We start from the raw sequence: 72089 nt of genomic DNA on the forward strand, positions 1-72089 counted from the left end.
TATAACAGAAAATAAATACTAGAAAGTAGCCCTTTTCTACGTATCATTACATTTTTAACACTAAGGCATGATTTATGCAACATCTAACTTTGTGTATAAAGTTTTTGGTATGACAACAACACTATTGCATAAAAAGAATAATAGAAAGTAACCCTTGTTTCGTGTGATTACATTTTTGACACTAGGCATGACTTATGCAACATCTAAGTTTGCGTATAAACTTTTTGTGATACATTGTGAAGAAAAAAGACATTTTTAGTGTACGTATATTCATTCGGAATTTAGATACGCGAGTTTAATTCACCTATAAAAGTCTACTAAAAAACTTTTCTTTTAATAACCAAACACATGGATAAAAATTAAGTCTTTTGTTTGTACATATGTTACAACATGTTTTAGAAAAATAATAAGAAAACGTTAAAAAAGATGTTGAAAAAGAAAAGACTATGAAGCTTTGTGAAAGAAATATAAAAGCACATAAAAGGGGATAGAGAGAGCTCTTGAGAGCTTCTTACAAAATATAAATAAATAAAATAAATAATTGATAGTTGGATATTTGTTGGGAGAAAACTTTTTTTCACAACCAAATGTAATTTTATGTTAATCAAAATGTCTTTTCATCTTCTTATACTAAATATCTTCGGCGTAACGTTTTTTTGCTATTGGAAGACCACTAAAAGGACTTTCATGGATATGAAGCCCCGTGAGAAGACGTCCGTTCTTACTCTACGTTGGTGATGGCTTAAGTTGGGAGTAAATAGAAATGCTAGCTCTACATAAATTCAAGATAAAAAAATTCTCAATTTTTATGATATATTTTTTAAAAATAATGTCAGACAAAAAAGCTATTTATTTTTAAGAAAGTGAAAACTTTGGAATTAAAAACATCAGAAAATGCTAAAATGCACTAAATTTTGATATTCTTTCAACGTATATGTTATCACGAGACTCCTTCTTATATTCTTTATAGGTAAGTAAAGCACAATCTTTGGTTAAACCTCCCTCCAAATATTATAAAGATAATATTAGAAGTAAAAGGGGTAGTACCTTTTTTTTACAATAGGTGTCATTTCGTATATGAGATTTAATCAGTTACACAACTTTGGTCCACAATTTTGTTTTACATCATGCTATGAGGTTTTCAAATTTTTCCATTTCATTAATCCCGTCTATATTGTAACGTTAAATCAGGGATAATACAGTTTTTTTTTTGTCAATTTGTTTATTTATAATTCTTTAATACTCGTCAAATAATAAAATAGGGAGTCAAAATCAAATCTTGAAGATGACAGGTGATTCTTCTCCTATTTTGACGGAAAAAGACAAGCAAATGTGTGGTGGTTACGCGATAAAATCATAACGGTGGTTCAGATCTTGAAAAGACCAGTCATCAGCAATCTTCAACATCTGAATCACTATTATCGACTTATCGCACCACCGTCGCACTTTTGTCTGTTCTTCTTTCGCTGGAAAAGAAGATGAACCACTTGTCATCTTCAAGAAATCTGAGTTTGATTTCTTATTTTATTATTTTAATAGGAGTTAAAAAATTATTTTATTATTGTATGGCTTAACGATACAATATAGAAAAGGTTAGTGAAATAGATAATGCTAAGATTCAGAAACGAGCTAATGTAAAAAGAAATTAGAGTAGAGTTATGTAATTGACTACATACATGATTAGAGATAAAATAACACCCGTTTATTAAACGAAAATGAATTCCATGTATGAACTACATACAAAAAGTTTAATGTTGAATGAGGGGGAGATGACGAGATATCACTAAACTTTGATTGATTTTACTGTTCACATCCCATCAATATTGGCCCCCAAATCATCACATATGGTTTTGAAGGTTTTGAAAGTGGGGCCCTGACATATCATAACTCTTCAGCTTCTTTTAATCTTGTACTACATACACGAACGCAAAAATAGTTCATAACAAAAGCAAAAGAACATAAAGGTAAATTCCAGCTTTTAAGTGTCTCTTAATTTTTTATGATTTATTTTTTTTGAGTCATAAAAATTGTCTTACTTCAAATATTACTAAGGTGTTTTGTGTGCTCTGAACAAGATGAGAATGTTGCTTTTAACGTGTTTGTGTATAATAAATTTCAGAATGAGTGGCATTATTGTAAGTGTTCACTCATTCAACTAAAAACATAGCCATGATTCATGAAGTCTAATGAATAAATAAATACTATTGATTGGTATGATTGATTAAATGTTCCGGAACTCATATTCTTATCACATTTATGATTTTCATAAGACATACATTTTATTTTAGTTTTGAAGCCTCCTTTTTTTTTGGAACGGCAAACTTCACTCAAACAACTAGCGAGACGCTATATATTTTTTTAACATTTATTTATGGTATCGATTAACTATATAGGTTAGTAGTTTTCATTCACTTGTTATTCATCAAACATGATGACATAATTTAAATTAAAAAAAAAAACTACATAAAATACAATGATAATGGTGATTTTAGTCAAAAGAAAGTGATGGTCTTGAATTTTGGTCATCATAAGAAGTCAATCATTGCTGCAAAACTCTTTAAAAGTCAAAGTAGCAGGATATCAAACTAAGTCAAAACTTTTATTAAATTGTTTGACGACTTCTTGATAATGAAGAAAATACGATAGAAAGAGAGACTTTTAACCAATGTGGACCCTTTAATTATTTCATTTTTTGGTTTCAAAATGTATAAACAAATAAACAAATAAATAAAATGGACTAGTGTTAATATAATTGATTAACTCCCCTACTTCTATTACTACTAATCTTCTTCATCTTGACATCTCTTGTTCTTCTGGTGGTATCAACCGAAATATTGCTACTGCTTGTCTTTCCCTTCTCTTGTTTTCATGCCATCCTAATTTACACAATATAAAGTAATATAATTAAAAATAATAAAAAAGAAAAATAGAAATATGATCAGGACCAGTCAAAACTGGCCCAAAACCAGTTACCCTAAAAAGGGCCCAATTTTTAGCATCTAGGTTGGGCTTAAATTAAGTTTTAGGTTTTTTTGGGCTTTTAGGATTTTATCCTAAGTTTGTACTAAAAGAAGTGTAAGATTTCATTTGACACAACAACTAATGAGAGTTTTAAAAGTAATCAAGTACAAATATATTAATGGAAAGTTTTACGAGTAATCAAGTACAAAAATATTAATGGGTCGAAGGTATGAATGTACCTATCGATACGTTAAACCCTTGATGATCAAGCTCGCGATATTCTTGACATAAGGCACACCAACCACAAAACGCATTGATCGCACAATCTTCAACCAAGGTTCCTTTTAACTTGAATTTTCTTCTCATTTTCACCCGATATAGGCACGTGTAGGGGAATGTTAGCCACAACAAGAATACGAAAATAAAGCTCGCGGCTCCTAAACATGCACACAATGTCGCCGGTTCATACCACACTGCATCCATTTTCCCGGTCAAACATAAGTAAATGTACATAAATTTTGGTAAAAAGTTGACGCACTAAAAATAATGATCTCAATTTGAAACAATGTCAAGTTCATATTAGGAGTGTGTGAGCCAAGTCGCTCGCGAGCTACTTGAGATTAGCTCGCAAAAAAGCTCAAATCAATCCAAGTCTAAATGAGCTCGAGTCTAAAAATAAGTTTGTAACTTGTTTAATAAATGAGTCTGAGCCAAGCTTCATTTATCAAGCTCGATACGACGCATGGGCCTAAGCGACCCCGTTGCTTATATATTTTTTATCAAATATATTAAATATATCTTTATTAGTAATAATTATTATATATAAAATTATGATAAATAGTATATGTTATGTTACAAATAAAATTATATTTAAAATATATATATATATATATATATATATATATATACAGTAAATAGTTGTAAATATATAAAAATTAAATAGTAAATAGTAAAATAGCATAGTTCAAGCTTGAAAAATTACTCACGAGCCAAGCTTGAACCTTAGAAATGGAGCTCGAAAAGAACCAAGCTCGAGCTGTAGACTAGCTCGTTTATGTGTTAACCCTTTGAAAGTCACGTGCCCAACAAATATTGGCGTGACCCGTGAGTTTTTCCTAAGAGGTTATCAACTTTCTCTCTTATGAAATGCATTGTGGTTCACAATCAATATCATAACATAAGATATTGAAGATAAAGAGACTTACGCGTATGTCCTTCCGTCAATATCTCAGCGATCTCCCCAAACGTCACGCACGGACAAAGTGTCGTCACAAAACCTATACATTTAGATTTAGATATATAATAAAATCAATCAATCAAATCAAACAATTTTATGTTGAAATTAAGATGATTCAATAATAATAATAATAATAATTTACGATGATGACGTACAGTTTTTCATGTTGGACATACATTGGAAAAGGCCGGTGGACCAATCGCGTTCATGATCAGGGTACACATGGTTGGGTTGGTGGAAATGCGGTGGTGGTGGTGTAGCCATGGGAGGATTGTAGTGAAGAGGCGGTGGCAATACCATTGCTGATGATTGCTGCCATGGTGGCGGTGGTTGTTGAAAATTCACCGGCAGCGGCTCCGACGTTGATGGCGGTGGTGGTGGAGGTTGATCATGATGTTGTTGGGAAGAAATGGGAGGTGGCTCGTTGGGGTGCATGTGGGACCCCCAACAACAAAAGATATATAGATGAAAAAGATAAAAGATTGAAGGCGGGATTAGGGTTGTGATTGATGGGGACAAATGTGTTTTTTTTTTTTTTTTTTTTTGGAAGGATTTGGAGAGGTTGAAGATGAAGATGAAGATGAAGATGAAGATGAAGATGAAGATGAAGATGAAGATGAAGAATATGAGAATTTGGATTTTGGAGGTAAAGGAAAGGATTGAAAATTTCACTTTACTTTGATGATGCAAAATCAAATTTGTATATCATGGTTTACTTTTTATAGTTATTTCATAAGTAATGTATTGTTTTTTCTTTTTAAAAGTTATGTTTTTTTTATGTGTTATATGACTGTTTTGTGAATGAGGTTGATATAGATTTTATATCATTATAGAGGGCATGGCAATTTGAAATGCTCTTTTGATAAATTATTAACATCATATTATGTCTTTCGATATTTAATAAAAACTAAAACATACCTAACTGTTATGGTGGAATATTAGATCCACCGAAAACCATAACAACGAATACACATGTCGGTCCAGATAATTGTAATGGGTACAAATTTATTACATATAGTACGAATTTTATTATTATGTATTAACATGATATACAAAAAAGAAGTTAGCGTTACAAAAGCATGCAATCAAAGAGGGATGGAGTTAATATATTTTTAAATATATATATATATATATATATATATGATTAGGTTCATTTCAGAAGAGTTTTTAATGCGAGAAGTGCGAGAAGAAATTTTGGCCAATCACGTAATTTTCTTTTAATATCTAATTATTTTATTAAAAGGCTATATCAGTAAAATGTGCATTTTTCTTTTTTTGGTAACTAATTTCTAATTAATAGTAAGTTACACATTAGTATTTTACTAACTTACAAGTTCAATTATATATTTTTACCCAGATTCTTTGTTCATATCATAATATAATTGTGTTCACGTGATTTCTCTAAATTTTTTCACCACAATGCCCAGTTTCATTAATTTATCAAAATATTTTGATTCAATTAACCAAGAACCAAAGCGTCTGCATATATGTGTAGGTTCATTAATTGATATATTCATAAAAAAAATGAAGAAACAGATTTCATAAACAGATTTCAAATCCATTTCATTAATACTTTAAAATAATGCAAAATCCTTAATCATTACATAAACAAAATCAAGAGTTCAAACTTTTTCCAAGCTTTATAATCTCATGATAAACAAAATACCAGCCATATAAACTTAAACAAAAACATAATGTTTAGAAATACATGACTAAAACCTAAAAAAAACAAAAAAAACTTGACCATCTGCTATCTTGGATTAATCTTCATTTAGATTCAAGCCTGCCCTAAAATATGAGATATTTTCATGCTTACCCTTGTCTGCTTTCGACCTTCTTTTCTTTCCGGCATCAAAGTAACCATTATCGACTGATTGTTAAAATCAAAACATGCCAGATAATAATATCAACCAATTTAACGAGAAGAACTTATAAGCCCTACACAGATTACAAATTACATACACAAAATCAGACATGAACTTACAACCCCCTACACAGATTACATATTACCTACAAGTAACCAAACATGAACTTATACAAGAACTTACAAAGCCCTACACATGTTAAAAATTACCTACACATAATCATACATGAAATTACACATGAATTAACAAAGCCCTACACACATTATAAAGTACACACATAATCCGACATGAACTTACACATGGAACTTACAGGTCCCTACACAGAATTCATAAAGCCCTACACACATTATAAAGTACATACACATAATCCGATATGAACTTACACATGGAACTTACAGGTCCACACACAGAATTCATAAAACCCTACACAGATTAAAAACTACCTACACATAATCAAAGATGAACTTACACATGAACTTACAGAGCCCTACATAGATTAAATATTACCTACACATTTTACATATGCACTTACATAATATTAGTATAAAGATTACCATTGGAATCCTGATCTTGTTTATGTATGTTTACCATTAAAATGTGTACATAGTTATTAACAAATCGGGACCAAATTTGCAAAACATAAAAAATTAGAAAATAAAAAAATAAGTTAAGGATTATACAAGAGGTAATACCCTATGAAAGAATCCTTTGATGCAAATGATGTTATTGAATAATCAAAACTACACCAATTACACAACTACACAACGAACCATATACCATACACAAGATGCATTTTTGGAATAATAAAACCTCCACAATATATATATAACTAACAACAAAAAACAATTTGACGATCTTTGGAACTAAAAAATAAACAATTTACCTAGCGTCTGGGTATGAAAACTTCATATTACTTCAATTATACATTAAACAAAAAACAGAAATAAAAAACTATTCCTTTTTGTGAACTGCGCACCTTCTAGATGTAATTCAATAAACAAATATTCAGATTGTGTGTGTTTTAAGCTTATAGTATAGTTTATTGAAAAAAACAAGACAAATTAGTCTACAGACCTTACCGATTGACCTCTTTTTTCCGTCAAAAAAACCCCCAATTACGTTTCAATAGAACACAATACCTACTAAGGAGGATCGATTCTTATAGACTTGCAAACACAATAAGTGTTGTTAAACTCATCAATTGTTTGTATCAATTTCATTATGGTAGTCGGATTTCGCACCAGAGTTCTTAAGTTTAAGTTTTAGAGTGAAACCAGGGAATGAATTGAGTGTTTATCGACGTTGCATATTTTACTCCTACGCAATTAGACTGTTTTGCCCTTTTTATCATAAAATATCAGATTACATTATCAACATAATTACAAAAATACCATCTTTCATCTTAAACCGTTGATATGTGTAATGAATGGCTGAGATTTACTTCTCGCACTTCTCACTGTAACTTCACTTCTCGCATGAACCACCCTATATATATATATACTAGTTTTTAATCCCCGTATTACAGGGCTGTTATACATTACTCGTTTTTAATATTTATATACTTTTTTGGGTTTAATTTTATTTAGGAATGTTGGATTTTAATAATCCCTATTAAATGGTATTTGCCGATAATAATCCCTATTCGTTTTATCGCCATTGGCGATCCCAAATTCAAAAAAGTTAGCCCCCAATGGTCCCCCGTTAAATATGACTTAACGGCGTTATATTTTTTTCTGAATTTCAAACCAATGTTTTAGGGTTTTTAATCGTTAGGAGTATGCGAGTCGATTGGTGTAAAATTTAGTTTGAAATAGTGTTTCAAAACGACGAAACAATGCTTCAATTCGGGTGTTTGAACTTACAATTAACCAAAATCGAGTTGTTTTGATCATTGTTTCGAGCTAATTTTACTATAATCAACTCGTATCCTCCTAACGATCAAAAGCCCTAAACATTGGTTTGAAATTCAGAAAAAACTATAACACCGTTAAGTCATTTTTAACGGGGACCATTGGGGGCCAACTTTTATGAATTTTGGACCGCCAGTGGCGATAAAACGAATAGGGATTATTATCGGGCAATACCATATAATAGGGATTAGCAAAATCCAATATTCCTTTTATTTATTGTAATGAAATTTATAATATACTTAGAGTTTGATGATAAAAATGCTTCACAAATAACTAAGATGTTATAACACGGTTTAAAAGTTATCTGGGTTTAGTAAAACCCAAGACCCGCTTATTTTTTTACTATAAAATTGTTTTTTAATTATAAGTAATATTTTTTTTAAAAAAAATCATAAAATAATTTTTAGCATATCCTATTTTATAGGATTTTCACATCAATAATTTGGTGACAATAATTTTTAATTTAATGAGATGTTATAACCCATTTAAGGATTATATAGGTTTGGGAAGACTCATGCCTGTGAATTCGGGTCAAATGCATGAGAAGCCTCTATTTAAAAATCAAGCAAATCTGGTGACTCTAAAAAAAGGGGGAGCGACCACATCACGACACCTAGGATTTTTGGGTTTTCATTTATATATATATATTCACTTCTCGCAAGATCCATCCCCTATATATGTGTATATATATATATAGAGGGAGAGAGAGTAAGGTTATAATAAAAAGCTACTATTTCATAAAAAGTTTAGGAAGTGATTAAAACCATTTGATTAAATGAAGCACACAAGCGTAAGATGGTAAACAATCAAATACTTTAATTATGGTATTAAAATCCATATTGATTGTGATTTCAATTTTTATGCTTTATTTACTCACATTTTTATCAATGGATCGCAACACGATCGGATGAGTTGTTTACATTGCTCTCGATTTTCTGAAATCATCTCTTAAAAAGTAAATTGGACCTGCAAGCTTGTCAAATTTATTTAAAACCATCTTACATTTAAAAAAAGCCCCCACCTGTTCCAACCTCAATATTTTTATTTACTCTCGTATTTATCTACAAACCACAAATTTACAAAACTTAACAAATAATTAACAAATTTAACAAATCAATACAAATTGAAATCAATACCTTTGAAGTTAATTGCTTTCTGAGCCTGCTTCCTACCTCCATCATTTGTAAAACTTGTATTATAAGCTATTCTTGGGCTTTTCCGAACAAAAAATATTGTGTTAACATAACTCTTTATGCTAAATTGACCAAGGTATAAAATAATGTTAAAAAAACAAAACACACTAGCAACAACACTGAAGAATCACACAAATAAATACAAGAAAACATGTTTACTTGGGGTAAAAGTAATTAAAAAAACTAACTGAACCAACAACATTCTGTTTTTCTTAAACACATTAATGTTCGAACAAATCACATAACTCGCCATACAAACGATTAATGTGTTTTTTTTTTGTTATTATACATAGATTATTGTGTGTTATATGTATAAATCATATTGTTTACATTAACTTTCTTTGTGTGTGTTATATGTTTAAATCATAATGTTTACGTTAATAGTTATTGGAATTCTAACACAACAAACACATAAAAATAACACAGTGAGTTTGGATGACCGATCGAGAAAAATGATGATATTTTGAACGAACCAACATAAAAAATAGAATAATAGTGTGGTCATCGGGTAATTAAGCTGGTGTGTTTATGTTAATCTGCTCTTAGGTATCATTAAACCCTAAAAATAATAAAAAAAAATGATTTTTCTTGTGTATCATGGAAATTCTTTGAAGAAAGGCAAGAATCAAATAATGTATATGTATATGTGTGTGTGTATGAATCAAAGATATACAAACCAATTGAATAGCATGTAGAATCCTCATTTGTGGCATGCCCGTAAGAGCTGAGGTTTTTCAGTGAAAACCCAAATTTAATCCCTACATATGTCATTTTCTATGGAGCATGACAATGAAGGTTTTAGAGCTATACCTTGCGAGGTTGTCAATTTGAATCTCGAGCCCCCTGAGTTTTCGTCCCACCAGTGGCACAACAACTGTCAAGTGGTAGCCGACGGTATGGTTTCCTAAAGAAACTCCCAAGCCAAACTTTAAATGTCAGCGTGAGCCCGATTAAGACTGCATAATCTGGCCATAGTGAGGCAATGAAGTTCTTCAAAATTAAAGAGTGTGATGACCTAACAGACAATAAAGTTGATGTACCCAAAAAAAATAAAAAATTAAATAGCATGTAGTACAAATAAAAGATACACACAACCAATTGAATAGTTGAATTTATGTAACCTTCTCTTCCTAATTAATAATATAGGGAAAATGGTGGACATAACATATAAGAAAAGAAAATGAGGTAAATGTTTGTTTGTTTTTTTTTTTTGTTTTTATTTTTTATAATTACTATACACTGTGACATGTTCATGAACAATGAAACTCTTATGATGGGATAAATACATCACAATCGACACACTGTAGAATTTGAATCAACTTTTTGGCTGGCTTACCTACCATTTAACTACCATTAAAACTCTTAAACTAATAAACAGGTCATGATTATTTCGTACATAAAGCATAAATGCTGGATGAGTTTAGTGAGGTCCAAATCTTACAAATTTGTGGACATTCTACATAATAATTCAAAGAAATTACTAAATAAAATGTCTTTCCACGTTTGTATGGCGTCCAAATAACACATTGATTAGTGTGTGTGTGTGTGTGTGGAGTTTGACAAGCTGGTTTTCATGAGCCGAACCAAGGCCAACTCGTCATCTCCATTGTATAGTTTTTTCAAGCGAGTCGCCCTTGCTCATTTACAAACCAAGACAGCTAGACTCAGCTCGAAAACTAGTCAAGCCAATTTTAACTCCATTCTTGTTCACTCACCCACACAACAAAGGGTGGGATCATACATAAATAATTGAGCTCATAATATATATATATACTACAACACTATTCCAGTCACTAAATATATATTACAAAAATGTAATAATTAAAAAACTAAAAGAAAAGATGATGGGATGGAGGGTATCTATCTTTACTTTGTTTACACCCATGTAACAATCATACTGGTAGATCTGATGCTTTTAATTTAATACCGAGCCGGCGGTGCAACCGATTCACCCGATCTACGGTCCACGCCAGCCGAAGAAACCGATGACTTATTTGATCCACGCACATTATACCTCTCGTACACCTGTTCACGGTTTTCTGACCACCATATTTCCGCCTGATGCTCCCCAAATCTTCTCCGACTGCAAATACACATACACATACGCATCCATAAAATTCACCACAAATACAACAATTCATCTATTTATTATTAACAAATAAACAACCTACCTGAAGCGGACCCGCTTGAGATCTCGAGTCCCATCACCGAGAGCCGTGAGGGTTATATACACACCAGGCTCATATTGTTCAATCCATTCAGACTCCACATGATGAGTAGTAGTTACAGTAGTAGTTGTAGTGACGGTAGATACCGGGCTACTAGGTTTGTAATTATTATTACTACTATCATTTTTATTTTCCTCGTTTTCTGGTGGTGCGGGAACAACGTTTTCGACATGATTATGGGTTCCCGGTCGTACCGTTGCTCCGTTTGGATACTCGTCTCGCGTAGGTTCTATGGTTCTTGTGAGTGTTTCGGTGGGGCGCGGTGATCCGTTTACATCAGCAGAATGAAGAACACCGTTCTGCTTCAACGTGTTTGCTGACATCATGCTTTCAAAGTCGTATGATCCAGGTGGCAGTCTCTCTGTCATATCCTTCAGCTGCAAATTACATAGAACCATCAGAAACTTGAAAGTGAAATTAAATAATTTATTTATAAAAACATATATGTTTATAACAGGAATCACCTGGGCCATAAGAGTTTTTATGACATCTTTTGCAGCTTTACATTTAGCAGATTCTTCGGCTGCTAACATCATAGCTTCCTGAGCTTGTTTTCTTGATTTTTGAAGCTCCGATTCTTTAGCATCGCATTCATTCCTCAGGCTTTCAACCTTAAAAACATCAAATAATAAACCCAAGTTTAAGACTGCAATTACGTGTGTAAACGAGTATGAGTCTGAGCTTTTACTTATCGAGCTCGAGTTCTCTCGCGAGCCTAAACGAGCTTATTATTTATATACTTTTTATTTAAAATATAAAACATTTATATAACAATTATTATTATATATAACTTTTTAATAAAAAGAGAGTATATAATATATATTATGATTTATAAAAATTATAAAGAATTAAATATATAAATAATTATAACTGCAATTAATCAATCAAAACACAGACTAAACACCCTTTCATGAGTTCATAACATACCTGCCTACGCAATGTGATAACTTCTTGATTCAAGTTTTCATTTGTTTTCTTGAAACTCTCCGCTGCACCTTTAGAGATTGAAAGCCCGGAAGTAGTAGGAACCGGTGTTGCAGAACGTGATGGGCTTGATCTTCTTGAAAACGGGGAAACCGACCTCGAACTTACCCCAGACGAAATATTAACCGGTTTTGGAACCATTTGGCGAAAATCACTTAATAACACGACATCTTTGAGCTGCATCAAGGTTTGACCTTGAGTTGACCGCCCAAGAAACACGTCACCCTTTTTCCCTTGTTTTACCGCTTTAGTATCCAAAAGCTTAATTAAATCTTGATTTGAAGGCGCCCCTGATTTTGCTAATTTTAACTCGGTTTTATCGAGCCTATCTTTATTCTCACCTGATAACCGCGGCTTTACATTTCGTCTGCTACTGATCCCGGTGGGCCCGGTCTCAACAGTCTTACTTAGCTTTGTGAAACACGAATCACAAACACGGTACGGTTTTCCAGGGTTCGGAGCTAATGCGGCTCGTGGGGCCTTTTTTGAGCTACAGGAGTGGCAATGCACAAGCCCACAGTTATAACAATTGTGTCGTTTTCGAGTGAAACCGAACGCTTGTCGGCAAGACGAACACTGAGATTGCTCGGCACCCGAAACCCATTTGTGAACACAAATGGCAGTTGTGTAATTTGACCCACACGATATGTTTTTAATGTATCGGTCTTTTAACGATTCGACAATGGTTGGTGTTTTACGGTCTTCAACGTCTCCGTGTCCTAACCTTCCATTAGCTCCTTTTCCCCATGTATACACCTCGTTTTTTGATGTCAGAACCGCCACGTGATACGCGCCACATGAAATCTCCTCAACGGGTGAATTTAACAATTTACCCTCGACTAAACACGGTAATTTCCCGTCACAATCGGGATTTCCGAGCTGACCGTAAACCGTGCTTCCCATTGTGTAAACATGTCCAGATGTGGTCAAACTGACGGTCAAACTATGCCCACATGCCACTTTATGAAAATTGTAATCAATAAGTGCGGGTACGCATGTGGGTTGAAGTCGAGCCTCTTTGTCACCATGACCTAAACAGTTTTTGTCTCCGTCACCCCATGTGAATAACTTTCCCGAATTAATATTTGAACTTGATTGAGTTGCGATAACATCAACAACCGCAGCTGTATGCCATACGCCACATGCAACCGAAATGGTCCTCAAACCCGAAAGCGATTCAACTTCTTTCGGATACGATACGTTAACCCGATCACCATGGCCCAAAACACCAAACGTCCCATCACCAAACGTAAAAAGCCGGCCCGTTAATGTTATCAAAGCCGTATGCCACGGGCCACACGTTACCGAACCGACTTGAACACCTTCAAATGAGCCCGAGATTCTCTTCGGTAACCAGTGATTGACTTCGTTCCCGTGCCCGAGAAGCCCGACATTATGTGTCCCATCACCCCATGTGTAAACCTCACCCGACGATGTAACCGCACACGTGTGAAACTCACCACACGCAACCGAATTAATATTGGAAACGGATAACGATAAAGATTCGACTAAACGAGGGTGAGTCACGTCTTTCCCGATACCGTGTCCCAACCGACCGCCGGATTCTTCTCCCCAGGTGAAAAGTTCACCTTGTTTAGTTACTAAACCCGCGTGGCGGACCCCACAGGCAATAAAACTGACATCTAAAACTATATTTGACTCCAAAGGTCGGGGAAGAAGAACATCGGTTCGTGTAGATGAATAATCCGTTTCAGATATTATTTCACCCCATATATACACATCACCTAATGAATCATTATCATCTGGACCCGACCCATGACTAGAAGTACTAGGTTGACTAGAAACGCTAACGCGAAATGCATCCGAACTGGAACCTTTTAGTTGCATGTTTGTGGGACCCACTGGAGAAGTAGTTGGATCTGAACTAACCGAACTGGCACTTGTACTGTTTGATGCTAGATCTTTATCATCCTGTTGTTAATTAACCAAACATGAATAACACCATAAAAGTGGTAATATTAATAAGAAAAAAATTGCATAAATGGTCTATGTGTTTTAATGAAATTGCATGTTGTGGCCCCAACTTTTAAAAGCTACAAACTTAGTCCTAAAAAACTAAATCGGATTAATGGTGGGGACTAAACGTGCAACCCTCTCACAAATGTTTGGACTAAGTTTGCAATTTGGTCAAAGCACAGGGACCATCTGTGCAACTTTGTCTGTTAATAATAACAAACAAGAAACTTAAACATACATAAATGTAAAGGCCTTCATCGTTCCATCCATCGATTTTTGAACGGCCTCCTTGTAAAGATGAAACTATTGATTTAAGACCCGTTATCCACACTTCAGCCTCGACTTTGTCCTTACAGATCTAATAAACACAGAAGTTTTAAAAAATATATATTAATGAACAAATTATCTGCATGTGACAAATGCGCTATAGATGGATAAATCACTAACCAAATCAAGAGATCGTTTCCTGTTGTTGTATATGATAGAAAATGAAAGATAATCCTTTTCAGGACGCGGGTAACGTCGGAAAACAGCCTAAAGATCACATTAAATGAAGATATTATTTTTATTAGTGGTCATGATTAATAAATAATGATATCTAAGAAACTAAGAGAATAAAGATAGTGGCGTTCTCAAGGTTCTTTGTCCAGGGATAATTCTAGAGATTGTGGCTAATTTCAAGCTCTTTTCACCGCTGCTAGAGATACAAATTAAAGATGCTTCATCCTGCGTACAAACATCGACATGATTTACTGTTGATCACTTAGCATATCTTAGTTAGTACTTTTTATCATATACTCAGAGTATCTATTTGGCGGTTATGCTATATTTGCAGTTTGTATTTAGGAAGACCCACACATTTAACATTATTCATTTACTGCATGCATTGTGCATATATGATATATGTGTACACTTGTAAATACATAAAACTCAATATACACCCATGACATGCTTCTTTTTCCCTACCAATTACGCATATAAACAAGTATGTTTATCATTAATAGTTTACTATCCATTATGCACTTATCAGTGATTCGCGAATGTTGCTTTTTAAGTATCACATTGCATGTTTTTCTTTTTTAAATGATTAAGGGGATCAAGGATTGAATCGTAAAAATAAAAAAAATAGTAATAACTAATAAGTGAAAGAGCGGTAAGATGAAGTAAACATGATGAAAAACTCACATGAGAAAGTCTAAATGGACAAAACCTCGGTTTCCCCTTGCGACCATATTTACGTAAGTGTGCACCTTTCTTCAGAGCAATTAACGCCTGCAAAAGATAAGAGAACCAAATAAGAATGATGAACATCAGTTAAGATAATAATACTCTGTGTATATTGAAACAATAAAGGTACAATATATACAAATATTTGACCACTAATCTAGCCTACATAATAGCAGAGAATAAAGCTTTACTCAACCATATTTGATTTTTGAATTCCTTGTTAACCGCTGTTACCCCCCTTCAAGCGAACAGGTAGCGGGCCAACACGAAGTTTTGTGCGGAAGCGTTCAAAGAGAGGGCGCGGAAGACTTTTGGTGAAAATGTCGGCTACCTGGAGCGTGGTTGGAACAAATTTTGTGTGAAGACGACCAGCAAGAACCAACTCTCTAACAAAGTGATAATCAATATCAATATGTTTAGCTCGTTTATGTGATACCGGGTTTTGACCGGGTTTTGACTTAAGAATAATGCACTCTTGTTATCACATAAAAGGGTAGGACGATCAGGTGGCAGTGCATGTAATTCATGGAGGAGATGAGTCAACCATATGATCTCGGCCGCGGTGTTTGCCATAGCTCGATATTCCGACTCACAACTCGAGCGGGAGACGGTTGGTTGTTTCTTTGCACTCCAAGAAACTAAGTTTCCTCCTAAATAGATAGAGTAACCATATGTAGATCTGCGAGTTTCTATGCAACGTGCCCAATCTGCATCAGAATATCCCACCAATGTTGTTTTTAAGGGTCGGTCAAAGGTTAATCCAAAAGTTAATGTGCCCTTAACATACCGTAAGATCCGTTTTACAAGCTGAAAACGGGCAGTAGTTGGAGTTTGAAGATATTGACTTGCTTGATTTACGGCATATGAGAGATCCGGTCTTGTGATGGTGAGGTATTGAAGAGCGCCAACTAATGAGCGATAAAAGGTGGGGTCGTGAAAAGGTGTACCTTTTGATGTAAACATATCAGTAGTGGTGAGAGGTGTTGCCACAGGTTTTGCATCAAGGAGACCGGCTCGAGACAAAATGTCATGGGCATATTTAGTTTGGCTAAGAAATAGGCCAGATGAGTTTTGTGTAACTTCAAGGCCGAGAAAGTAATTCAAGGCACCTAAATCTTTGATCTTGAATTCCTTATTCAGTCGACTTGTAAACTCATTAATCACCTTTTCGTTGTTACCTGTGATAATAATGTCATCTACATAAACAAGTAGATATAAGAGAACATTGTTCACTTTGTAAATGAACAATGACGGGTCAGCTCGACTACATTGAAAACCAAGGGTGAGAAGAAACACGCTTAAGCGTTGAAACCAAGCACGCGGTGCTTGTTTGAGGCCGTATAAAGCACGTTTGAGACGGCACGCATGATTCGGAAATTGAGGGTTACAAAGCCCGGTGGTTGTTCCATGTAAACGGTTTCGGTTAGATGACCATTTAAGAAGGCATTATTAACGTCAAGTTGTCGTAATTGTCAATTGTAAATGGTAGCTAGACTTAGCACCACTCGAATCGTAGAGGCTTTCACAACGGGACTAAAAGTATGGGAAAAATCTAGTCCGGGTACTTGTGTGAAGCCTTGAGCTACTAGACGGGCTTTGTAGCTATCAAGGGAACCATCCGCTTTATATTTAATACGATAAATCCATTTAGAACCAACAATATTAGATTGGTTGGGTCGTTTGACAAGTTCCCATGTGTCGTTGTTACGAAGAGCAGTGAGTTCATCATTCATGGCCGATACCCATTTAGGATTTTTGGAGGCAGTTTTAAAGCCTTTGGGAATATGCATAGCAAACAAGGCATGATGTAAATGGTTTGAGGAAAAGTTACTTAAATCTGCAAAATGTTTGGGCTTATAGATTCCGGATTTGGAGCGTGTAGTCATTGAGTGTGATGAGGAGATGGGAGGGGGCTGAATTGGTTGAGATGGGACGGGAATGGATTGGGAAGAGGAAGAAGGTGATGGTGGTGTCGTTTGGGTTATGGATGGACTTGGTGAAATGGTTGAAGGGGAGACAGATTGTGATTGAAGTTGGTCTGGGGTGTTGGGTAGGGTGTAGGCTTGACTAGGTGGTAGGCTTGGAGTTGGGATGGATGGATAGTTGTCAGGACAAAGGGAACAATTTGTTGACTCATTTTGTTTTGTGGAGGAAGATTTATTTAATTGAGGTTCTAATGTTGGACATGTTCTATGTGTATGATTGGTGGGGACATGGGGGTTTGGTGGAGGGATGGAGTCTTCATAATTGGAAAATAAGAGCTTGGTTTCATCCACATTGGAAATAACACCGGAAAAAGGAAACGTGTCTTCATCGAATTTAGCATGGCGAGTTATATAAACACGCGAGGTAATGGGGTCAAGACACCGATATCCTTTGTGTTTAGGACTATAACCAATGAATATGCAAGGAGCACTTCTTGGTAGAAGTTTATGTTTTACATAGTCCCGGAGATACGGAAAGACTCGGCATCCGAACACTCTAAAATTTGCATATGAGGGAGGTTGCTTAAAAAGAACCTCATATGGAGATTTATTTTCAAGGAGAGGTGTTGGGAGCCGATTGATGATGTAGGTGGCGGATGTAAAAGCATCTAGCCACAAATTTGCCGGTGCATTGGAATTGAACATCATTGCTAGACCCGTTTCGGTCATGTGACGGTGTTTGCGTTCAACTCGTCCATTTTGTTGGGGTGTGTGAGGACATGAAAGTCTATGTTGAATGCCCCTTTGTCGAAAGAGATTTTGAACTCAGTTGTTTGTAAACTCGGTTCCACCATCACTTTGGAAAACTTTAACGGAACTAGAAAATTGATTTTCAACAAATGTTAGGAATGTTGTGATTATGTTAAAAAAATCAGATTTGAACTTTAATGGGTAAAACCAAGTAAAACGGGAAAAATCATCCACAAATATAACATAATATAAGTATCCATCGGAGGATGATACTGGTGCGGGACCCCAGAGATCACAATGAATCAAATCTAACACGTTTGTAGATCGTTTAGTATTTTCAATAAAGGGCATACGATGTGCTTTAGATAATTGACACAAAGAACATAATCCAAGTTTGGGTAATAAAGATGTAACAAACACATGTCCAAGTTTATTCAAAATAGAGATAACATCAAATGCGACATGTCCTAATCGACTATGCCATTTATCAAAAGAAGCACGGAGGTGAGGAACAACGAGAGCTGCAACAAGAGACTTGTGACCTTGAGAAAGAACATAAAACCCGTTTTCACAGGTTCCTCTAGCGATGACCGCTGCCGTTTTTCGGTCCTGAATATGAAAGAAATGATTAGAAAATAAGACATCAACGGGTGAATCATTGGTTAATTTACTAACTGAAAGTAGATTTTTTGTGAGATGGGGAACGACAAGCACATTTTGTAAGGGTATAGTATTATTTAGTTTAGTGGAACCGATTTGTGTTACGGGTAACGATTGACCATTACCAAAGGTAACATGAGTATTACCCGATTTGGCATAAGAGTCATCGAGACCTTCTGAGGATCGGAGCATATGGGCAGTAGCTCCGGAGTCGGCTGTCCAATCGGGTGTATTTGGAGCAATATTACATTGTGCATGGAATGCTTGAGCGAGATTGGCATCAAGAGGAACAACTCGTTGAGCATAACTAGCAAGAGAGGGACATGCACTAGCATAGTGTCCATCTTTTCTACACAGCTGGCAATGTGGTGGACGCCTGGTGTTGGTGACGCGACTACGACCAGAAGACGAACCCCTGAATCTACCTCGCTGAGATGAGTCATGAGGTGATTTGGAGTGTGATGAGAACCGGCTTGACTGAGCCGAAAAAGCTGCTTGAGGGGTTGAGTGCCCGTTTAGGGTTTGAAGGAAAATTTCGTGATTTTCTGCTTGCGCAAGAAGATCACGGAATGGTGGTGCGGGTTTGATTGTTCTCTGGGCAGTGGAGAACATCTCAAAAGAGGAGCCAAGGCCACAGAGAAACGAGTGGCGTTTATCTTCATCACGAACTGGTTCACCATTGGCGGCCAATTGGTCACAAATTGACTTGAATTTTCGACCATAATCGGAGACCCTGGAGTTTCCCTTAGTTAATTGACGGAGAGAATCACGAAGGTTATGGATGCGTTCTGGAGATTGGTAGTTATAGGCATGCTCAAGGGCTTGCCAAACCTGATAAGCTGAGGTATAGCCAATGGCTTCGGCCATGGCTTCGGCCATGGCTTCTTCTGTGAGGGTTGATTGAATTAGTAACATAACCCGTTGATCGGCTTCTTTCCAAGTAATGAAATCGGGATTTGGAGCAGTTTTGTTGTCGGAGATTATGGATTCTGGTGGTGCAGGGGAGCCGTCAACGTGAGAAAGAAGGTTAAGATATGAAAGAACTGGATAGATTTGATTCTTCCAAAAGAGGTAGTTTGTGGCAGAGAGGCGGAGAGTGATGAGATGTAGGAACGTGTGCAGAGGGGCGGTGGCTGGATCAGAGGAGGAGGCAGATGTGGAAGGGCTAGTCATGGTGATTAGGGTTAAAAGAAAAAAAATTGACGATGAAGATGGTTGGGTGATATTACTGGCTCTATACCATGTTAAGATAATAATACTCTGTGTATATTGAAACAATAAAAGTACAATATATACAAATATTTGACCACTAATCTAGGCTACATAATAGCAGAGAATAAAGCTTTACTCAACCATATTTGAATTTTGAATTCCTTGTTAACCGCTGTTAAGAGATACTCAAATAGATTTACTTTAATCATTAATTACTTCCATTTTATCAGTAAAACGCCATGCAAGTCCCACATACCATGCCTTATTTACTAGTTTGCGGCTTTGCGCCATTTAGACCATGGCTATTATGCGAATTACAAAGTTTGAAAATCAATAGCAAAAGTTTAGCATTATATAAACTACAAACCATTCAGAACTCAAATCAATTGTATTAAGCAAATGTTGTGCTGATGGTAACAGAAGAATAGAGAAAAGATAGAATACAATAATTGCTTAACGTACAATAGGTACAAGAATACTTATATTCATGAAATTGATCCACGAAATCACATCACAAGATCTCGAAATCGTCAATATATATCCATTTAATCATTGGTTCACCGAAATAAACATTTTTGGATCGTTAATCGTTCAATTTTTTACTTTTCTTCACGAAAAAACGTTTTTGAGCGTTTTAGGTTTTTGGCTGAGTGTTTTGAGCGTTTTAGTAGTTTTACCTTTGAGTGTTTTCTTTTTGGTCTTTGAAAGTCTCGCGTACCTATCGTACGTTAAGTTATTATTGTATAGTAACCGCACTCCAGAAGAATAAACCCTAAGACCTTAGGCTAAATTAAATATTTGCCAATTTTAAGGTAGGTCCACAAGGAAATGGTGCAACCTTAGTGATTATTTCTAGGGATGTCTAAAACACGATAAGAGCTGTTAATCAAAAAAGTCCGCTATGTGATTTTATTTTTCTTTTTAAATAATTGAACATTGTAGGCTAGGCTCCATTTCTCGTTATTGGTACATGAAACTTAAAATTGTTTCATAGCGATGACATATAAACTAGTTAAACGAGTCGTATTCATGTTTGTAACTTGGCTTAAATTTCTCAAATAAGCCCTAGATTTTCAAGTTATTACAACAATATGCTAAAAGTGGATAGCAAAATAAACTTTATTATATTTAGACATTGTTTTCAGGTAGACCACCAAAGAGGTTTCCGAATTTAACAACAATTATGAAATTAAAACCTAGTAAAATCAATATCTAATCTAACAAGAATATATAACATTACAGAGGTCATAAATAAAAAAGATAAGATATAATACCTGGTCAATGTGAGCAAGATCTGCCATTCCATGTGGCGGAGCACCACCGGCACCTGTAATCTCGGTCGGTCATTATCAATCAATAATCGTCGTCATCAACCTTTCACTTTCAAACCCACCTCACAAAACGCAATATCAGGCCAATAATCGTAACAGCAGAGCTTAAAACAACCCAAAACTCCCGGCGAATCCGAACCTCAGATCTGCACACCGCCTCGATGATCAGCTTGAGCTTAAAGGGTATGTGTTCTGTTGGGTTTTAAGTTGTTGGTTGCTTGAAATTAGGTGAAATTGAGATAATCGAGGTGGGTATTGTATATATAGAATTGGTGAAATATGAAGGATGATCGGAGTAAATCGACGAATGGTTGTTGAAGAAGGTGGTGGTGGTGGTGGTGGTGGCGGCGTCGGAGAAAGTTTGAGGGTCAAAGATGGCCAAAGAAAATTAATTAATAATATTAAAATGAAGAATATTATTTTGAAGGAGACAAGTTCTATTTCCAAAGCTTGCTTTTCCTTTTGCCTCCCTTTATATTATTATTATTATTATTATTATTATTTACTTACAGTATTTTTTAACGTTCAACAAATGTTTTAAATGGGTTTTTGGGTAAATCTAATAAAAACTCTCACCTAAGACGTGATCTTAAAACTCGTCGGAAGGCACAACAGTACGGTAAGGTAAAACCATCATCACCTGGTGTCGCTGAAACTAAATGTTACGGTAGTAATCGAACTTGAGTCACATAAAACAACGAGTCACTTCCTTACCACTCCACTTTTTATCTTAGTTGATGTGTTTTTTATTACAAATTAATGAAAAAGGTTTAAAGTTAAATATATAATGTTTTATAGTTCACATTGGTTAACTATATACACTTATGTTGTCATGCTACTATTGTGATTTGATTTAATTTGTCTATACGGATGTATAAGCTGAGTTATACAGCCATATATATACACACTAGGTTATTGACCCGTGTATAACACGGGTGTAATATAGAAATCGTCAACTAAAAACATATTTAAGATGATAAAAGTTTGTTTCATATGTTTATTGGGAGAATTATTTGATATAATTGCAATTCATATTCCTAGGTAAACAAAGTATTTAAAACAAAAAATTATTAAAAAAGAATATTCATAAAACATTGTTTAGAAACATAATTTAAAACTTTAAAAATTATAAATTCATAAACTGCTAAATGTTTCCTTATAAATCATATTTGTTGTCTTGTTTGTAACTTCACCTTACTTTTCCAAAATATGAATTTTAATACAATATCTACTATTCACTGTTAATAAAGCAACATATTGTTGACCATAAGTAGAAAAGGGGTCTCTCATATATATTCCAACTCTTGCTAGAGATCTGCTTTGAGTCGTTACAATTATATCGCGCTAATCTATTGTGTCACCAATATCGCCAACGATTAAAGCTGCAACTTTAGAAATTTTTGGCAGGTTGTAAGTCCGTGTATCTTTTTGCCATGTTCCAATAATGCACAACTTTAAATTCATACCGGGATCGTTTTTAAAACAATCGCTTACCATACGGTATCCTTGAACCAAAAGATTTTGAGAATCCAACATTATCTTCAACTTTAATTCTTTATCTAACATTTCCGAACTTGATTCTAAGTCGTTACGTAAGAAAATGATTATGTGTTAAAAATAATAGATTGTTTATAAAAAATATTGAAAATAATAAATGATGTTTTAAATATCCACCTTGAGTCGTGACAATTATGATATACAATACGTAAATTAAGTTATTTCATATAATAATTCTTATTTATGATTTTTTTAATAAGTTTTTGATATATTTATCCACTATTAATTCAAAGTGTCAAACCAAAATTTGATGTGATTTATTATAGAAATAAAAATTCATACCGATATTATTATATTACATTTTGTGTGCATAAAAATGATATTTTCGAAAAAAAAATATTGTCACGGATTTAAAATATAATTTTACAAAGACTAAGATTTTGTTGTAAAAAAATTATCTTAAAATAAAAGGAGAAATGTTTAACACGGGTTAGTAAATCAAATAACCGTTTACCACACAGGTGGAAAATATATATTATGTTATACACTATAATGACTTGTAAAATGTTGTCTTTCTAAAAAAATATAATTATATATGAATTATAAGGTATTTATAAGAATAAAATTACAAGTTCAATCATCTTTATAACTTAAACCATGAACCAAAAAAATACATTAAGAATAACATGTAAAATCTATTTAATTCATATGTTACATGCCCAAAAACTTTGTAACATTAAGAAAAACGTTCAAAAATATATGCTTTAGTAGATTATGGGTTAGTGACCCGTGTACTACACGGGAGAAAATTATATAAAAAATGTCAATTGTAAATATATGCTAATATATTGAAATATATTGTGAATTTTTTACTTATATGAACTAAATAATTTTATATAAATGTTATGTTTTTTAAATGTATCCAAAAATGGAATGTGTAGTAAGTCATTACTGATAATTATAATATTTCATTTACTGAACTACTCACTAAACTTTCTTTGAAAATGATCAAATAAGAATGCAAGCATTGTTATGATCCTTAAACTCTTTTTGTTTTAGCCTATCACATTTAAATATAATCACAAAAATAATATAAAGAAAATCAATTGAATGTTTAACAATCCACTTGGTGACATCATTACCATAAAAAGAAAAAATCAACCACAAAGTAAAAAATAAAATTAGAAAAAAAAAATAGTCAAAATTTGAGAAATCTTAAAATCACTTAATGATTTGATTAATTTTAATTTTTTTGAAAGTATTAAAATCCTGTAACAATAATATTATATAAGACATTTATGAATGTATTAAAAGATAAGTATTCAAATATTGATATTGATATAATAAAGGAAATCATTATTGTAAGTCAAATCAAATATTAAATGTTACCATAATGATATTAATTATACATCTATATACCCATAAATAACTATATAATTATGGGAATACTTTGAATAATTGACTGAATGCAACATCCCCAAAATTTTGATCCAAATTTGACAACTTAGGAAAGTTGAGAGATCAAAAATAATCTTAAAATAAGTAATGAGAAAATATTAAATAAGGAATTATGAGAAAATTAAGGAAATAAAAATATTTCCTAAGTTAAGTTTACTTAAATGAAAAAAATTACATCCCACATTGGAAGATGTAAGAAAGTGGAAGCATTCCACTAAGGTATAAATAAGGAAGATGGAATCCATCCCACATGGAAAGTGGTAAAGAAATGGAAGCTCTTTATAAGAAAGAGATTTTCCATAGTAATATTCTTTTATGAATATCATGCACCAAGTGGTCCTAGCGGAGGGTGCGTAGCACCCGACGCTCACGAGCACGCGCTCGCGCTCGGGCTCGGGCGAGGACGACGGCGAAGGGCGTTGGGCGCAATGTGGCACTTTGATGGCGCACTTTGCACTTCGCACACTTGCATCGCGGCGAGCCGCCTTAGTATTTTCGGACAACGAGAATTAGACTAGAAATGACAAGCTATCAAAGACAAGGGACTGAAAATGAAAAATAATATCCAGCGACCCATCGCGCTACGCGATGAGTCCAAGAAGATGGTCATCCCGGTACGCGATGGACCATGATGACTCAAAGACACGTGTCACACTCTGGTGACACGTGGCAGCAGGCCAGGGCACGTGGCAGAACGTGTCAGACCACGTGGCACACGTGACGACACGTGGCAAGATCTCAGAATCTATGTCGGTCGCGGTACGCGACGGAGTCAGGAAATGAGCCCATCGCGGTACGCGATGGGACTCAAAATCAGCTATAAATAGGGTGGCCATGGCACATTCATTTAACACACCCACAACCACTCTCTCTCTAGAATTTACACTCTCTCTACCTCGGTTTGCGTGCCGAACATCGTTTTGCGTGCCACCGACCCGACAATTAACACCTCGTAATCCGTGCCAAATAACCCGACATTCTGCCTCGAAGTACGTGCACTACCCGGCGACATCTGAACATCGTTTTGCTTTGTGTGCCAAGAAGGGTTGATCAAGAACGCCTCGATAAACGTGCATATAGAGTAGAAGTGATGCCCGTATAAACTTAGGAATATCTAACTCCGACTACCCGTGCGAGGTAAGGGGTTCTGCCTAAGTTATTATTTTATTATTATAAAGGGCTTAGACCATAGTCGGAAGTATAGTCGAACCTAGATTATGATTAAGAGTTATATAACTTTTCTTAAGCGAAGGTTATAGTTAAATAATATTTTTTTATGATTAAGAAATATAATATTCATATAGAAAAAATATAAAATTAATGTTTCTTCTTGAAGAAGAAACATAGTATGAAAATGATAAACAAACAAAGGGACTAAAGGTCCAAATGTTTTGAATAAACAAATATTTTTATCAAGGTTAAAGCTATACAAAACGGACTAAAGGTCTAAAGCTAGATCGCTGATCTAGTTATTTATACAAAGGTTATTCTCGTACTATAGGTCCGAGGTAACAAAACAAGAAGAGGAAATCAGAAAACAAGAATCAGTATCAGAAACTGATTATAAACAGAAAATGTGAATACGCCCCAAACCTTTTATACTGAGTCTGAATGTTTGCATAGGATTTACGAATCCTTAAAAACTTTGTGTACAATAATAAGAAACGGACACTCTGATTAAGAGTATACATGTGTCTGGATCCAAACATATATGGTGACTCGGTATTTCCCCGAGGCCATGCGTATCATCAACATGCCTCTGAAGGTCTACGGGACTGTTCAGAGAAATGATATTGTGTATATAATTAATTGTACATGGTACTTAGGGTAATTTGATCCTAATTCAGTTGGGTACCTAATGAGTAGTCACAAAGGTATTATTGTTGGTTTCACAAAGGTATTGAAAATATATTTTTAGAGTCAGCGTTATTCACCAGCTTTGTGCTGACATATTTTCCCACCCATGTTACAGTGAAGCAAGAAAGGTTAAAACATACAAGCAAGAAGAAATAGAAGATTGGAGTTACAGTCATTAGATGCTACCTGGTGGCTCAGATATTTTATTTCAAAATATTACAAAGAGTTATGTTTTCTAAAGAAACGTATTTGAAATATCAAATGGGTATTTAAACCCGAGTTTTTAATAATAAGTTTTCAATATGATTTTATTAAAGACTTCCGCTGAAATAAAACCCGCAACTCTGATTTATTTACAAAACAGGTACCAACTATTGGTCACACACCTAGGCCCCTAAAGTGAGGGTGTGACAGGTTGGTATCAGAGCCATCAATCTTAGCGAATTAGGTATTTGATTATACCTAGGCTTTGATTAAGGATAAGTTTTGAAAACTTATTATATTAATTCAAGCAACATAAGATACTTAGTTGAAAAGTATCTAGAAATCATTCAAATTAATACGGATAAGATATAACGAATAAGATAGGAGCGTCTACCTATCCCTAAATCTAACCTCGCGCAGATGTCCGATTGTCAATCTAGCGAAGAATCCGTTAAGCCTCGATCTGGTAAAGGAAAAGGATTTATGGGAACGTCTTTTCTCCCAATTCCTATATCTAGTGATGAAAGTACATGTCAAACAAAAATGGAGGAAGATTCGGATTCATATGATTCTGACATTTCACTAGATCAGATAATTCCAAACACATATGGAGCAGGATTGATGTAACACAATGTGTACACCTTTTAGAATCAAATTATCCTCTTATTTTGGTAAAACTCCATGCAAGTTCGTTGTATTCGGTACTTATTTGAGCTATTTATGAATTTGCAGGTTCGGGCGCCCGCCCGACGAAAAAACGATGAAAAGATGGTGTTTTTCGGACAAAAATCAAGAATCTGCCAAAAGAGCATGACCATGCTAAGAAAGCGCATGACCATGCAGAGAGCAGGTGCATGACCATGCTAAGGAAGTGTATGGCCATGCTGAGCAACTGCACCATCATGCACTTTATGGGTATGATGGTGCACCTTTATCGGAACCCGTGCACATCTGATACCATGCCAAGGTGCATGATCATGCACTTTATGTGCATGATGGTGCACTTTTATTGGAACCCGTGCACATCTACTGCCGTGCCAATTGCATGACCATACACTTTATGTGCATGATGGTGCACCTTTATTGAAACCCGTGCACATCTACTGTCGTGCCAAAAGTGAAACTGCACCATCATGCACTTTTTGTGCACCACCGTGCACTCCCGAGGACACGAGCCCGTGCACTATCCGATGCCGAGAACAAGACACATCAACTTTGAAAGTGCACTAGCCAGTGCCGCAAATGCACGACCATGCACTTTTTGTGCATAACCGTGCACTTTTTTGGAACCTGCAACTCTGAGCCGCCGAGAGTGAAAGTTTGACTTACCCAAAATAGTGCATGACCATGCACTTTTTGTGCATGACCATGCACTTTGACCAGAAGCTTATAAACACTTGTTTTCACTTCATTTTGGTGTGTGGAGTCTTGAGGATTCTCTCCCAACCAAGTGCAGCAATTTTTGGGGATTCTTGGAGGTTTCCACCGACACAAGATTCATCATTCCATCCTTCAATCCTTGCTTGATCTTAGTTTGCATTCCTTTGTTCTTGAACATGTTTTGTAAGCTTATTTCTAGTTTGATTGTAGTTGTATTAAGCCTTATGGGCTAATTACTTTTGCTATCTAGACAATGTTGAAGCTCTTGCTAATGTGATATATTATCTATGCATGATTTTGGTAAAGTGATTTTGTTTCAGGAATATGGTTAAATTTATAAGTTGATATTGATAGTGTTCATGCTTGTTATGTTACATAACCTTGTTATTTTTGCAAATGTTTAGGCATTCATGTTGGAAAACTATGTTTTAGATGTTTGTTTGTAAACTTTGAATGTTCATGAAATCTTTGTTTACATTACTAAGTTAGGAATGACTAGTAAAAATTAACTTGGTTATATAATTATTGACGAGTATGAAACCTTACACTTAATATTGGAAAATTGATGAGTGTTGTTATGATTCTTGACTTGGTGATGACTTGCTAGTTAAAGTTTCATAAGTTTATATTAATTTCATGAATTTGGCTACTTTAGTGTAATCTTAGGTGGTTAGAATGTTGTTCATGCTAGCTTTCCTTTGATTATGAGACTTTGTTGTTTTGACAAACATGTTAGTCTATGTTTATCTCTTGATTGAAAACCCATCATGATGATTATTTGCTAGTATTAGGTTGCTTTATTGAAATCTAGTATTTATGTTTAGATTCATGATGTTTTGCCATATCATTGCTATTTTGTCATGTTAGTAGAGTGGATTCTTGTCTAGGTAGTTTGTTGGATTGATTGTTTTTCTTGTATTTTTACTTGCTTTGTTTTCATTGTATGCTAGTTTAATTAGTTAAATATTCAAATCAAGTTTATTTGTTCGGTTGGTCATTTACAAAGATTTAGTACTAGAAAGTTTCCGTGTCCATGGATTGATACTCGGTTCTTACCGACACTTTATTACGAACGATAGGTACACTTGCCTTTCATGTGGGGTTTAGTTGTAGGTGAAAACCTATTTTAAAACCCGATTTGTGTGGAACTTTTACTTAAATATTTATATATATTCACACACGTCAAGGATCAAGTAGATCCAAGAAACCAACGATGTCAAGAGAAAAAGAAGAAATAACTTATCCGGAAGAATATCCTCGGAAACAAGAATATATTCCGACAACTCAAGATTTTCACGTTGCTCACAATGAAGAAACAATGAAAGAAATGGAGGTGGAAGAAAAAGAAAATGAGGCTATCAAGAAAGATAGCAAGATTAAGAAATTAGTCATTCGCTGAAAGAAATAAAACCTTATAAATTATAGAGAGTATAATTGTAACAAACGCGCACTCTTGTAACTTTAATAAGATGAATAAAAGATATGTTTTAAATTCTTCGAATATTTGACTTATCTTTTAAAATATTATTGTAGTATGTCAAGAGAAGAAAGTGCAAACTCTCACAATAGTCCTCCCAAGAAAACTGTAAATGAAGAAAACGTTGAAAATTAGGATAATGAAATTCCCGCTCAATATATAAAGGGAATTCAAAAGATGATTAAGGAAGCTATCAATGAGATATCTACAAGTCAAAGTCAACCAAAATCTAACAAGAGAATTCGAAGTAAGTCTGTTCCTTCAAGAAAGGAGGAAGCTTATGATAGCTCTACGTCTGATAATCAATCAAAGAAAAAGAAACGAAAGAAAAGAAAGATCCAAAAAGGATGTAATTTTAAGAACTTTAAAGTTTACGATCCTAAGGAATTTCATGGAGATTCGGATGGCATAGCCGCTATGAGATGGCTAGAAGAACAAGAATCAATCGTCACCATAAGCAAATGCACCGGTGAAGAAGCTATCCAGTATTCTTCACAAATGTTCAATGGAGAAGCTCTTGAATGGTGGAACACCCTGATTCAAACCAAGGGTAGAGAAACAATGTATAACTTAAGTTGGGAAACATTCAAAGGTCTTATATTAAAGAAATTTTGCCCAACTCATGAAATGGATCAGATTCAAACCGAGTTATGGAATCACAAGGTTGTTGGCACGAATCGTAGGGAATATAACACTAAATTCCTAGAATACTGCCGACTGGTTCCACATCTAGTAACTCCGGAATATAATAAAGTAACTCATTACATATATGGACTACCAAGAGAAATAAGATACATGGTACGATCCAATATGCCAGAAACAGTTGATTCGGCTATGGAATTGGCCGGATACTTAATCAATAGCATGATAAGGAATCAAGAAGAAAAAAGGAAGAATGACAAAGAAACCAAGAAACCAAAAGATTCCGAGAAGTTAGGAAAAGAAGAAAGTACTCCCAAATCAGCATGTAAGACTTGTGGAAGAAAACATACTGGAAAGTGTCGACTAGAAAATTCAAACAATTGTGCATACTGCAAGAGAGCAGGACACACAATAGATGAATGTCGTAAGAAGCTAGGAGTATGTTTTACATGTGGAGAAACGGGACACTTTAAGACTGAATGCCTGAAAAGAAAAGCTAGTCAAGACTAAAGAAAGACAAGATCGTATCAAAGAAATGACGAGATAGATTAGTTAACTTTTGTATATTAATTGTAACTCGTTTTCAAACGAGAAGTTTTGTAATCAAAGAATGGTATTTAAGTCCCTAAGTTATAAATGAAATATTAGCATATAGATCGTGTTAAATACACAAGAATGCTTATACTCGTAAACCTCTAGAGAACAATCAAGAGGTTCAAAAGTTGAAAAGTCCATCCAAAACTTAGAACAAATAAAACGCTGAGAAAACTTATCATCTAGGAGGATGATATATCAACGTTGGAAGATATCTAAGGAAAATGTATTACCGAAAGGAATTTGTAATTGACCACAAGATATTTAAGCAATACAACTGATGGAATATACTACCTACCTAGTAAGGTTGATCAAAAAGTCAAAGAAAAAGAGCTCGAAGATATTCAAGAAAATACAATCGCTAAGTATAGCAAATGAATTAAGTCAAAAGGTACTATAGAGAACGTCATGGATCAAAATCAAGGATAGAGTGGATTCGATAGACTGAATCTAAACAACCTACTGGAAAAGATTCGACAAACCGAATCCAAACAACAATGTAGTTAACATCAGTAAATATTTAGAATACATAACAGTAAGGTAAATAGTTAAACACAACTGATCAATGTGTTTAACAATTTATATTTACTAATGTTATTCTGAACTATTGACTGGTTACATCATTCAAGGATGTACGTTAGCAACAAAATAAAGACCCTAGCTATTCAGCAACAACAAGAACGAGATTAAATAGAATCTAATCAACAATCAAAAAGGCAAGAACCATTCGCACTAAAGACAACGAATCTCGAGGACGAGATTCATTCCAATGTGGGGAGGATGTAACATCCCCAAAATTTTGATCCAAATTTGACAACTTAGGAAAGTTGAGGGATCAAAAATAATCTCAAAATAAGTAATGAGAAAATATTAAATAAGGAATTATGAGAAAAATAGGGAAATAAAAATATTTCCTAAATTAAGTTTACTTACATGAAAAAAATTTCATCTCACATTGGAAGATGTAAGAAAGTGGAAGCAATCCACTAAGGTAAAAATAAGTAAGATGGAATCCATCCCATATGAAAAGTGGTAAAGAGATGGAAGCTCTTTATAAGGAAGAGATTTTTCATAGTAATATTCTTTTATGAATATCATGCACCAAGTGGTCCTAGCAGAGGGTGCAGAGCATCCGACGCCCACGCGCACGCGCTCGGGCGAGGACGATGGCGAAGGCGAAGGCGACGGGGACGGCGACGGCGACGGCGAAGGGCGTTGGGCACAATGTGGCGCTTTGATGGCGCACTTTGCACTTCGTACACTCGCATCGCCGCGAGCCGCCTTAGTATTTTTGGACAACGAGAATTAGACTAGAAATGACAAGCTATCAAAGACAATGGACTGAAAAAGAAAAACAATATCCAGCGACCCATCGCGCTACGCGATGAGTCCAAGAAGATGGCCATCGCAGTACGCGATAGACCATGATGACTCAGAGACACGCGTCACACTCTGGTGACACGTGGCAGCATGCCAGGACACGTGGCAGAACGTGTCAGACCACGTGGCGACACGTGTCAGGCCACGTGGCAACACGTGGCAAGATCTCATAATCTATGTCGGTCGCGGTACGCGACGGAGTCAGAAAAGGAGCCCATCGCGGTACGCGATGGGACTCAAAATCGGTTATAAATAGGGTGGCCATGGCACATTCATTTCACAAACCCACATCCACACTCTCTCTCTAGAATTTACACTCTCTCTACCTCGGTTTGCGTGCCGAACATCGTTTTGCGTGCCACCAACCCGATAATTAACACCTCGTAATCCGTGCCAAATAACCTGACATTCTGCCTCAAAGTACATGCACGACCCGGCGACATCTGAACATCGTTTTTCTTTGCATGCCAAGAAGGGTTGATCAAGAACGCTTCGATAAACGTGCATGTAGAGTGGAAGTGCTGCCCGTATAAACTTAGCAATATCTAACTCCGAATACCCGTGCGAGGTAAGGGGTTCTGCCTAATTTATTATTTTATTATTATAAAGGGCTTAGACCATAGTCGGAAGTATAGCCGAACCTTGATTATGATTAAGAGTTATATAACTTTTTTTAAGCAAAGGTTATAGTTAAATAATATTTCTTTATGATTAAGAAATATAATCTTCATATAGAAAGAATATAAAATTAATGTTTCTTCTTGAAGAAGAAACATAGTATGAAAATGATAAACAAACAAAGGGACTAAAGGTCCAAATGTTTTGAATAAACTGGAAAATAAGTTGTGTAAAAAATAAAAAATAAATAAAATTAACGCACATGTTAACAATTGATAGAAGTTTCAAGATAAGATTCACACGTGTTAACAGCCAAAATAAAAATTGATCATATAAAAATGATTTAATTTACATGAACTGTGTAACCTACATAAATACATAAATAATCGTAACTTAATATCCATTGTTGTACAAAAAAGAAAACCAGTTTTCCATCAAATACTCCTTCCAGGCAATTAGCTATTTTATAAGTTGGGTCGCTGTAACCTGAAATGATTAAAATTAAATTAATGTTATATAATATACTATTCCGGCTAAATTAAAAATAAGTACATATATTTTGGTCTAGTTAGAATTACCAATGGTGGATAGATGCAATTAGAGAAATTTTAATCACAACCTAAATAAACCATTCATTGTATGAAAGATAGAGTAGTTATAGAAACTTCAACATGTAATTTGAATCTTGGAGTTTGATGTAGAACCTAAACAGATTATAGGAAAATCATATTAGAATTAAAAACAATACAAACAACAAAGTTCAAAGAAAATGAAATGACAATGACAATAGCGAATAATACATAAGAATCGACCATTAGCGTAGAATAAATACATTACCGGAAAATATGGAAAAGAAAGTGGGCAAAAATGGCTAAACCGCAAGAGAGAGAGAGAGAGAAAGATATATATATATATATATATATATATATATATAGAGAGAGAGAGAGAGAGAGAGAGAAAGGGAGAAAGATATAAAATCATTTCTATGGACCAGTCCTCTCCTGGTTTATTGTTGTCCTTCAAACACTATAGTCTGAGTATACGAACCGTCAGTACACAATCGTTGTTCGAAACATCCACACCGTTGAACATGGTACTGTTTGATGCTTCCATGTTGCTATGTAACAAATAAAAAATTCAAGCAAATATTCAAGATTCATTAACTAACTTTTAGATGGGTTAAAAAAAATATTTATCCGTATGAAAGAAAATGAAAAACGTTGACAATGATACAAATATGAATCGAAGAGTAAGTAAGTGAGAAGTGTGCGAATCTCTTTATTCTGGTTATAGTATATATAGATAAACAATATTTGTTAGAAAGTTTGAATTGTTAAAAAAGGAAAGGTCTAAATACAGTTAATTTAGGAAATACAATCAGAGATTTCAAAAAATGTAATTGATATTGATATAAACTTATTTTGCTACTAATAAATATAGTAAAATTAAATAATATATTAGGGATTTGTATAATAACCGATTAATAAATATAGTAAATTTGCAAAATGTAATTAGGGATTTATTTTAACAAAATCATAATAACTCGTAAGTCATAAATGATATAAGTTCAATTATATTATAATTAATGTTTACAAAATTAGACATTAAGTTGACTACGAATTCAAATTGATATAAATTCAATTATATTACAATTAATGTTTACAAAATTAGACATTAAGTTGACTACGAATTCAAATTCCGATTTTGAAAAGTTGTTAGGTATTATTAATGATATGAATCAATAAAAATCAAAATACTATAATTGTAATTTGGAATCAACTACACATTAAAAATTTAACAAATACCATAATTGAAAATTGGAATCAATGACACATTAAAAGTTTAACATTTAACATATAATGTAATTGAATTCTGGAATGAATTATACATTAACTATTAACCATAGGAAACATAGAAATTATCAATTAAAAATGCCAAATTAACATTAACAATTAAGATTAAGAATTATACATGCTATCCTAACAATATAAAATACTAACATAGGATAATTAAACATACTATCTTAACAATATAAAATACTAACCAGAAAAAAACATCGATTGACGTTAAAACAACCATCGAAGTGAAGATCTGATTAACAATCGACATGGATCTACTCATCGATTGACGGAAATCGTTTCCGGGATGTAATTGAGTATTCCGTTTATCGTCGATTGCCCTTATTTAGACGAACGACGGTGTCAATTAAATATGTCGGATCTAATCAAATCATTGTCCGATTGACATAAAATAATAGCCGATTGTATGGGGGATTTTGTTGATTAGGTAAGGTTGAGTATGATGGAAAAGGTGTAATGAAGTTGAAAGAATTGAAACTTGGAAACCGGTATTATTATTGACTTAAATGAATACATTAATTATTTTAATTATTAGGAATATAATTTATTTTTGATTTATTTAAATTGTAAGAAAAATAGAGAAGTGCAAGATAATTTTGGAAGGAAAGGTAATTTTTCAATAGGAAAAGGGTATGTGGAGACAAACTAATTTGTTTTAATAGTATAGTAGGATTCGATGCTATACGGGTGTATTTAATGTTGTTGATATGATATATGAACATGTAGTAGTGAGTCTAAAAATAAAAATTGACGAGTGTTTTAAAGAAAAATTTTGAACTCAGGGATATGATAATATTTGTTAAATATCAGGTTGTAGAAGAGTATAGGTTGTACTAATGGTGTTAAAATTAACAAGTGAGCTTCGTTTTATTTTAATAACTTTCGATCCAGTAATTTACAAGTTTAATTTAACATTTTATACTTACTTTGTTGAACAATGTTTTAATTCAACAATCTTAACTCCTATGACCACCACATCACCGACAAAGATATGTTTAAACTAAAAAAAATGTTTTTGAAAAGTGTATACTATTTTAAATCATAAACAAAAAGAAGTTGCTTCAAATATGTTTCAAATGATGTCATTTTTTTGGATGGATGTAAGTCACTATTTGATTTTAAGAGTAAAGGATTAATGTATTATATAATAGTTGTGTATAAATAAAAGTAGAATGTATAAAAGAATTATTGAATAGGTTTATAGATAGCTCGTTTATTTTAGTTACAAACCTTTACACTCTTTAAATTATACAAAACTTGTAATATTTTAGTTTTGACCATAAACTTTTAGATTTTTATAAATTAGTTATAATTTTTCTTTTCACTTTTAACTTCAAATCACAACCTAAAAGTAAACCGCTGTATGTTAATCGACATATGAATACCATTAAGTTTTTACATACACAATTTATAATAGGCTAAATACTTGCCAACATATGTTCAGCCCTTAAATGTATGAAATGAATATATAACTAACCATCAAATCAAATACGAAGTTAATTAAACTAACATTAAATAATAACCACACCTCATCATTATTGAAATACCGTCATTTTGATTTGACTATGAAAGTTATCTATATCTTTTCATAAAGATATCTTTTATTGATGTAAATATGTTAATCAGGTTAGTAAGTTGTAAAAAGTGAATTAAACAGGTCATAAATGCGCTAGCGGGTTTCAACTAGTCCTCGAACATGCATGCGCGTTTTATTAAATATTAAAGGTCCGTATGTGACTAAAGACCAAAACATGGTAGGTGGATTGAATGGTTAGTGATAGTGTTCATGAACATATTTAATGAAACAAGCATTGAAGTGGATGATGAGGTACGTGTGATATTAAGCCAATTACGTGGATTTCAAGCCAACCATATTCATTAATCGATAACTTATTCATCAGCATGAACTATCCATGGGTTAGAACTAACTAATCAACATGGTGACGAACAACAACTAAGTAATAATTGACAGAAGTCAATCATACATACGAATTGGTAACTACGTACAGACAAAGTTTTTGCTTAGAGTAACTGTTTACTACAACTAACTTCCAATTGAAACTCTTTCATGAGGCATTGTGTGATTCAATAAATCTTTGTGATGGTTCCTAACCTATAAAATGACAGTCTTTGGTATTTTTTGAGAACACCCAATTTCATTATACATTGAAATACTTCAACACAAAAGTGATTAACGCAATTAGAAGATTACACAAGACATCACAAACCATATATAATCTGCATGTTTAGGCAAACAACATGTTCGGATTTTTCAGCCATTTGACTTGTTTAGAAACACAAGTTAAACGGGTCAGTTTCGGGTTAAATAGTTATAAGTATATGAATCTAAAATTAATGCTTTTAACATATTTAGCATTTCTAGCTCGTATTCGAGTTCATTAATTTAAACTTATGAGTCTACTTACCTAAATGGTATAAACCAAATAGATCATCCTCATCAATGACATCACAACCTTCAAAGGGTTGATCTTGTGGAAAATGCATTTTTTTTCTCTTGGAGTGGTCTGAGCTTCGAGTCTTGCTTCTACTTGTTACATACCATAACTGCTAAAAAATGACCTACTCAACACATGTTAGTATTTAACTAACCACGTTTGTTAGTAAACTAGAAAAGTAATACTTTCCATAACATCCTCGGTGTCAATAACGTCCGTTCATGACTTTAAAACCATTCATATTTACAATTTAGTGCTTCAACAAGTGGAGGTATTAAACTTCTAAGCGAGTCTAATATTCGACCACTTGTAACAAGGACCTACTCTTAGGTTGAACCCGGAATTGCAAAATATCTAAATAAAATTGAAAAGTGCAGCTAAATATTCGTTTAACATGTACAAGGAAAAAGTAAAACATTTTGCAATGCTCAACCCTTCATATTAACCCTAAACTGTTTTGTTTCATAGCATCCTTGAGGTATTTTCTATATTCTTCATGTTATCAAACGTATTAATTAAACTAGTTATCAAATACATCAAGAAAAGACTTGCCATGTAAAAAACTAAAAATGTTCAAAACTATCTTTTTACCGATAAATGCAAAACATGATCATATTCTTCATATAATAAATACAACTCAATCTTGAATTTTATTTTCCTTCTTTTTTTTGGAACGAATTCAAACTTGACTTGGTTAATCATGTCATCAACCATCTCATTTAGTCATTTTCTTTGTATCACATTTTTATTCAAAATATTTTTTTTTAATTATATTCGATAATCTTAGGTTTGAACATATTTCATATTTGTCTATGGACAAAAGAAAGAAAAAATATACTTTTTTTTATCTTTATCTCCCCAACATTTATCAAACCTTTGCCTGATCATATTTGTCTATGGATGAAGTGTGTTTTCTTCTTTCATCAAATTATGTAAATTAATATCAATATCCATAATTTCATAAAAGAATTGATATGCTAGGACCCATAACCTTTATAGTTGTACATTCAAAGATTTTTAGTAACTCCACAAACTATCTTGCACAAACCAGACACATCAGGACACAATTTAATAAATCATTTTTTTCATTTTTTTTTATTCACAGATATAATTTCAAATAGGCCAAAAGGTTATCAAATTTTACAGCTCTTTTAACATTATATCATAAGTAGAACTGACTTGATTTTTTCCTTGTAACAAAAAATAAAAGGTGCCGTGCCTAGTTAATTAGTGAATGTGTGATATATCTGTGTTGTAGATACACTCAACTGTTACATTTCGTGATTTCAATCAATCTCGTACAACCAAGTAAATAATGTGTGTAATACACATAACATGAAGATACTTACCATTACATATAAAGTTGGTATGCTCTTTCTTAAAAATAATAAAATAAAATAAAACAATTGCAACGTCATTTAGCGGTGCATTATTCAGAGTTATTATCAACAAATTCTGTCTCACAATTATCAAAACAATCAATAATAGCCTTCCAATCTTGTCACGCTCATGTCTAAAAATAGGTTTAAAGTTTATAATTATTTTATGTGAAGTCCAATTATAATCATAAAATGTACTGTTAAAGACATATGACTCGTTTAACTGAAGTATATGTATCGAATTTAAACAATTCTTTTGTGTATTTTGTTTAAAGAGAATCTTCTAATTTCTTCTTTTCTTTCAAATGAGGGTATAACAAAAGCAGGACATAGTTTCATATATTCCTTAAAAATCCCTCATGTTCTAAGGAAAAAAGAGTAGCAGATAATTAGATTCTAAAAACAAATGTTTGGAACTTATTAAGGAAAACATCGTATAGAGGTCAAAACATAGAAAATGCTTAAAAAATGGTTATTTATTAATTTATTTTAATAGTTACATAAAAATATAACACTATTAACTATTTAACAATTATGTATCATTAACTCACACTTTTAGGATATCTTGATTCCACCTACTCAGTTACAAACTCAGCATTTTATAAAGATCAAAACATCTACAAAATACAAATATAAATAAACGCACAAATAAAAAGAAATTTGAAAATAAATTTATGAAAGTCCGTTTGTTACTTAGAAACACAATATCAATCAGATATGTATGACTTGAGCACCCATCCACTTTTAGACAGCTTTATATCTATTCATTCACACTGCTTCTCTTCTTCATCACATATGTACACCCCTAATATCCAATCTCTTCAAATGAGCAATGTCACGCGCTACTGATTAAAAAGATAACGAAACAAAGACCAACATGCCTAGAACGAGGAAAGTTAACGGATGCTCGTAGAAGTAAATTTTGGTATGTACAACATGCCTACTTGCCATTCGGTGTTTCGCCTGAGTCCTGTCAGTGAAACCACAATTATAAATAATGAGTTACAATATTTACATAAAATATTTTTTATTGATCTAGATTAAGAACGAATAATTATGTTGTTTTTTGAATTATTAGTGTATAAACCGATTGGTAGAATTAGGGTGAATCATTAAACTTGTTTCTATGGTTGAAAAAAACCACAAACTAATTTATTATTTTTGTATGATTGTACACATGTATTATATGATTCGGAGTGTGTATTTTTTGATATTGGAATATTGGATAACCGCTAACTTGATATTATTGATGTTTTTTTTATACTTTTGTTGGATAATATATTTTTGTTCAATGGGCAATATATTCTGGTTATATGTTATGGGTGAGGTTACTATACAATAATTGTTTAACGTACGATAGGTACGCGACTCACGCTCAAAGGCAAAAACAAAAACACTCAAAGGCAAAAATACTAAAACGCTCAACCAAAAACCTAAAACGCTCAGCCAAAAACCTAAAACGTTCAGCCAAAAAACTAAAACGCTTAGCCAAAAAACTAAAACGCTCAAAAACGGTTTTCGTGAAGAAAAGTAAAAAATGATCGATTAACGATCCAAAACTGTTTATTTCGGGAACCAATGATTAATAGGATATGCATTGACGATTTCGAAATCTTGGGATGTGATTTTATGGATCGATTTCATGAATATAAGTATTTTTTTACCTAATGTATGCTAAGCAATTATTGTATTCTATCTTTTAGGGTGTTAAACAAGTTGGCTTCAGCTAAAGATTTAGCTGGTACACCCATTGGTTCTATTTTAGCTACAAAATTTATAAGTTTAGAAATTGGCATCATACACCTTTTTTTTCCTATTTGCAATTTTAGAGTATTAAGGCATCCGTAGTGGAGCGTTAGCCCAACCCTTTTTGCGCCTTAAACGTCCCCACCCCATGAGTTGGGTGTTTTCCTTTAGTTTTGACGTCAAGCGTTTTTTTTCCAACAACGCGCTGTGGAGAGTTTGGTCAAGAAGCCAATCACATATTGATATTTTCTTTTCTAATTTTTATCTAGTTAATTGGTTTAAACATTATTTAATCATAACATGTCTACATGACGCAACGTTTTTCACTTTAACTACGGATGCCCTTAATATACAAAAATAGTTTGATAGATAAACTAGTCGTGTTCGTGTCAACCGGCAAATATGTGTGCCATGCATAGTTATTAAAAGCGTTGCGCTTTGGCGCCTAGGCGATTTTTTAGGCAAAGTCGGTGGTCACATGCCTACCATGATAGAAGGCGCTATTTTTGGAGGAAAGTCGGCAATTTCCTATTTTTTTTACTCTCTTTTTATCTTGATCTTATTTGATTTATGTCTTAAATAACTTACCTAAAATTCATCATATTAACAAAATTAACTCTGATATCTCTCTTATCTCTTTATAATGAACAACCATTACTTATGCATATCACAAAACAAAGCAAGAGCAAGAACAAGATTTACATAAGTTAGTATGTTTTCACTTATGTTAACTATGATGAAGAAGCATGATAAAGATGCTTTGCTTTAACCTGCTTGTTAAAGTTATGAATTTGAATTATGAACCAGCTTGTTAAAGTTATGTGGTGGAAATAAAAAGTGTTTGTAAGAAATAATTATTTTAAATAGAACAATTAGAATATGTTAAGTTTAAGTAATGTATTTTTTTGAAGTTTTTAATTGTAAATTGGTTAACGCAGGCCTTTATGAATCTTATTGATAATCGTATAAAAAAAAGTAATCATGTATGTAATCATAAAATGATTTTCCCGTTTTCATTTTCATTTTAAACTTTTGTATAATTTTGGTTAATTTCCTTGTGAAGTTGAAATAATATGCATAAACCGATGGTGTTAAGCACCTATTGAATGGACTCAAACATTGAGGATTATGCTTTTGGTTATTTTGGGGTTTCACGTGATTTTGTTACTTTATGTTGAGGATTTCGTTACAAATTTTGTTTGCGATTTTTTTTATTTAAGTGCGCTTTTATTTTTGAGGCCCACGCTTTGTTGCGCCTAGCGCCTATGGCATTTGATAACTATGGTGCCACCTAAGTGCTAAATGTTTTATCAATAGACCTTCTTTTGGGCTAAATACAGATGGTAAAGAAACTTTGACCACTAAAGGTTGTCCTCATTTCCCAACCAAAGCTGGTCCTATTTTCCTACTAAAGAAGAAAGTGTCCAAAAATGTAGGCCTTTTTTGTAACAAAAGATTGGAATATAATACAAGCACAATAACAAAATAAACTATTTCTCAAAGGTTATTTTATTTAACTGTAAAGGAAGCATACCATTATTTCTGTACTTTTAACAAGTATTGACATGATATTATTTGGGAGTGGACCTTTAAAATATCAAATGGCTATTTGAAAAGAAAAAGAAAAGCAGATTGAAATTCAAGAACATGAAAATGGAGCGATCTACAGTCTACACCAATAATATGAACACATGTCATACTAGAAATCTCGTTATTTATGTGTGAACTCTCGGGTGGGTAAAAGTGAAATTGCACTAATTTTGACATTATTTTACTAATCTCGTGAAAATAATGTTAAAAGTGGCGGAAGGTTAATCAGGCATCATGTGGTGGCGTTGATAGCCGAAAGACAAGGGTGCATGCACCGATCAGCCGGTGTCCCGATGATTGAGTGCTATGTGCCTTATGTCCAAGGCTTGATGCAAGTTCGAGCCGTGGGTCTCACAGGAAACAGCCTCTCTATCCCTATGGGGTAGAGAGGTAACGCTGTCTACATCTTACCCTCCTCAGACCCTACCATAGCTTTGCTATTGGTGGGATATACTGAGTACGATGATGATATATGATAATGACCGGCTAAAAGAATATCACGAAAGAGGAAGTATGCCATATTGCATTACTTTCTCCATCTATTACGTGTCACTCTCTTATTGGTTTCAAAATCTAAAATAGCTCAAGTTGCATTTTGTGATTTCAAACATATTTTATGATCAAATGACAGTCCATTTTATGGTCAGCGTGGCCATACCGTCGATTTTCTAATACTATTTTTTTTCACTTTTCCCCCCTATAAATAAAGTAGAAGATGTATGAATAAAGTAATAATTACAAAGAGTTCCAAAAGTTTTTACCTGAATTTCCTTGAGTAATCCTTCAAGTTCAGTTTTGATTTCAGAAAATGAAGGGCGGTTATCGGGATCAGAATCCCAACCCCTCTGCATCAACTCCACCAGTTTCGGGTCCGTATTCGTAGGAACATCTGGACGAAGTCCCTGCACCATATTTGTTGTTATTATTATTATTATTATCATCTATATTAATATTATTATTATAATTATTAAACATGTGGAAAGTCTTGACCTGTCTCACTCCCAATGCCGCTTGCAATGGTGTCATGTTTTCATAAGGTATCTACATTATCAAATATTTATTAGTTTTATATCTATAAGAAAGTAAATAGATATTAATATATGCATACCTTAGCTGTCACAAGCTCCCACAAAACAATAGCAAAACTGAAAACATCAGCCTTTTGATCATATAGTTGATGATTTATAACCTGCAAACAGAAAGAATGTATGCAAACAACAATAAAATAAAATCTAAAAAACGATAGTTCATAGAACGGGGAACTAAAGGAATTTACAAACCTCGGGAGCCATCCATCTGTATGTTCCAGTCTCAGCAGTCATAACACCCTCTTGACCCAGAAATCTAGCCACCCCGAAATCAGCTACCTTTACAACCTAAGATATTTATGAAAAGAAAATAATAATAATATTATAATAATAATAATAATAATAATAATAATAATAATAATAATAATAATAATACTTAACAAGGTGAAGGAAGCTAAGTGCATCCTTCAAAATATTTCTAAGAGATGAATAATGTAACACTTACATTTTGGCTGTCCATGAGCAAATTTGCAGTTTTTAGATCACGATGTATTATGTTGCTTTTGTGCAAGTAATCCATTCCTTTGCAGACATCTATAGCAAACTTGACTAACTGGGGAAGCAACAATGTGTGATGGTTTTTATGAAGATACTCATAAAGACTCCCTCCAGTCATGTATTCTGCACCACAAGTTTTTATATATCTTCAAAGAACATCAATACTGACTGCATCAAGCATTAGCAAGGAATTTGCAACTATCCAGGTAATAAAAGTATAAAACAATCCAAAAAATAAATACGTTTAATGGAAGCAAAAGAGAGTTGAAGAAGTTTTTACCTGTTATTATGCACAAAGTAGGTTGTTTTGTGCATGCACCGATAAATCGAACAATATTATTGTGTTTAACCTCCCTGCAAAGACACACATGTAGGGGCGTTAATAAGCCTAGTTGTTTGTGAGGTACCCAAAATTGGCTAGCTAAAAGCTCAAATCCCAAGCACATGCCTAAATTGGAGCTCGTTTAATCAGCGTGACCTTAGTACACCAGGCTTGACTAGGCACGCGAGCCTAAACGAGCCTGATATTTATACATATATATAATTACATAACAAATATTATCAAAAATACAATTGTGAAAATAAAAACAAAATAATTTATATTTTGTTATATACATATAAATTAAACTTTTTTTGGTATGGCACATAAAACTATAAATACATGCACATACACACACATGCGCGCGTGCGATTTGGATCTATCCAGAACTTCAAAAATTCCTAACAACCAATCATTTTATTTATATATTTATTATATATAAGGGTAGTTTTAACATTTATAAATGAATTTACCTTCACAGCATATATGTAATCACAAGTTTACATATGTGTAATAACCAATTTACATGTGTTATAACCAATTTAGATATATGTTATCATGTTATCATAAAATTACATATAATAAATGGCAAAACTACCCTCAAATAATACTAAATATACATAAAATAAATATATATAATGATTTGTTGTTGAAGAGTTTTTAAAGTTCTTAAATTATTTGAAAGTTCTGAAATAATCATGCTCCCGTACATACACACACACACATTATTTTGTAAATAAAATAATTGAATATATAATAAAAAATAAATGAGGCAAGTTGAAACCTAAAAAAGTATTAACCAAGCTCTGAGCTATAGACATAAGAGCTTGAAACGAGCCGAGCTTGAGCGGGCTAGGGCTCAACTCAGCACGTTTACACTAGCGCCTCATATGAAAAAGAATCAACTTATGACAACTGCTATCTATGGTGGAATTGTTAAATGCCACGTGGTATGTAAAAATATATTATATATTTGTGCTGTGAAGGTAAATTCAAGTATAACCACTAAAGTCATAGCATGTAACCTCAGTTATAGTAAGAACACTACCTGAGCATGGCTACTTCATGAGAAAATTCATCCTCCAATGTTTGATTTAAATGTTCAGATCTAAGAATCTTGATAGCAACATCCTGACCCAAGTACTCTCCACGAAATCTATCCAATAGCATATTACTAGTAAGTTAGATCAAGATACTAACAAAAACTGTAATTAGAAAATATTATCGATTACAAATCTCCACAAGATCCCGATGCAACTCTTTCCCCAATCTTTAGTAATCTTCTATCTATCTCTGCATCTACATGATCAGCTTCCTTCTCTACAGCTGACTTGAAATGTGAAGAACCAGACCACGAACCCTACAAGAACATAACAATTTCTTCCCTTTTCACCCTCAAAAGTAATAATGCTATTGAGAACTTAGGAGCTTATTTACATCATAGAACTAACAAGCATGTTTTAAACTCCAAGACATGTAGCAAAGGAGATTCAAGTTTCCATGTGCTCATGTAGGTTCATTCCTTGACTAAAATTGGTATATCCAAATGTTAAAGAATCCATTCATCATTATTTTGCAAATGATAGATTTTAGAAAATATATTAGATTTATTAGAAGCACATTTATATCCTGAGTAAGGAGTAGGCCTAGCAAACTGGCGGGTCGGGTGCAGGTCAAAATGGGTTCTAAGCAAAATGAGTTCAGGTCAAATCATGTCATTAAAAAAAACATCGATTTGGTTCGGGTCAAAGCGGGTTCTGGCCAAAATGGAGTGATTCAAATGAGTAATTATAGAAAAAAGCTACCAATATGGTTAAAAATAGACTACATACGTGTTGGTGCTGAGAAGTAAAAATTATTTTGTATTTTTCCATGTTGTCCAAATGGCTTCTACTAAATATGATAGTTATATGATCTATACATAAGTCAACATTTTTGCTTGTTACGTTGCACGTACAAATTAGACTGTCTCTAGTCTCTACTCAAGTGGTGGTGGAGCGGCGGCGGTGCTGGATATAGTGGTGAAGGCGCCGATGGTGGAAATGGCAGGTCAGTGGCGGCAGCAGTGTCGGTGGCAGTGTCAGCTGCGTCGGCGGTGCCAGTGGTAGAGACAAAAATGTCATGGTAGTGCTAACCCAATTTGACCCGCTGACTGATTTTAGGTGACCCAACTGAAGCCATGTACAACTTATGTTTGCTCAAATCAACCCAATATATAAAGAATGGTTCATGATTACGACCTATAATGAAACTCATTAACAACAAATAAGATGGCAAGAAATGAAGTACCTCACTTCTAGCAATTGCTTTCTCCATTGCTTCATGTAAAGCCTCAGTTTCCTGACCATAACATTAAAAAACCAGCTCAGTAAAAAATTAAATATAAAACAATATAAAACGAGTCATAATTAGTACTTTAAAGGGCCATCCATCCACCACGAATACATCCAAAGAATAACCATCAGTTGTTGAAAACACATGTGCTTCACGGATGTTGAGATCTATGTCAGAAAGCAGAGCTGAAAGCTTTAACAAATAAAAGAAACAAATTATGATCGTGTTTTATAACATAGCAAGAAACAGATACGATGTGTTTTAACATTTAATACTTCAATTTCATACCCTAATTACATTATTAACTCAACTTCCAAACTGAAATTAATCAAATGCTAGATAGATATAACCATGGGAAATAAGAGTCACCCATGAAAGCTTTTAAGGAAATTTGATCAAAAGAAGGCACACAAAATGCTAAATTGCAAAAATGTCAATGCAGTGAAAAAATCTGATTTAAGTAAAACATGTAGTCTTTCACCCAGATACCTGACTGAGGAGCTTAGGCTTGTCAATAGCAGAAAATATGACTTCATGAGTTGGTATATCTGGAATATCCACTCTGCAGATATTCATGGCATGGCAATTTATTCTCCTCATATAAAGAAAAATCTATGAGTCTAATATTAAAAAATCAACAAAAGATAAACACACAACACCAAAAACATTATATGTATATGTGTGTGTGTGTTTTTATACATGTATATATAGTATATAAAGATTCCAAAGTACCTCCTAAACCAGGTTAATTATTTCTGTAATTTTCAAAAAACCCCTTAAGATTGAAGATGACATAATAAAAGAACAACACTATTAGTGAACAGTAAGAGAATGCATACACCAAAACTCTCATACACAGTACCTTCTAGAAGATTCTCCTTCAAGATTCTCTATATCCTTATCAATACAACCTTTTCTGACCTCCAGATTTAGGTCCTCAAGTTTAAAACAAGGCTCAAAACCCCCCTCTGTTAATTCTTGTTGATCACCATCATCACCTCTAGTCCAAAAGTTCTACAAAGCACATATTTAGGGCCAAGTTTAGAAATGGTAGAAGATAAAGCAAACAGTATTCATGCTAAAACACAACTAACAAGAAGATTACAGACAGAATACTATACACTTTTACTTTTCTTTTTGGTAAGACAAATGAGGAATATAACATTCATAGTGTATTGTGAAACCTTAACTAAAAAAGCTAGAATCACTACCTCCAAAAGGCGAACATGAAAAACTAATCGATTCTCAGGATCTTTTGCAAGCACAAGTAGCTTCTGATGCAGAAGCACGTCTTCAGCTCTGTCCAAGTTCACATCCAGTGCATAACTGATGCATTAAGAGTGATAACTATTTTGAGTAATTTAGTACATATAATCCCTCATAATTCATAAATTTCAAATGAATACAAATCATGAACTAAAAGCATACTTAACATAAACATATCATTGATTATATATCCAATTTTGGTGAAAAAACAATTTCACAATAATCTTCCTGATCAAAACAAAATTTTAACTATGCAATAATTGACTTAGTATTGAAACCCCACCACCAAAAGCAGTGTACAGCATCCCTTTACCATTTGCACATAAAATTTGATCTTCTATCATCTAGAATCTAGGTTAACACTATTTCCTAAATTCATATGAATTTATCAACATATTACCACACCTTTCACATCACTAATCTATCCACCCCGAACCCCCTAAATAGAATCAAAATTCAATTCCAAAACATCAAAAACAATGAAATTGAATACAAACACACATTCATTACTACCGAATTTCATTCCAATCATGCAAACACAAAACCGTTCCCAACAGTCCAACACATTATCCTATCTAAAATCAGCTTCAACCTAAATCGTGCTACGAAAACACACGCGCTATCAACAAATCGATACAAAATCTGTAACTAGCCAGAAACCGACTGAAGTGAGCTTCCACCTGCTAGCAAAACTCGGAATAATTAACAGCATTAATTTGCAACATACTATCACACTATTTCCTAAATTCATATGAATTGATCAACATGCTACCACACCTTTCACATCATTAATTTGCAATGGAATACAAACACACTCTCCATTAGAATAATGTCATAATATAAACAAATTATCACTGAATTTGATTCAAATCATCGAAAACCAAAACAAATTCTCCTATACAAAATCAATTTCAACCTAAACCGGTAATCCTTAAACACACGCGCAGTGTAATAAACTACAAATAATTAAATACATCAACAAATTGATAAAAAAAAATCCGTAACAAACTTATATACCTAGCCGGAAACCGACTGAAATGAGCTTCCAACTGCTGCCGAAACTCAGGACAATTAGCAGCATCTTCGTTGCCTATCTCCAGTAAGCGATTAAACACATCATCCACCACTTCATTACCGGTAAAGCTTCCGAAACTCCGCGGCGGCGATGAACTCTCACCGACTCCTTCAACCAAATCCATAACCTAATCGTGTTATCACAGTACGTATATATCTATATCTTCAAATGCACAACCGCTTAATTACTTACTACATATCTATCTACACAATCAATAACATTATTTGACGGAAAACGTTACGGTTACGTCGCCGTGAGTGAAAACGGAGGTGAGTTTTGACGGTTAGGTGACGGAATGATTGAGGATTATGGAAAGTGTTTGGGGAAATGGTAGGCTTTTTGGAGAGAAAAGAGAAAGACGTCACTGTGTGTTTATGGTGTTTGTGTGTGAGAGAGAATAGTGTGGATAGAAAGAGAGTTGAAGTTGACGTGAAAGTATAATAAGCACGGCCTCGTTTACAACTACATATCTTATCGACATTTCAGTATTTCACCGAGATTTTTATTTATTTGTCACATGTGAATTTATTTATTTATTTTTTTAACGACCAATAAAATTATATTAGAACTAGCGAGCCGTTAGGAATAATACAAGCATCAATCATCAAAACACCAACAAACAAGAAACCACAATACAAAACAAACCATCGCAAACAAGTTAAACTTTAAACCGGCGTCAATCTTCCCATGTAAGGCCTCTCTTCTCTCCCCTATTTTTAATCCAAATGTAAGCTAGCACCTTTATTTCCTTCACTAGTCCCGATGGTTGCACTGTCTTCCCACAATGCACAACATCATTCCTTTTTTCTCACAAACACCAAGTCGTTATTAAACAAATAGCATGAAACACCTTTTGGCTTCTCCTTAGGCAACCTCAAGAACCTGTGAACATTCAATAAGTTCCAAAAGCTGAATAAAGAGAATGAGAGAATTTTACATCAAATAGATAAAACACTCCATAAGGATTGTGCCAAGCCACACGAGATGAAAATATGATCAAGCTACTCCTCCACTAGACCACAAAATGGGCATATGTTTGAGATCACCAGGATATTCCTCTTTTCTAATGCGACCAAAGTTGGCGGAGCCGTATCCGAGAATTTAAATGCCTCGGCCAAGCTTAAATGAAAAGGCCCGTCGGTTCTAACGAGTAATGAAATAAAATGACCCGCATGCCCATTATCTCAAATGGGTTATGGGTATAAAAAGATTGGGCCTAATATCTAATAAAATGATTAAGATGTGTACCTATTTTATATAAAAAAAAATTAAAATATATAAAAATATATGTATATATAAAAAAATTTTGTGCCCTCAAAAAATTAATGCCTCGGCCGGTCATCCGGGTTGCCCAACCCAAGATCCGGCACTGAAAGTTGGTAACCGAGCAAGAGCTATGTAGTGTAATTATATTTTTATGGATCATTGTTGAACTTTTGCACTACCGGGCATATATATACGTATTACATATATGAACCATTTTTATCCTTTTATGAAATTGATAGGAATTTGGTCGGTTTTAGTACACTCACTGGTAACCCGAATGGAAATTCTAAAAATATAGTTGTAGCACGCCTAGAAAGTTTACTATTCATTTTTTTTTATTGAATCTTAGTTTAATAATAGAAGGGAAAAGCCATTTCATAATTAATTATTAAAATAGTTTAGATAAATTTAAGTGATATGTGACAATTAACTAAAACAAGAATATATAAATTAAAACAAGAAAAAAGAATTAACTTTTAAATTTAAAATTAAAACATAAATAAAAAAAGATAAGTTGGTTGTGGCTCAATGGTGGAGCACTTACTTTACAAGTGAGATGTAGAGGGATCAAACCTCACTACCACCAACTTATATGGGAGATATGAGGGATGACCCTGGCTTGCCAGGGTTCGAGTCCTGATCTCACCCGGTTTTACCGGCTCCTCGCTGTTGTGCCGTTTGGCGGGCGTGGGGGTCGGGTTTTATCCGGTGAATCCCTCAACAGGTGGACCGCTAGGGGCTCCGTTCGTCCGGACTAGTAGCCGGCTCGGGCTATCTTTAGCCAATGGGGGCCGCGTACAGGGTATCTGGCGTTACTTAATTGGCCGTTCAAAAAAAAGGGGGACAAATGAGAGAGAGAGAGAGAGAGAGAGTGGCGTGTGTGGGTGTGGGTGTGGGTGTGGGTGTGGGTGTGGGTGGTGGTGGGGTGGGGGAGGGGGTAGAAGAGGGAGACCGGTGTGCCTCAAATTAAACTCGTAACCTTAATGTTGCAACACTTACACACCAACCAATCCAATTACATCATATTAAATTAAACTCGTAACTCATGCTTTGTCTTAAACAATCAACAATCAACAATCAATTAGAACTCTAGTATACAATGACCCTACGTATCTAGATACAATGATGGATAATCAAACCATATGGTCCGCAAGCAATGATCAATAACTTGCCATGTTTGGTTAAAAGCCATAACTAACAACCAGATCTCCATGGTAAGTACACGTGATCCATATCTGGATCTCTACGTTCTATAGACTATAAATATACTACATGACACACTTTTTATAACCTTCAACATTTGGATGTATGTGTTACATAAGCGATTAATACAATGATCAGATAGGCAGCTGTCATCAACATCATGATACGAAGATGCATAGTTGGCAAGTGATGAAAGTAAGCAGTGTGGTCGGCAGTATGGAACTCAATAGAATAACGACCATATAATCGTCAACAATCCTAGCTACAACCAATGATGATAGAGAGAAGAGTCCTTAGCATATAATATTAATTTGTATCACTTGTCACCAGAGCAAACTACCACATATACAATTCCATTTACCAAATACTTGTCAAGGTACCTTTGACCCAACGACATTGGTGAATTCTTCTCAAACAAATGGTGAAGGTTGAAACACTATTTATGTATTTAGGTGGTGTGGAATTAAAAAGTGTGTATTGCTGGTTAAAAAAAAGGAAGAGAGCACTAAATAATCATTCATTGTGATATACTTTCATGCTATACATTAGGGCTGTCACTTTTACCCGAAACCCGAAACCCAACCCGAAAAAACCCATACCCGAACCCGAACTAACCTGACCCAAAAAACCCGAACCCGAGAAAAGGCTAACCCGAACCCGAACCGAAGTAATTCGGGTTGGTTCTCGGGTTAGATTTATAAGTTTCGGGTCAACCCGAAAAACCCGAATAATCATTTAGTTTTGAAATTAAATACATTTTTAGGTGATAGGCTTAGTCTTAGCCACTAAAGTTTTAGAATCCTGTCCTAATTGATTGTTGTCGTTACAATTATTATGGATCGATTGTTTATTGTTAATTTATGTTTTCCGTTTATTACTAATAGTAACCGTAATTGAGCAACCAAATCACGCCCGATTAAATGCCATTATGGTTCGAGTTAGGTTTACTCTTCTTTTAAATTGTTTTATCAAGTTATGTTGGTTTATTATTTGATTATTTGAGTTGCGAGCAAAGAATAGTATGTTATTTTAGTTTTAGCATTGCAGTTTTTAATTTTTTTTTCTAGAATACCCGAAACCCGATTAACCGAACCCGAATTACCCGAACCCGAAAAACCCGTGAGAGATTCGGGTTGGGTTTCGGGTCAAAATTTAAAACTTTGAAACCCGAAGAACCCGACCCGAAAAACAAACCCGAAGAACACCCATACTATACATACTTTAACAACCTCATGTTCGAACATTTATTCTCATAAAATATAAATTAGTTTTCAATACACTCTTTTGACGCTGGGAAAATGTAATTCAATGAAGACATTCAAACCATTTATATAGTATATTTTATACCCCGAAAACTTATGTTAACAATTGCAAGTTTGGCAGGTTTTGATTGACGTGCACGCACAATAACTTGACTGATCCAAAGTTCAATCGTAGGAATCTCCCGACAACATTGGGAAAATTTGTTACCAAATTTACAATAATTTTATGAGTTAATGGCCATTTTCATCACTGTGGTTTGCTACTTTCGACACTTCAGTCCAAAGTTTGAAATTTTGCCAATTTAGTCCTCATAGTTTTAAATATTAGCCAATTACGTTCCATCCGTCTAACGGCATCCAACTATGCTGTTAGTTTAAGGGTATTTTTGTCTTTCTCCTTTTTATTCTGAGTTAATCGTCATTTTAGTCCCTGTGGTTTGATATTTTTGTCACTTCGGTCCAAAGTTTGAATATTGTCATTTTAATGTTTAGTTTAATTCAGTTTTTATTTTCCTATAACCCCGAAGAGCATAATCCAAGCTCAAAACCATCGAGCAACCTCCAATAAAGGTATGCATTTACTATGTTGACAACAGTAATCATACCCCCTCGTATTTAGTTTCTAGACATTTCCTAAACTCTCCTCCATTGTAGAATTTAATGGTAAAGTGGTCAAGGTAATTCCCTGAAACCGAATTGTATATAAAAAACTAAAAGTCGTTTCTTTGATTAATGTATAATAGTTGATTTCGACCCAGATTTTCGATACGATATGTTAATCTCTAGACCCTAACTATTATGCATTTTCAAATAAACGATTTTTAGGTTTTTTTTTTCGTACAATTCGGTTTTAGGGAATTCCTTTGACCACTTTACCATTGAATTCCACCATGGGGGAGAGTTTAGGAACCGTCTAGAAACTAAATACGAGGGGAGAGGGTATGAATACTATTATCGACAGGGTAAATGCGGACCTGTTTTGGTTGATGCTCGATGGTTTTGGACTTGGATTATGCTTTTCAGGGTTATAGAAAAAAAAATTGATAAATTTTTAAACTTTGAACCGAAGTGGCAAAAATATCAAACCACAGGGACGAAAATGACCATTAACTCAAAATAAAAAGAAGAAAGACCAAAATACCCTTAAACTAACGGCATAGCTAGATGCCGTTAGACGGATGGGACGTAATTGGTTAATATTTAAAACTATGAGGGCTAAATTGACAAAATTTCAAACTTTGGACTGAAGTGGTGAAAGTAGCAAACCACAGGGACGAAAATAGTCATTAACTCTAATTTTATTTATTCAAATTTGCAATAATTTTATGTATATTATTGAATCTAACTATCTATATAATTTTCTACCATGAAATCCTATGTGTCGCTTTCAGGTTCTTCCCTTCATTATCTAGAGCCACCAGATTGCTTGATTTTAAATGAAGGTTTCTTATACATTTGATCCGAATTCATGGGTATGGGTCTCACCAAACCTGGATAGTCTTTAAATGGGTAACATCTCATTTATTTGTGAAACTCTTTCATAATCAAACAATAGTTTTCACAGGTCAAGGATCTCACCAAACTCGGATAACCCTTAAACGGGTCATAACATCTTATTTATTTGTGAAATAACTTCATAATCATCAAAGAATAATTTTCACGGTTTATCATTATCAAAAACCTAATTTAATTTATCTTTTTACATGTTTTTCGTTGCTGGTCTATCAGTTCCATCGCCGGTTAACTTCCGATACTACCCACCACCGTTAACTACATCAACGTCCCCTTTTTCATTAGACAAATATTTGTGTTCATGTTTGTTCATTAAAAAAAATGTTCGTGTTCTTTTATGTTTGTTCGTTAAAATTCTTATAAACGTACACAAATCAATTGAAAAATCTAAACGTTAAAAAATATAATAACAAACTAATATATATATATTAAAAAAACAAAACTTCGTTAAAAATAAAATAAATCATCATAAAATAACAAAACGATTAAAACAAAAGCTTAAATAAACCCCCATAACACGAGATGATCAAACTAGCATATATTTATTTTAAGAAGACTTATATGCATACAAATTTTAAAATATCAGAAAAACAAACACATAAAATAAACTAAGACACATGATTCATGTGGCTCAACGTTGTCCATTTTTCCAAAAAAACAATGTTTATTATATCACTTTGTTCGATAAAGGGAAAGTAGCATTACATTTTTAAAAAAATCTATTTAATTATTTTATTACTTTTGAATTCACAAAAGAAAAGATTTTGTCGGGTAATCCATTCCAAACCGATCTATATCTATATGTCGTAATGTAGATTGGGTTTTTATTGCAAGGTAAATTAACCTTAGGTGTGAATGAATCTTTGGAGCATATAACATTAGCTATCTTTTAAATATAAACCACAAAACAATTTGTTTTTTTTATGAAGAATTTTGTGCCAATTGTAATTGTTAATTGTTGTAAGCATACATCATTGTCTAATTATATTTCCTCTCATCATTGATAATTCACAACTGCTCGTGTAACATGTTAATTAACTTAAATAAATATATATGGAAACTCCTCCTCCTAAAACTTATCAAGCACTTTGACCAACTGGTTTGAGTACATTTCATGAGATAGCATTGTAGATCAGTCGACGAGTCTCTTGATATATGATTAGAGGTTTCACTATCTTTTCGTTCTTGGTTATGAGGATTAGAAGAAAACTCACATGAACCTGAAATAAACACAACAATAACCAAGTAATACCTCTTCTTTCGTAGACTTATTATACTAACCGCTCAAATAAGTCCATATATATTACGTCAAGGTTGCAAAAGTCGCTAGGCGGACCCTAGGCGGCCGACTGGGGAGTTGTGAGTACTCGGCCTTAGTCGGTGAGTACTCGGCCTTAGACTGAGAGTACTTGGGGATGGCTCACCGAGAACTCGGCCTAGGCGGGGTTACTCGGGGATTACTCGTTGAGTACTCTCCATTAATTACGTGCAACGGATTAGGCCTAAATAACTCATGATATTGTTTAATCTTTATGCAAATAGTGCACTTATCCTTGTAAGAATACTCCGTTTATTTCATATTTATCAATTTTATTAATTATTTTGAGGTTATCATATGTAATATGCTAACTTTCTGTGCCACAAAGATGTTTATCTATGGATGCATTGGAAAAGAGAAACATGTCACTCCCACTGTGAGGTGGACGTATCTTTCATATATATCCAAAGCATATATATTCCATCTTCTCTCAACTTTGAGCAAGGCGTCACAAATTAAAGCGATTTTTTCGGGTTAACGAAAAGAAGTTTATAAAATGAGTTTCAAACTTAAATCTTAAGTATACATTAAAAATCCGGTTTGCAACGTCTAGTGAAAAGAATAACTAAATTCATAACTTTCCTCACCCTTGAGAAGTTCCACTTTACAGTTACATGCTTCAACACTTGTATGGTTGCTTAAAATTGTATGATTTATTTGGACTGTTTTTTTTTGCCTTTTGTGGGTTGATCCTTCTAACCCAAGCCACTTTTATTTTTGTCTTCTTCACAACTTGGTTTAATGAGCTTGGTTTAATGTTTCCACTCCTTTGGTACTGTAGATTTTGGTCTCAAATGTTGACCTATGTTTACTTTTGCCATGCATAAAACTTATTGGTTCATGTTCGGATTTAAGATCAGGCTTATTAAAAATTCGTTTTCAACTCTTGGTTTGTAAACCTTAGGAGCCTGAACCGCTGACTCAACACCAATTAAGCTCATCTATCTTGGGCAAGGGTATGCAATCAACTAAAGGATTAGTAACATTGTATCCACTATCCAGTGATATAAGCTTTGTTTGTATTAGGTTTTGATCATTTACATCTTCTCAAGACTTTCGGAAGACTTGGACCACTTCTCAACAAGTTCTTGCCAACTCTTCCCCGGTTTTAACCAATTAGGTTATAGGAGGCCATTCGGATATTTGAAAAATAAAAAAGCACTTTAAATAAATTAAAATACATAAATTAGAAATAGAATTGTAAATTACAATTGAAATAACAAAAAAATACAAGAAGATGAAGAACATAAAGGGTGAGTATAAAGAGCAGTCATCAATATCCCGAAAATACGGAGTTTCAAGGAAGTTATAGTGATTCTCTAGATACACAGATTTATTAACAAGGGTTATCTCTTGCATGAAATAATAGCATTTTTTGATAACTAGACATACCACATTAACATTCCGTCAGTTCCAGACCAATGAAAACAAACACACCCTTAGTTGGGACCGTCACCCGCCAAGAGTTAAGTTCGAATTGTTATTTGCCAATAAGACCTAGTTCAGATTATTTAAAACATTTTTCTAAACTAATAACTAAAGTAAAACTTAAAAAGAAAAAGAAAAAAAGGAAACGATGTTTGTTACTTTGTTTGTATCTAGTATTTGGTGTTTCAAAATTTCCCATATTAGATATGATTCAAATTCAGACATTGGAGGCGTTCAAGGTAAAAATATGACCCGTGACTTTTGTACCCACACGAATACAATCAAGTTTAGTTTGCTGCCAAAAGAACATAATATTTGCTGCTGCCTAAAGATTCCTTGATTTCTGTTTTTAGGAAAACTGGTTGGTAACAAGTACAGACCACTCACCACTGCCTGAAATCTAAGACAGTAACTCGCTCACAGCTAGCTTGGTAAAAACTCGTACAAACATTCGAGACTAGCTAAGCTAATTGATTTTTATATAAGGTCAACCCGCGCTTAGGTTGGCTACTCAAGGCGAGTTTGAGCCGTATGCGTTCGCTTGAATATGTTTTCATACATGTAAACATAAAATTACGTATAATAACTGACAAAACTATATTCAAATAATAATAATATAAGAAAAAATCTACAAAAATTGGTTAGGTTGTTAAAGTGCTTATAAGTTCTTAAATTGTTTAGGAGTTCTTAAATGAACGCTATATGTACCCTCTCCTATACATAAAAACTGCACATGAACACGACAGTCACCTCTAGCCAGTGGTGAAGCTTGGATGAGTTCATCGGGGGGGGGGGGGGCTCAAAATGTATTAAAATTATCAACAAAACATGTAAAATTAACTTAAGTGCTCCTTCCTATAACACCCTTATCATACAATATCAATCGACAATAATCACTCTTAATAAACGACATGTTTGATCAGTTTATGCACCAAAAAGACATAACATTTCATAAAACCAAATAACAAATAACCAAATTACCAAATCAAACATGAACAATTATAACATAAATAAAAAACAAAACAAGACCTTCATCAAGGCGACCATCCAACCGAGCATCAAACAAGAACCCGCGATACAACCCGTCCCCATTCCAGGAACCCCATCGATCCACCTCCACTCTTCCTTCCCATTCTCACCCGACTCCCACAACGCCAACCGCCCAATCCTCTTCCCCGAAAAACACACACGATTCCCGCCTCCAAACACCTTAAACTTACTCGACTCCTGAAAAAACCGAAACATCTCCAACGGCATTCTCCCCGCTTCACCCCACTCCAAAGTCCCCAAATCCAACTTCAATATCAAAATCGTAGAACACGACGCATTAAGCGAAAACGACGATTTCAACCCACCAATCATCAAAACCACATCCCCAAACCCCTTCAACAACCGCGGCCGTTTAAGAATATCAAACACATCCCCCCACTCATGTTTCTCCAAAGTATTCCACGGTTGCGACGTCTGGAGGCTTTTTAACGAACAAATAAAAAGCTTCCATTGACTCCGCCACGGCGATCCCACATCGCACAACGCGATTATCGACTTATTAATCAAAATCGGACTTCTCGGCTTCGAAGGCAAATTCGACAAGAATTTGAGCCACGCGTTATTCGAATTCGAGTAGTACAACGCCGCAAGCTCATTTAACACAATAACTCGGCTGTTAACCGAATCGGTTAACACCGAGCCGTGTCGGGACCAGGCGGAACCGAGTTGAGGTAGGGTTTTGTGTTCTAAAGTCAACGGGTTCGTAACAACTAACGATTTGTTCGAATCTTTGATTGAATCAGACGCCGGCGAGTCGGCCCAGAGGTAAAGTAACCCGCCGGCGGCGGCGATGGGGTGGGCAGAAGGATAAGGTAAAAAGGATAAAGGAAACTGAAGCCATTTGTTGGCGACTGGATCGAATAAGTGGAGAACAGGCGACGGCGAGAGGTGGTGGTGGTGGTGGCGGTGGGGTGGGCGGAGAGCTAGAAGAGGAAACGGTGACGTGGCGGCGAGGAGTTGGGTGAAGGCCGGTGATGATAAGGCGGCGTTGAGGGTTTTGGAGACTGATTTGCATATTATGACTTGACGGAGTGAGAGTCTGGAGAAGATCTGGTGGATGATGTCTTGTGGAAGGTGTGAGAATATGTTTTCCATTGGTGGGTTTGAATCGGATTGAAGGGGGGTGAGATGAGATGTATTATTATTATTAGATCATTGTAATTGTGTGAGGATTAGAGATGGAGATGGAGATGGAGATGGAGGCGGAGACGGTGGCGTCGGTGGTGGTGGAGTTGAATATTATTATTATTATTATTATTGTTATTGTTATTTTAGAGTTTACTTGTTCTTCGATTGATACGCTACACATAAAGAAGTGTGTAGACTGGGTAAGAGTTTGGAGGCTAGAGTTTAGACATGGGCCGCTTCCCCCTTTCCAATTAAAGGTACTTGCTATAAATTATTTTTTTTAATTGGTGTATGTTATTAATTATTATGTATAGGGTCACGTTATGAGTTGTTTTAAGTATTGTTTTTGTTATATTCTATCGATGTTCGAAATTAACGAGGTGGTGAGTAGTTTAAAATGCATTATGAATGATCCAGTTAATATATTAAATATGTAGTGAATTTACCAATTGAAATTGCGAAGACATGTTTACAAATTACAAGTCACAGGGGCAACATGTAGTCACGTTCTTTCTTTACACGTGGTGTTTTGTATCTTCTACGAGTCCTACTAAAGACACCCATACACCCACTTATACGTCTCGTATAATGCTATACATGCGTATTGGGTCACCGTATAGGGCTATACGAGGCATATATAGGGGCTTATACGCACCGTATAGCCCTATACATGAATTACGTATCTCTCTGTCCCCTTAACAACTAATTGAAGCAATATTTGTCATCGTTTCACTCATTGTTTCATTCATTATACTCTCTGATGGTGAAGGCATGGGTTACGTATCTCTCTGCTGCGTACTCGTGTCTCTCTCTGCTGCGGCCTCTGAGGTATGTTTATTGGACTATTGTTGTTGATATAAGTTTTAATTTGTTGGTGTGCGTCGATTGCATGCATCGTCTTTAATTTCCTCAATTTCTGGGTGGGACACAACCGTTGGCTCAAATGGTTGCAACCAGGGTTTCACGCATGTAGTGGTGCAAAGCATGACAAGATAGAATTAATACTATTTATATGCGGCGATTAAACTTCATCATCAAACTTAATATCAACAGGTATTAAGCAGGACAAGATAAAATTAATATTGGGTATCAAATAAACTCCAACTGAACTCAAACCAGTGGCATTGGAACCGTCTAGTCGAACTCAACGATATTAGATTTTAGGTATTTGCTTTTCGATTTCTAGCTTGTAGATTTTAGAAGTTTGGTTCAGATCGTTGTGTATTTTTATTTATCATTGTGTTTTTTTTTGTTTATTTTCTCATTATGTTTTTTCCCTCAACATGTATTATATTATTGAGCATTGTGTTGTATTTTGTTTTACATTGTGTAATATTTTGGGATTCATTATGTCTTTGTATCCTTCATAGGTTTAATAGACTATTTAGGATAACTTAACCCATTATGTATATGGGTTGTAATTGATCTACCCTCTTACATTCTTGTGGTTACCAACTCTTGGATCCATTAGACCTTATTTATTATTAAAGGCGGTTTTTCAAACCTGTTGAATAATGCCTCTAACATATCATACGTTAGGAATTATTTACAAACATATTCAATAGCATCTTTCTATTATTATTGTAATTATGGGGTGTGGTGTCTCGTTCCTCAGGCTCGAGAGTGTCATGCTGTGATATTAATTAGTAGGCATGGTGTCTCCTCCCATGTTGTAATAACTAGAAAATCCAAAACCTTACTTAGTAACAAAGATACATGAATATTATAATAGACAAGGGTTTATTAAATTCAAAACTATACATACTAATAATTTTCAAATGTGACAAATAAGTTTCTAACCTAAAATCCCAAAAAATAATTTATTATGGGCATATATAAATAGAACTTTAACTAATTGAATTCATTTAACTTAATTTTTATCATAATTTTAAATTCAAGTATTGAGATGCATAAGTTAATTAAATGTGGGGAAATTATTGATATAAAGTTAAAAAAAAGGATTATACACTTATTGACAATAACTATATAAAAGTAAAAAAAGAAAATAATATAGAATAGATAGGAAAGAAAAACAGGTAAGTAAATAAATGGGATTTATATTAGACTTAGTAATGAGTCATTGGTCAGTTGGTCCACTAGCAGAGGCCCACAACTATTTTAAGAGCTGGTTATTTTCTTTTATAACCTAAAGACTAAAAGGGTACAAATCGGTTTCTGGGTCAAAACTATTTACGACTAAAACGGGTTCGATTTGGTTCAAAGATAGTCAACAAGGGTTCTTGGCTAAACTGGGTCGGTTTGGAAACATAAAGCAAAAAATGATCGGTTTGGTTTCAAATCAGTTAGATTGTAACATGTTTTTATCCGGTTTGGCTTAAACCTGTTTCACAGAGGAGATCTCAAATCGATTATAAAAGACGGTTAGGTTTAGTTTCAAACTGGCTTCTAGAGTAGTTCAATTTTGGTTTTGGAACCACTTTCGGTTCTTGAACATTGTGGATTGATTTGCGAGTGAAATCGATCAGAATTTGTCGTTAATCGCCTGGTTTTCATAGAATTTTGGTTCGGTCTTTGTTCGTTGTGCATCTCTACGGTGAATCAAAGGTGTATCTCGGTATAATTAGTCATGTTTATATTAAGGGTTTGTTCGCGAGGTGATTATGGTTCCATTGCATCAAATTTCATTTGATTTAGTTGAGATTTGAGTTATCTAAATCAAAGGTTTGGGTGCGAATTTGTTCATCAGTTCATCTAGACGAATGTCTGTGGTCGTTAGAGACGAAAGAGTTTTTTGTTACACATCAAAGTTTTAAAAGATTCTAGTGGTACTTACATTCAATCGAAAGTTTCATTTGTTTCATTTTAGTTCAAGTGTTTGTTTAGTTTGACTAGAAAATCCAAAACCTTATTTAGTAACATATATAAACAACTATAGGGTTGAGTTCAAATACAAAGTCTTTTAAAACTAGTAACTTGTAGGAAGGGGGGTGTTAATCGCGTTAACCTGGTCTGGTTTCGGGTTAATCGGGTCGAGCTATTCGAGTTTTAAAAAAAATAAAAACTAGCCCGCAACCTGACTCTGTTAAGGTTCGGGTTTGTCGAGTTCGGGTTGATCGGGTTGCTCTAACTTAGATCATCAATGCTCAGATGCATGAGTAATGCAACATCTACACCATGACCTTCATCCACGTCCTTGTCCAAGAAGGCGTCCTATTAAAAGGATAAATAAATTAGAGAGAGATGCAAATTACACCCTCAAAGTTTATAACTGTAGGTTGACAATATGACTCATAGAGTTATGAATCAAGTGCCAAAATATACGAATTAAAGTACCTGCAATGTCCGCTTAAAAGGTTATAGCGTACTCACCTTTATAATTACTTTCTTTTGACAAATTTCTTTTAATTTCAATCTCTAATAAAACATATGTATATACTTTTATAACTTGAAGTTAAATAACGAATATTAAATCACAATTAAAATTCACTTTGGTCCAAAACCTTTAACAAAACTTTCACACAATATAAATTGGATTTAAAGAAAGTTTCTTAAAATTCATAACTAAATCGGGTTAACCCGAAACCAGACGCTATAAACAATTATTAGGGTTTGATAGGAATAGAATCGAACAAGAAGAATCGTAAGAGAGGGAAAGCTCAATTCATTATCTAGATGATGATTACAATTGACGCAACTAACTCATATACCGACTCAACAACCTAACAACTATTTACAAACAAGTCCCTGAACTTTGACAACTCTACATACAGTCCCTCTACTTATTTGAACACAATTGCTATTATACCCCTGACTATTTTTAACATGTAACAATACTCCCTCCTTTTAAAAAATTCTTGTCCTCAAGAATTAACATCAAACTCTGGAAATCTAGTAACAAACTCAGAAGCAATTACCCAAGTAGCATCATGTAGGGGTAAATCTTTCCACTGAACCAAGAACTTAACCACTGGTCTTTGTTCTTGTCTTGCCAGCTTTCTCTCTAAAATTGCAAAAGGCTGCAACCCCACCCTGTTGGTTCTGCATTAGGCAACTTTATTTGTTGTGCATGTGGACCATAAGCCTGTTTTAACAGAGAAACATGAAAGGTAGGATGTATTTGGGAACCCGCTGGAAGGTCCAACGTATAAGCAGCTGCACCGATCTTCTTTAATATTAAAAACGGCCCATAGTACTTCTGAGACAGCTTAGAGTACTTATGTGTTCGTAATGAAGATTGCACATGTGGCTGCAGCTTTAAGTAGACCCAGTCTCCCACCTTGAAACTTCTTTCACTTCTTTTCAAATCTGTAAATTGATTCATACGATTTTTTGCTTTTTCTAATGCCTGTTTAAGAGTGTTGATCATCAACTCTCTATTTGAAAACCAAAGCTCCAAATCTTCAACTTGAGTATCACAAGGAATGTGTGGCAAGTGCATTGGAGCTTCAATACCATATAAAGCCTTAAAAGGAGACATACGAATCGCCGAATGCCATGTGGTATTATACCACCATTCAGCAAGAGGCAACCATTTTGACCAAGAAGCTGGTTCAGACATAGCCATGCACCTAAGGTAGGTCTCTAAACATCTGTTCAATACCTCTGTTTGTCCATCCGACTGTGGATGGTAAGCAGTTGAAAGGGCCTGATCTATTCCTTGCAATCTCAAAAATTTCTTCCAAAACAAACTCAAAAACAAAGGATCTCTGTCTGAGACAATGGTATGAGGACACCCATGCAGTTTGAAAACGTTATCCATCATCACTTGAGCCACATTTACTGCCGTGAAAGGATTTTTTAAAGCTATAAAATGACCATATTTAGTGAAACGGTCAACTACCACCAAAATTACATCTTTACCCCCGGATTTGGGTAAGCCACTTATAAAATCCATTGAAACATCGGTGAAAATGGATTTAGGAGTAAGTAATGGTTGCAATAGCCCAGGAGTAGCTACTGTTTCATATTTGGTCTTCAAACATACATCACATTTCTTTATTAAGGCTTTAATATCTTTAGAAGACCCTCTCCAATAGAACATGTCTTTAAATCTCTGAATTGTTGGTTGTACCCCTTAATGACCTCCTAAAGGAGAGGCATGACATAGCAATAAAATGTCATTTCTCAAACTTTGATCTTGTCCAATCCATAATTTCTTCTTTCTGGTTAATAGACTACCATTCCACTCCATATTTCGAGTGACTTCACCGTGTGATAATCTTTGAATCAGTTGCTGAGCAATAACATCAGTTTCCCAATGTGCTTTAATCCTTTGGAGAAGAAGAGGATCATAAGAAGAGACTGCCATTTGAAATAATGTGACCCCATATACTCTAGATAAAGCATCAACAACATTATTATCTACTCCTTTCTTATAGACAATATCATAATCATAGCCCATTAACTTGCTTAACCATGTATGCTGTAGTGGAGTAGTAATTTTCTGCTCCAATAAATGTTTCAAACTTTTTTGGTCTGTCTTTATAGTAAAATGCTTCATAATAAGATACTGATGCCAATGCTTAATAGCTAGTAAGATGGTTAAGAGTTCTTTTTCATAAACAGACAAGGTGCATTGTCTAGCAGATAAGGCTTTACTTACAAAAGCAATGGGGTGTTTATCCTGCATAAGAACTGCTCCAAGACCTTTTGAACTAGCATCAGTTTCCACCACAAATTCTTTTGACCAATCCGGCAATGCTAAAACTGGTGCAGTAGTTAAAGCCAATTTCAATCTGTCAAAAGCCAGCTGGGCTTCATTTGACCATTTAAAAGCATCTTTTTGAAGCAATTGAGTGAGAGGTTTAGCCATAGCTCCATAGGAAGCAATGAACCTCCTATAGTAACCAGTTAGGCCCAAAAAAATCCTCTTAACAGTTTAATATTTGTAGGAGTAGGCCAATTCTTTATATACTCTATTTTTGATGGATCAGTAGCCACACCAAAAAAATCCTCTTAACAGTTTAATATTTGTAGGAGTAGGCCAATTCTTTATATACTCTATTTTTGATGGATCAGTAGCCACACCGTCTTTGGAAATAACATGCCCCAAATATTCAATTTGAGACCCACCAAAACTACATTTGGATTCCTTTGCATACAACTGATTATCTCTGAACAGTTGCAGAACTTCTCTAAAATCCTGCACATGCTGCTTCATAGATTTGCTATAGACTAGCACATCATCAGAGAATATGAGCACAGATTTCCTTAATAATTTTTGAAACACAACATTCATAAGACCTTGAAAAGTTGCTGGAGCATTTGTTAAACCAAAAGGAAGAACCAGAAATTCAAATAGACCTTGGTGTGTTCTGAATGCAGTTTTATAGATATCATCTTCATGCATTCTTGTAAGGCCCCGTTACCTGTAGCCCTACTTTCGTGTTGGATTTACTTATAAACGCAGTTCTAAATATCAGAGTTAATTAAAACATTCGCGGAACATTAAAAACATCCAAACCATTACATTCCATAACCATAATTCTTGTCTTATCGAGCATTCATAGTCATTTAAAGACAAAACATAATCTTTTAAAATAAAACATCATAGCAAAATCTTCAGATGCCAGCTTCGTCCAACTCTGCCATGTGTCCTCCTCAAGCTACCTGCCTCATCCTACTCACCTGCGTGCATACTAAAAGTCAGCTACGCTGAGTGAGTTCTAGTTAATCACATAATCATACAATACCTTCTTACATTTCATACTTAACCTCTTAACTTTCTTTCATACACACATAAGTGCATATACTTACATAATCATACGTTTTAAAGAGCCTTTCGCCCTATAACCTCACAGATATTATAAGGGTCTGGTCCCTAACATCACAGATATTATTAGGGTCTGGTTCCTAACATCACAGATATTATTAGGGTCTGGTCTCTACCATCACAGATATTATTAGGGTCTGGTCCCTAACATCACAGATATTATTAGGGTCTGGTCCCTTTGTTCGTGTAACTGTACCGTACCTGTTCATACATACTTTCCTTGACAATACGTGCAATCTCCGAAGAGCGTTCACGTACCATCATCATAACATACATACATTATGCATACATCATATATTCACACATACATCATATCTTTCATCATACTTATCAATCATTTCTTAACTACCACCTGACGGTACATGCAATATCCGAAGATCGTTCACGCACCGTCAAACAATCATCATACATAAATCATACAAGACATACACTTACCACTTAAGATAAGTGTATTAACTATCACATCGAGTATGCACACAGCCTCGAAAACATAACAAGGAAGTGGGGCTAGAAACTCACCTCAATGCGGTTGCGTTCACCGTTTACGGTTATTCCCTTCTTGAGCTGTGCACGACTAACTGTATAATAATTATACGTTTTAGTAAACTATCACTACACATATCGCCTTTCTAGTTTAATCATTACCCTCAACGAACGGGGGTCCGGGGGCAGCGCCCCTGGCAGCGGGGTTCTAGGGGCGGCAGCCCCTAGCGGGGTCCAAGGGGCAGAGCCCCTGGCTGGGGTCGAGCTGCCAGGTCAGCTTGGAAAAATTTTATTTCCATTAACTATCGTAACACATTTTCCATTAACATTTTGAATCGTTAATTAATTTGCTACTTAAAAGTTCAAGGGCCTAATTGTAATTAAATCGTTCTTTTCTAAGTCTAGGGACTGTTATTGTCATTCAGTTAAACTTCTAATTCGTTATTGGTTCATAGCGAATTGGATTATCCTAGCGAACTGGTTCTTATAACGAATTGAACTCTTAACGAACTGGACTTCTTAACGAATCAGTCCATATAGCGAATTGGACCTTCTAATTCGTTATTTCTTTTAATGAACTAATCATAACGAATCAAGGGTAATTCGTTACCCTTTTCCCTTAACGAATCGGAGACGAATCATAGACGAACTAGAACTAGTTCGCTGTGCTCCCTTAAGCGAATCAACTAACGAATCACCTTCAATTCGTTAAGTCCCCATAGCGAACTAGGGTTAGGTCAGGGAATGTCAGAACATTCCCTGACATTCCTTATCCTCGTACCACTATTCCGGCGCCGCCTTTGCCGGAAAACCGCGAACACGTCGGAAAAACGAGTTTTAACTCGTTTTTCACCGTTTTTCGTCCCGTTCGATCCAGATCTGAGCTAGGGTGACCCCTAAGCTCATCATAGGTTCGGTTTATACCCGATTCCACCCGGATCTCGTGACTTAAACTGTTTAACGGTGTCGGCTCGTCGTTTAGTGACCATAACTAACGGATTTAAGCTCATACAACAAAATACTATCATACCTTGGGTCGGGATCCGATTCTTCTTCTATATTTCGGCTAGAGAGGCTAGAGAGAGAGAGCGCTTAAGTGTGTGTGTTTGAGAGGTGTAAGGGATATGTGTAAATGAATTAAATGGAGGATTAAGGGTATATATATTTTTTGATCATGGGCTTAAGCCCATGGTCTTTCCTTCATTCCTCCATAACCCAAGTCCATAACCCATATCCATTTACCCAACACAAGTCCATCTCGTATTCTATTCAACTAAACCGATAACGACCCGCTATAAATTAAACGAACTTTATTTTATTAATATAACCGAAAGTAGGATGTTACAATTCTAATTTGATGATATCCGGATCTGAGATCAAGCTTTGAAAATACTACTGCTCCTCCCAATTCTTCCAACAATTCCTCAATGAGAGGAATAGGAAATCTGTTTTTTATAGTTTGGTCATTCAACCTTCTGTAATCTACACAAAGTCTCCAGGTTCCATCTTTTTTTTTTTACTAAAACTACTGGAGAAGCAAAAGAGCTGACACTATGCCTTATAACACCCATATCTAACATCTCTTGCACCATTTTTTCTATTACATCCTTCTGGCCCACAGGATATCGATATGCTCTCTGATTAATATTGACCTTCTCATCTATTAACTGGATTCTGTGGTTACAACTCCCGTCAGGAGGCAAAGTCTTTGGAGTTTGGAAAACATCCTTGAACTCTTGCAATAAGGCCTTCATGTCATCATTAGGTTGACAACCAACCACTGATGATTGATGTTGGAAGGACCCATTTTCCAGTTGCATACTATATAATTGCACTTGTACCATAGGGTTATCCTTCTCCAATATATTTGTTAACCTCTCCACTGAACACAAGGATACCTCATTGCTATTAGATCCCTTTAACATGATTACCTTTGAATCCACCTTAAATTGCATGGTTAATGCCTTGAAGTTCTAGACTATATCGTCAAGGGATTGTAGGCATTGAACCCCAAGAACCATATCATAATTGTCTAGTGGTAAGAGTAAAACATCTGTTTTAAACCACACCCCTTGCATAAGCCACTGAAAGTCTTTACATAATTGGCTGCAATCTAAATTCTTCCCATTTGCCACTCTTACCTTCATGACTGGCACTCCTTTTGTAAAGCACTGCAGTTTGGATGCAAGCTTAGAATCAAGGAAATTATGAGTGGAGCCCGAGTCAATCAAAATCTGGATTTGCCTAGTACTAATAGTCCCCACAATTCTCATAGTTGAAAAAGAATTAACTCCCATTATTGCATGATTGGAAATTTGAGGATCTAAATTCATAGTTTGTAATTCTCCAGAAGTATCACCATCTTCATCTTCCATATCATCTCCATGGATTTCTAACACATATAAGTGTTTGAACTTACACTTATGTGTTGGTGTGTATTTTTCATCACACCAAAAACACTCATTTCTGGCCCTTTTTTCTTCAGCCACTTTTGCAGGTACCCTTAACATTTTTAAGCATCTTATTGGCAGGGGGTGTAGGTAACAGTGCCAATGTATTGATAGGGTTTCCCCCTACCTTGGTACTACTACTATTGATGTGATTGCTTACATTAATAGAGCTGGACTTATTTTCTTTATTCCCAAATAGTGTTGCATAGACTACACTCTGCTGCTTAGCCATAGTTATAGCATCTCTCATGGATCTTGGCCTAAAAATTTTGACTAAACAACGAATTTCCGGTTTTAACCCCCCACAAACAAACTAGCAACAGTTTGACTCTATTAAGCAATGAATCAAACTCTTTAGTGTAATCTTGTAACGAACCTGTTTGATGGAGATTATTCAACTCTTCCATAGGATCTTGTGAAAGTCTATCTGAAAACCGATTTATAATGGATCTTGAGTACTCATCCCAAGTAATGTCTTCAAGTTCTCGATCTTGACTATCAAAATAACCTTGATGCCAATCTAAGGCTGCCCCTTCCAAATTGATAACCGCGTAATGTACTTTCGCAAATTCAGGAGTCTTGTCTACTGCAAAGTAATGGTTGCAGCGTATTACCCTGCGTTAACTTCTCTAACCTTTCCATTTCTTGTTGCCATAGATGATTATCAAAAATTGATTGAAGATTTATCACGAATATTGAAACTGGAACAATCAGTTACAATGAATTGAAATAAAATCCAAGGAAAATTGCTCAATAATAGGAATAGAATCGAACAAGAAGAATCGTAAGAGAGGGAAAGCTCAATTCAATATCCAGATGATGATTAAAATTGACGCAACTAACTCATATACCGACTCAACAACCTAACAACTATTTACAAACAAGTCCCTGAACTTTGACAACTCCACATACAGTCCCTCTACTTATTTGAACACAATTACTATTATACCCCTGACTACTTTTAACCTGTAACAGGGTTAATCGGAATCCGATTAATATTTTTTGACCCTATTTAACCTGACCATAGGAAGCTTATTCGGGTTCGGTTCGGTTGATAGGGTTTGGGCATTTTGGACACCCCTAACTAGCGGCATTGGAATTGGCTCATCGAAATCTACGATATAAGATTTTAGGTTTTCGCCTTTTGATTTCTAGCTTGTAGATTTTATTATTTTTGTTCAGATAATTGTGTCTTTTTATTTATCATTGTGTTTCTTTTCTAGACATTGTGTTATATAATTCATCATTGTGTAATATTTTACGATCCATTCTGTTTTTATACTCTTCATAGATTTAGAAGACCGTGTAGAATAATTTAACCCATACAATAAGACAAGGGTTTATTAAATTCAGAAATTTCACATACTAATAATTTTCAAATGTGACAAATAAGTTTCTAACTTCAAATTCCAAAATATAAATTACTAATGGCGTAGATAGATGTAATTTTAATATTTTGAACTCATTTAACTTAATTTTTATCCATTATTTAGATTTTGAGTATTAATTAAAATTGTTAAAATACACTAACTCTATTTATGTTTATATCTGACTGTTAGGCGTATCTTATACTAATAATAAGGTGTGCTTTAATATTTTTAAATATTAATTGACTACTCACAAACTATCGGATCAAGATAATAATGGGCTAAACATGCTATTGGGCTAAGATTATATTATAGGCCTGCACTACAAAGGACTAATTGCTAATGAGCTTAAAAGGATTGAACATGTAATATTGTAATTGCTGGAAGTCCAAGGGTTTCAATGTAAATTTGGGTATAAAGGTATGTTTGATATGAGATAAATGATTAAAAAAGAAATTGAATAGACAAGGGAATGAAATTGATCACTACTATTCATTGTTTTGTTTGATTAATCTACGTGAATGTAATTAATCATTACTTTATGTTGTTTAATAGAAACAAAAAGAAGCGGAAATAAAATACAAATGAAAAATATAACTTATCATAAAACAAAGATAAATTTACCAAAATAAAATAATAGCAATGACGATGGCGATGCCGGAGGTGGGGTGATGGTGGCAGTGATAATAAAGGTGGCAGCGTCGGTGGTGCTGCTGGTGGCAGTGATCAGTGGTGATAGCGGTTGTGATGGTGGTGGTGATTAGGTGCTCAAGTCATGGAGGTGATGACAGTGGTAGTGGTGGTGGTGGCAGTGATGGTGGTGCTAGTGGTGGAGGTTGTGGCGGTGGCAGTGGTTAGGTAGTCGTGGTGGTACAGGCGGTGGCGGCGATGACGAGATGGTGATGACGGCAATGGTTAGGTGGTGGTGCTCCCTAATCTGGTTAATTTCACTATCTTTGATGTAGGGTTTTGATTTAGCACTTAATCATACTTATAAGTGACTAATGATGACCAATCAAGTGTTAAGTTAAATGTGTGTGATATATAGCTTTAATAATGTGCTAATACTATTCCATTGTTTTTCCCAACATGTTCAATGGTAGCAAAAATCACAATGTACCATTTTCTTGAAACACATTTCATATGCTTTCTTACCGACGTTTTTTTTCTGTCAAACAAGTCACCTTCTTGCTTGCTTCGGAAGCTATTTGACTTGTCTTGGTTGAAAAGTTATTAATCAAGTTTGTTCCTTTCATCTTAAGCGAATCGAACCCGTGTGGAAGTGTCTCGGTCCGTGCTTCTTGAAACCAATCAACCCGACGTAATGGGTATTTAATGCGCCTCATATCTATCTTGTATTGGAGAGATGATGTGACATTAGTCAATTTCATCATTCATAGCTCATGACGCTATTTAAAGTTGTAATATTTATTCGCGCCACATTAAGGTTATACAATACATCGAATTTCAAAACAAACATAACAAAACAATCACTGAAATTTATTTACTTATCCAAGGTTCATTAGCGGTTCTAAATGTCACAATCTCTAGAATGTTCCAACAATTAATACATGTAGCATGTACGTAAATTAATTTGTCAATAATAATATTGGTGAGCAAATATAAGATTTATAATATGTAATATGAGAAAAATAAAATTCACATGTCGTTTGATGTATAACGCAGTCATAATGAAAATGTAACAAATAATAGTGTTCATTATTGAGAACGTTAAAAGTGTCCGTTATTGAGGACAGAAAAATGTGTTCATTATTGAAAATTAACCAAGTGTGTGAATCATGTTCATTATTGAGAATGAACAAGTGTTTTGAAAATTTACAATGTCACAGATGAGTTGCTTGGATAATCAAATATTTCGACGTAGCTTGATAGTTAGGGGTGTTCAAAACCGGATATCCTCGGATATCCGGACCTTATAGATAGTGGTTTTCACTATCCGATTCCGAATCCAAAATTTCGGATATCTGATCGGATAGTGATTAGGATTTCCGAAAGAAAATCTGGAAAAAAAGGCAAAAAAACAAAAGAAACCACACACATACACACAATATGTTTTAATCCAACAACCAGGTTTTTCAATTCAACAACCTAAACAAGAAAATAGCATCCATGTTTTCCAATTCAAGCAAATAAGAAACATGCAAATCCAAGCAAATAAGCAAACAAGATCAGGTTCAAAATACAAACAAGGAAGGAAATTTTGAACATCCAATATGCAGATGGAATAGTGAGAGCGGCGGACGGAGGTGGTTTCTGGTGATGGAAGAGTGGAGATGGTGACCGGATCAATGGAGGTGGTGTAGATGGACGGGAAAGAGATGTTGACGGAAGAGTGGAGATGGTGGCTGTGTTTTTGTTTTGAAAGTAGGGTTATAACTCATTAGCTTTACATGACTACATAGGTATATAATTAAAATAAAAAGGATACTAAATTTATATTTCGGATAGTTCAGATATCCGAACTATCCGAAAAATCCCAAAAATACTATCCGAATCCGAATTTTTGGATATCCGAGGGATGCATATCCGAAATTTCCGATAGTTCGAATACAGATAAATGGTATATGTATCTAAATGTCTCACTTGTTCTAAGGTTAAAGCCGAGCATCAAAAGCCGTTTGGTTTGCTCGAGCAACCTTCGATCCCCGTTTGGAAATGGGAAGACATAGCCATGGATTTTGTTACTAAACT

The 72089-nt window shown here is 34.5% G+C and overlaps 2 protein-coding genes and 1 pseudogene across 2 annotated transcripts; all 3 read right to left on the minus strand.

Annotated features, from left to right (window-relative positions):
- Nucleotides 1–10908: 10908 nt before the first annotated feature.
- On the minus strand, nucleotides 10909–21715 carry LOC143610363 (PH, RCC1 and FYVE domains-containing protein 1-like). Its single transcript, XM_077084864.1, has 9 exons — nucleotides 21404–21715; nucleotides 15541–15627; nucleotides 14993–15081; nucleotides 14803–14890; nucleotides 14594–14713; nucleotides 12322–14310; nucleotides 11859–12005; nucleotides 11338–11771; nucleotides 10909–11249 (listed from the first exon to the last, which is right to left on the minus strand). The coding sequence occupies exons 1-9, from the start codon at nucleotides 21428–21430 to the stop codon at nucleotides 11087–11089; spliced, it is 3144 nt and encodes a 1047-aa protein (XP_076940979.1). The 5' UTR covers nucleotides 21431–21715; the 3' UTR covers nucleotides 10909–11086.
- A 17121-nt stretch (nucleotides 21716–38836) lies between these two features.
- LOC143610365 (serine/threonine-protein kinase STY46-like) lies at nucleotides 38837–48613 on the minus strand. Its single transcript, XM_077084865.1, has 15 exons — nucleotides 48120–48613; nucleotides 47048–47162; nucleotides 46699–46850; nucleotides 46326–46398; nucleotides 45918–46028; nucleotides 45792–45842; nucleotides 44735–44862; nucleotides 44551–44658; nucleotides 43464–43537; nucleotides 43131–43306; nucleotides 42878–42973; nucleotides 42706–42786; nucleotides 42588–42638; nucleotides 42359–42499; nucleotides 38837–39231 (listed from the first exon to the last, which is right to left on the minus strand). The coding sequence occupies exons 1-15, from the start codon at nucleotides 48299–48301 to the stop codon at nucleotides 39202–39204; spliced, it is 1569 nt and encodes a 522-aa protein (XP_076940980.1). The 5' UTR covers nucleotides 48302–48613; the 3' UTR covers nucleotides 38837–39201.
- An 8538-nt stretch (nucleotides 48614–57151) lies between these two features.
- LOC143610367 (SKP1-interacting partner 15 pseudogene) lies at nucleotides 57152–58342 on the minus strand (annotated as a pseudogene).
- Between the last annotated feature and the right edge of the window lie 13747 nt (nucleotides 58343–72089).

Source organism: Bidens hawaiensis, unplaced genomic scaffold (assembly GCF_021521415.1).
Source record: "Bidens hawaiensis isolate Kalapana, Puna unplaced genomic scaffold, B.hawaiensis_p1.1 tig00025840_1, whole genome shotgun sequence".
In the NCBI taxonomy this organism is placed as follows: domain Eukaryota; kingdom Viridiplantae; phylum Streptophyta; class Magnoliopsida; order Asterales; family Asteraceae; genus Bidens; species Bidens hawaiensis.

Excerpts from the sequence above, each read along its gene's own strand:
- LOC143610363 (XM_077084864.1), bottom strand. The coding sequence starts at position 21,430 with ATGGCAGATCTTGCTCACATTGACCAG. Across the intron at positions 15,082-15,540 it reads GTCCATTTAGACTTTCTCAT|GATGAAGCATCTTTAATTTG; the intron begins GTGAGTTTTTCA and ends GTTTGTACGCAG. Across the intron at positions 11,772-11,858 it reads TAAAAACTCTTATGGCCCAG|CTGAAGGATATGACAGAGAG; the intron begins GTGATTCCTGTT and ends TGTAATTTGCAG.
- LOC143610365 (XM_077084865.1), bottom strand. The coding sequence starts at position 48,301 with ATGGATTTGGTTGAAGGAGTCGGTGAGAGTTCATCGCCGCCGCGGAGT. Across the intron at positions 42,639-42,705 it reads GGGAGCTTGTGACAGCTAAG|ATACCTTATGAAAACATGAC; the intron begins GTATGCATATAT and ends TTGATAATGTAG. Across the intron at positions 39,232-42,358 it reads GATTACTCAAGGAAATTCAG|GACTCAGGCGAAACACCGAA; the intron begins GTAAAAACTTTT and ends TTTCACTGACAG.